At 33.5% G+C, this 72089-nt stretch overlaps 1 protein-coding gene across 1 annotated transcript; it reads left to right on the top strand.

The window, feature by feature from the left end:
- Positions 1-22156: 22156 nt before the first annotated feature.
- Positions 22157-55578, top strand: LOC129752265 (uncharacterized). Its single transcript, XM_055748052.1, has 4 exons — positions 22157-23461; positions 23531-24327; positions 24524-24692; positions 55363-55578. The coding sequence occupies exons 1-4, from the start codon at positions 22157-22159 to the stop codon at positions 55576-55578; spliced, it is 2487 nt and encodes an 828-aa protein (XP_055604027.1).
- Positions 55579-72089: the final 16511 nt, after the last annotated feature.

Genomic DNA, 72089 nt, shown 5'->3' on the forward strand with positions numbered 1-72089 from the left:
CTGCTCTTCGGCGAAGATTGGAAAATTCCTCGTTGTATTTTCAGTTTTCCGTTGTTCTTTTCAGCTATAAAGTTCACTTTTTTTATCATTTGACTCACAACTTCAAGTGAGCTCGTGTTTCCGAAAGTGCTTTCTCATACAGGCAATGAGGTCCTTGTTGTCTGAAGGTTTTTCCAACCGGTGTGGTCTGCCCCAGACAAAAATATAAACCAACTTTGAGGAACAGAGGAAAAGCAAAAAAAAAATCCACACACTCAGAAACCAACAATCTCGGCTGGCTCCCATTTGGGACAACATTCCGTAAAAATAAGCTCAAGTTTGGCACAAAACAAGCAAAATGGCGAGCAACCAGAGCGACGGCACTTGTTGTTCGGGTAAACCAATAGGTATCTACTTTCAGTTTTTTCCTCGGTAGCAGCCATTGTGGAAATCTCTAGAGACCTTCCCTCCCTTCAAAGCAAGCAAAAGCCATAAACCCACAATCATATGAAAACAGCCGCCGACGCCGCCGGCAGCCAGCCATTCGAAATGCCGCGGGACCAGCAAAAGTATGTGCGCTAATTCTTCACATTCTCACGCGGTTGCACAATACAAATTGTGGGGCGGAAGTGTTAATTATAACTGGCTGCCTGACTACCGCGGTGATTGGGTGGGTTTATGGGGAAGTTGTCTGGGAAACTTCAAAGTTTTGCAGCCATTTATGTTTTTTGTTCTTCTGGAGAACTTTTTGTTTATGAAAATATGTAACCCATTTCGAACAATTTTATCTTCCAGAGGTTTGGAATGATCATTTGGAACTGCAACTCTAAATTTTTGTTATTGACGATAAGTTGATAAGTGAACTGGTTGAACGAGAAACCATTATGAGTGAAGGTTGCCAGATTGCCCGGTTACATTCGAGTTTGCCCGGATATTTAATACAAAATTCCAGTCTGAACGGGCCAAGAATTATTATTTTTAATGATTTATTGCTTTACTAGCTAACCTGATAAACGTTGTCGAGCCTTTGAATTTTCACAATGATACTGTTCATTTAAGTAGATGGTAAATCATTATTTATGTTCATGGACCTGGATTGATACTGCAAGACGGGGTAAATCAGGACAGTTTACGGACTATTCTCGAAATATTTCTGTCAAATAATATAAAGTCGGCCCTAACAAAACTCAATCAAAGGAAAAAAAAGTAGTTCGGATTTGTTACTAGCAATTTTAAATAGCACATTCTTGTTTACTCCGGTTGGGGTGAATAAGGATAGTGGTTTATTTATCAAGAAATATGTACGTTCGTTTCAGCTTCCATCATATTAAACGTGGATCAGTGCGTTGTTTTTCGCTTCGCATTTTTTTTGTTTATTCCTTTTTCCTGTTATCACCTTTACTTTGATTTGAAGAATTTTTATTTTAGTGCCTACCTCTAGGGGCAAAAATTATCGTTTTTATTTTTTTGCTTCCCAGCTAAAGCTGAAATTTTCATTTTATTTTCATTTATTTGATTTTTAACTTAAAACTTTATGATAAACTTTTCAACTTGATTTTTAAAATATTTGTCAAAATGTGAATCTTAATTTTTTTGGAAAATGAACATAAAAACATTAAAAATATTAATCGAATTCTGATTCTAAGCTACTTTAAATAATAGGGTTATGATATCTATTTTTAACAAAAATGCATTGAAAATTTTCCGTTTATGTAATATAACCTTTTTGTTTCTTCTTTAAACTTTTTTAAATACAAACACGCGTTTCAATGTTTATAAATAATTCGATAATTTTTTGATTTCAATTATAATTTTCTCTTGCAGCTTTTGAATTTCCGAAAAACAACGAATTTTGTCAACTTTCCGAGTTAAAATTATTTTCAATGAAAAATGATTTTTTTTTTCCTATTTTATAGTAAAATAAGAAATGTATGTAGCTCAAAGTTGTAAAATTTTACTCTGACTTTTTTTTGCTAAATCTCATCAATGTTCAAAATCTGACTTTTGGAGTATTTTTATTTTCTAACATTGATTAACTCATATGATTTTCATTGTGATGTTGAATAAAATACCAGAAATGAAACATAAAAGTTTTATTTACAAATTCTTAGCATTTTTCATGATGTTGAGCAGTACATAAATTTTATAAAAATTTGTCTCTTAGTACTGATATTTGGTTTGAATTTCCACTTTTGTTTTGGATCTTGATTCATATTTTCTCAGACTTAAATTTTTATTTTCTAAGCTTCTTGTATTTGAATATGTTATTTAATCAGAACCATTTTCTGACTTCTGATACTGATTGTTGCATCAAATTTTGAGTTTTAGTTCTACAAAGTTAACCTTTTTTATATATAAAATTTCATTTATTTATTTTTTTTTTCATTATCTAAGCATGAAATAAAGAAGAGGAGTTTTTTAACGTTTCCTTATTTTCCAATTGTTTCTTTCAATGATGAAATTTTCATGCAATCACAAAGTAGATACCATTTTATTCTCAAACTTACTGTTAATACTTGTAATCGGCTTCGCGACACGAGGGAGTACTGGTGGCTGTTACCCCTTGGGGAGATTTTCTCTTAGAGGAAAAACGTCCGTCTTTTTTGGTGGTTGATGTAGAAGACAGCTAATTTATTTTCTTGATCATTTCTGTTTAGTTCACTGTTATACAAATTCAATTCTTTTATAATTCATTAATGTCAGAAAGGTGTGATGTTATAAAATACGAGGGGTTTTAAAGTAAATATAATTATTTAAATGAGCTTTTCAGTATCCCTATTCACAACACTTACTGAATACATTCTTAACATTTGATGAAATATCATTCAATTCATTTTAAGGTTCCCAGCTAACATGAAATCGAAATGGAAATGATAATTTAAATCGATTTTTAAGACATTTTTAATAACCATCGTCAACAAAGTAGGGGAGATAAGGGCATAAGAGCCACCTTAAGGAAAACGCTTATTTAACCAAAGAGAACAGCTATTATATGTGAATTACATCATTGTTTCGTGTTCAGACACTCAAATAGTCTATGGCCTAATTGGATAAAACTTGAAAAAGTAGATAAAAACGTTTAAAAATGCATTTCAAAAATTTTTGCCGAAAGCTGAAAACCAGTCTCTGTAGGGGCATAATGAGAACCCCCTCTGGGGCAGTATAAGTACAATAAATCGGGACACGATAAGCGTTTTCTGCCGCTGAATCTAGCAGCAAATTTGACTCGATGAAGTCAGTTGAATAATAGAGCTGCAGCTTGACTTGTTTCATCTATCGATTTGGCCTATTGGTAAGGTGTCGGAGAGGTAATCAGTAGACTCGTGTTCGATTCCTGGTCGAAGTTTTTTTTTTTCATTTATCATTCATGATCGATGTATTTTGCACTAAACGGTGAGGCGTAGATTCATCAAACAAAGCTACAACAAAATAATCTAGGTCTGTTTGTAGAATTCAAAGAATACATGCTCATACATTTATTTTGTATCGATTGTAGTCGTTTTACCATGTTTATGGCATTCGCGACTTTATCAACGTTGCAGTTGGCGGATCGTTATTGAAAAACTTATCCGGTACAACTGTGTTCGATGTTTACTCTTGGGCTCGAACTCGCGGACATCGGTTCAGGAGACAACAGACTTGCCAACTGAGCTATTTCACAAGCCCGCTCATACATTATGTTTCTGGTTTTTTGTATGACGGATGATGCTACTAGCCGTATAATGGAACAATAAAAAAAATCAATCATGAATGGTATGTGAAAAATATTCCTTTGAACAGGATACGAACTCGAGTCCACTGATTAACTCTCCGACACCTTACCAATAGGCCAAATCGACAGATGATTAGATTATACGGCAGAAAGCGCTCATCTTGCCCTGATCAATAGTGCTCTGTTCGCCTCAGGCCAACAAATTTAAGTAAAAACGCGTTTTAAAATTGATTAAAGTGAAAAATCAAAAATTTTATGATGGTGAAAATTAAAAAAAAAAAAACAATGTGTAAATAATTTTGCAGGGCGTACATTTCACATCAAGATGATTTAAAGGTCATAAAAGCTTATTTGGTGGTGCTAAAAAATTATAATATTTTCGTCACTTGAGAACCTAGCTGGAAATTATTTAATATTTCTGTAAAGATTAAAAGGATATTTCTTTTTTGGTGAAAAATAATACTAAAGGTAGTACGAAACAAATCCTCATAAAAATTTGTTTAAAAAAATACGTACTTTTGTAGAAAAACGGAATGCTTATTTTGCCCTGGGTGCTCGTTATGCCCTTATCTCCCCTACTCAATGATTTTCTATCATTCAGTTACGACAAGCTCTGCCCAAAAATAATTGAGTCGGATAGCAGTTTAGTCAATTCATTGGAAATTTGGTAGTTCGACATTTACAATTGGAGTGAACTAATTTACGAGAAATGGGCGGTCCATCGAATGAAACTCTATCCGATCTTTCCCTTTCTTCCTTTGACCGGTTTGTAAAAGGAAAATCTCACCCATAGAGCTACAGCGTGGATCATATAAATTGATGAATTAGCAACGTGGTAAGATACCGGACTGCGAACTCGAAGGACTGGAGTTCAAATCTTGGTTGGGGAATTTTATTTTCATTTAAATCAAATTACTTAAAACCGTATGTTTTGCATTTTGTGGGGAAATCGAATCGTTGGAATCTTGTCAGTCTCCGGTGAGCAGCCATACGGTTCGGTTCAGTTATTTTTTGTGCGATTCGTGTGTGGTTTTCTCCAGTGCCGGTACTGGTTTTTAATAGTTGTCCAAAGTAGTGCGATCGTATCGGTGTGACTTATTAAAGCATAGAATCAATTAGAAGTGCGAAAAAGTTATTAAATTTTGTCCGGCCGATAGGGCAAATGTTGATTGGAGTGGTTGAATCGAGGGGATGAACGGCGGGAATCGTCGGTGCTGCTCGTCGAATTTCATTCTTAACGTGTTCTGTGTGAAAGATGCAGAAGTTTTTACTGGTTGGACAATTTTTGGTGTTTTGTATGAATGAGTTGTAGTTCAAAAGTGTTAAAATGTTATTTATGATGAGTCATAGAACACGTTCGAACAGGTTCATTCTGATCGCAGCAAGCGGGGGACGACATCAACAGCAAAAGAGGAATTCGGTGAGAGCGTTCCATTTTCTGTATTATTCTCTCTATCTCTATCCTATTTCAAAAACACATAGCTTCCTTTGAGTTCTCTCTTTTCAATAGCGCTGCAGTGGTGAGTAGTAGAAGCTATGAATGAAAGTTAATTTTTATTCGCAGCTTTTTATTTGAACCAGAGATGTCTCTAGGAGCCGCTGGTAAGTTATGAGTAATATCGGTCTTTGTTGTTGACGGAACAACTTTTTTGCAAGATCATCATATCTTTTATCTGTAAATACCATTTCTTTTAAATATTAGATATATGCAGTAGTTTTTTTTTATCTATTACGAAATGCGCAATGCACAAATAATTTGATGTTTTTTATTAAAAATATTTAGCCAACGGTGAAATTTGGTTAAATTGAAAAAATGACCAGGCGATTTAGAAACTGAAGCTGGCTGATATATTGATTTGAGGTTGGGAGGAACTTGAAAATTTAATAGCCTTGGATGGATAAATTGTTTGGATAGTAAGAAGATTAAGAAATTTGATTGCTTTGATGTTAATTTTTAGATTAAAAAGGACTATTCAGAATGAATGAAAAACAATGGATTCCAGAAAAATTACTATCAGAAACTTGAAATGACCTTGAAATTTAGTAACATTCAATACAAGAATGAGAAATTTTTTTTAACAAATGGAATGATTCATTTAAATAAAACTCATAGTTTGAAATATTTAACTTTGCAATTGAAACCTACGAAATGAAATAAAACTGATGTTCTTTAAAATCAAAAATTAAATGAAACTGTAAACTTACATTTCTAGAATATTTGAATGTATAGTGAAAGTATGCATTAGAGTTTTTTTAATCATAAAATTGATTTTTTTTTTTAAATATAAAAAGGAAACACTAGTACCTAGCAAGGAAATAATAAAAATTTATAATTGTTGAAAAGTAGGAAATTTAAATTCTTGGATAGCTGGAAATATTGAGTGTAAGAAGCTTGAGAAACTGAACTTTTCGTAAGTATAAAATTTTTAAAGTTTGGAAACTTATAATTTTTTAGATATTCATTTTATTTTGAAAGCTGATCAAATTTTCATAAGTCTATTAAATAATTACGAATACTAAACTAGTTCCATAATCGATGCACTTGGAATGTAAAACTTGGAATTTATATCGTATTGTCTTTCAGCGGAGTGTATGTTCTGATCTTTTTGAATGATTTTCAAACGCATCGTCAACAAAGACACTTGGATAAGTTTTTGAAATGGCATCAATCTTTAAGTTATTTTCAATATCTGTTACCTAACATATATATTTACTCTAATTAAATGCTCTAATCATAATTTTACCTTTCAGATTCGAATCCTTTTTATCAATAAAGAATATATTTTTATTCATAATTTTATATAACTATATGTATTATTCTATTTATTTATTTTAAAATATCTTATATGTTTATTCTAATATTTTGAGTAATTTTCCTTACCGCCATATATTATTTCTATACAATTATATATTTTCAGAGGGAATGCATCTGGGGATAACCTAAAGAAATTTTTGCAAGCGGCACGGGTAGCCGGCCATTGTAGGTTTCTGAGGGTTGGATGCCTTCCTTCGACGAACCATCGGACCGTGGAAGCCCTAGAAGAAATTCGAAGGCCAAGCCACACAGACATAGGCAGGACCTTGCTACCGGTGGGGGAACCATACATACATACATACATACAAATCGAATCGTTGGAATCTTGTTATTGTAGATATATCGCCTCCACTTTTGTAGCTAGATGCTATTTTGGTAAGTTTAATATAATCTTTTCATCTGGTATATTTGTTTGAGTAATTCTGTAGTTCTGCGACACACCTTCATAAATGTTTGCTGGGTTGCCTTATACTATACCCAGCAAACATGAAATCGTATCAGAAATGACCACTTATGTCGTTTACAATGGTGTTGTGAATCACATTTCCAACTGCGTTGTGATAAGATCGTATTAAGTGTCGTCTGAAGTCAGTTTAAATCGGGTATGATAGAAAGCCTGCCATGTTTGTATATCTTGTAATGGTTTTGCTCCTGCGCGGGCTTCAAGTGAGATAATCAACGTCATGTTCTCTCTGAAATAAGCCATGCATCCAGATTGCTTAAAATCTGATAGGAATTGAGTAGTATTGACCAATGAGAGAACTTGAAAGTAATGTCGCTGGCAACGATTTGAAGGCTTTGTGAAAAAAAATCTGGTACTCTCGTGAATTCTTTCGATAGGTACGAATAAGGTGTCGGATAGCGACTAATTGGTGTAATTTTCCTCGCTTAAGAAAAAAATGTTACTTTTGTATTTATATTGCCTCCACTTTGGTAGGTGAATGCTGATTTTTCACCTTTCACACGATTTTTCTATAATGTATATGAGGCCTTTGGAGCTAAAGGGAAAAAAGTGCATTGCAAGGATTTTTTATTTTTCTTTCAAATGTAAAAGTATGTTAAAAATTTTCAAAAAATCCGAAAAAATCATCAAATATAGTTTGAAATGTGAAAATCGTTTGGCATCATTAACTCAAAATCGACCATTTTATCAAAAAAGTTTGCTGGGTAATAAGGTACAAACAAAATATGTATTGGATTATTGAAACGTTTTCTATTTAGTTGTTTAAAGTATATCGTTGAATATTATTTTCCTTAAATAATATGACATTCTCTATTACTCATGACCGTAAAAATAATCCGGGCCTGGCTAATTCGGGTTATTTTATCAAAATTCTGACAATACCCGGGTATGTGATTTCAAAATATCGTATTTTAATCTTCCAGAAATCGATCATGATTATTTAGTCAAATTTGAGTTTTTTGTTTGATTTTGCTTTAGGTAGATCAGCTTTGCAAATGGGTAAAGTTTCCCGAAGCAAAAATGACTTTATTCGGCAATATGCTTCTGATCGGCTAATTTGTTTTTTTTTTTTTCAGTTCCATAAGAAAGATTGCAAAGTCATCCAAGTATCCATTTTAGTGGTGCCCCGTGAAGAGTAGAATGACTACGAAAATGTGCGCCAAAATATTCAACATAAAGATGGATGAGCATCAATGAACCTTGCTTTTTATGCCTTTCTTTCCTGGGAATGACAAAATAGTATGTATATAAATTGTCAACCTTGAATTTTTTTTCATTCGAATAAAAACTAAACCTTCAGAATCAAATTCCACAAAAACATTTTCAAATTTATTTCTCCATCATGTTTTGCTCTGTGCAAAGACGAATACAAGAAATGCACGCAAATTGGATGATTCCTGCAAGATAAGATCTTGTACGTACATATTCATGCCTCCATTTAAATGCATTATTTTCGTTTTATGCTATCTAGTCAAGGCGAATAATAAAGATACTGCATGATGAATGCAGTGCATTTTATGCCGCAAACAAAAAAAAAAAGTTTTTCAGTCGTCAAACCTTATAAACTAGAAATGTACTAACCTTATAAACTAGGAATGTCCAGCGTGACGTCACAACATTTGCAAAACAATCTTTGGTTTATTGCATGTAAATTTGACAGTCCATAGGGCACATCGAAATAAAATCTGAGTTCAGAATTTTAATCGCTAAAACTTGGAATCAAATTATTTTCATTGAACGAATATTAATCAAAATATATGCAAAAGAAATCGTGACGTCAAAATGCACCACTTTTTTCGCTTTTCCGATTTTTTTTACTAAACCATATTTTTCTGCTTTTTTTCCGATCAAAATTTCTGAAATTTTCAGAAAAGTGCCAATTCTTTACGATCAACAATTCTCTGTTTTTGATTTTTTATAAAATTTGATTTAAATTTATTTTAGAGTGATTTTATTTCGTGACGTCACAACGCGGCAGATTCCTGAAACACGGTTTTGCAAAGCGTTGTTATAGCACGAAATTATGTCTTCAGCTTCATGAAATAAATCAAAATTAAATCTTAAAATTAATGTTAAGTTTACTCAAAACGCTTAAAAACTCAATAATTAATGTGATTTGGTGATGAAATTCATCCATTAATTCCCAAAAAAAGTGCATGGAACCCAAAAAGGCCCATATTAACAGATAAGGTTTGCAACACTGTGCACATCAATTTTATTCGAAATTTATTCGTGCGACCATGTGAATTTTATTAAGAACAAAACTAATAATATGAAAAATGTATTTGTTAAAGCGTTGAAATGTATTTCTGAATCTTTTTTATATGCCATGACAAAGGTAAGGAAAAATCAATGATAATTTTAAAAGCCTTCGATCTATTAAAAGTTTGATAAGAGACACTAAAAACTTAACACTTAACTTAAAACAAAACACGAAGTCCAATGCTAAATTTGGGGGATCGAGCCACGGAAGGCGCAATGAGCCTGAAATATGAACGGAATTATGAGAAAGATTGTTTGGAAGGAACTTTTTTTGTACGTTTTATTTAGGGATTGATTAACCATTTGTTTTCACCCTATTGGAAGGGACATGAAAGTCCAGTCTTGCACCAGTTTCTCAAGTCTCTATCGGCCTATTTGTTTTCACTATAGTTATTCCCAAAGCTTTAATCATGACAACTAATTTATTCCTATTTCGATAAGTATTTTGGCAAAAAAGTTGTTGTTTGAGTTTCAAAAATAAGCTTCTGAAGGGTCAATTACAAAAAAATCGTGAATGATCGTTAATCGACGCTTATACACTCGTTTTTGCAGCTTAATAACTGTTTTATGATAACTCTAATCGAAATGCGTTCTACAGATGAAATATTGGCATAATAAAAGCTTTATTCGGACGTTAATGACCCAAATTCTTAGTGAAAAACTGTTTTCTTGGTTCATGTCGAAAAAAATCCATATAATTCCAAACAAACTTCAGATTTGTTGCGCGACTTCTTTCCGTAGTATAATCTGGCAAAAATTTAAATTCAGAATTATAAAACTGGAAGAAGATGAGATTCAAAACCTTAGAAATATTCATGGTTAGATAATCCCTCAATGATATTCGCAATTCAACTTTGAGAGTTTTATAGCATGAAACGTGGGGTAAATTAGTTGGAAACGTTTTATTTTGAATATTAAAGTGGAAGTGGAAATTCATTCTAGGATTTCAATGTTTCTGATTTGTCCAATTTTAGCAACTACACACAGTAGTCTTTCGATTTTTCATTATCAATTTTCGGAACAGGGTATAACATGCATAAACCAACGTAAAAGTTAGAAAAGATTGAAAAGTTAACATTTATTTTTCATTATTTATTCATATTCATACTTATGTTTATTGAATGTGCATTCAAGATTGCCAGGTTTTATTTATTGAATTGCAAGTAATGCTCGAGAAAGCTCAAAATTTCAAAAAAATTTACATGTTTTTGTTTCACTTTCCTCATATTTTTTTGAAATTCAATAATATCCAGCATTTACCAGAATATTGCTTGGATAAAATTTTGAAATATTAAATGTAAAGACTTCTAGCTTGCTAAAAGTATTTATTTTAATTCGACAAATTATAAATGAAGTGAAGCTTCCGTTAAAATCGTAACATTTATTTTAATGTGAGGAAAATATTTGATATTCTAATCAAAATGGTGTTTGTTAGCTGAGAACCCCTTAAAAGAAACTTTATTCAATAAATACGAGAAAATCACGTATCACTAGCTGATTTTACCCGGTGCTGCTCAAGTTCGCACAAAATAAACATCAAAATAAGTTTTTTTACTTTTAAAAAATTGTGAAGCTTTTTATTCATCATTATAGAATTTTGGCCCGCGTTTGGCAATGTAAGCATTGTAAGATTTGTAAGTCTTTTTGAAGTTTTGATTGAGATTATTCCCAGTTTGACGTTTTCATAATATTGTAGTACTCATAGTTTTGAGGTTTCTATAAATAGAAATTGAAAATAATAAACCCATCAGTTTTTTAAGAATGCTTGTATTATATTTTTCTTATATTGCTTATATTTTTCGTCTGCAAATGATAAAATTTTTATCTTCCCCATCTTCTATCGAATAAAAATCTCTTTTGGAGCTTATTCCACTTGTCAGGATGGATTATCTCCCCGTAAAATGGTTTAACTATTCAAGTTTTTTGACGTAGAATTACGTCTTACGGCAACACTATAGGGGGGCAAATTGAAATTCGCGAACGGATCTCGCGTCACGAAGAACGCCTCTTTCAAAGACATCTTTCTTAAAAGACATACCAAGCCTGCTCAACGTTGATTGGCTATTCGAAAGTGAAAGAAAACTAGGACGCCCCGCCCCTTCCTGAGTTTTGTATTTTTTTTCAAGCGAAAGGAATAAAAGAAGGGGTCGACTGACGGTTTGTTTCACTTTTTCAGAGAAATTCAAACCTGTCACACGGGCAGGGCAGAACAGAGATGGCCAACCACAGCGGGAGCAAGTAGTGATAGCTCAGATCACCCGCCACACACACACACACACACACACACACACACACACACACACACACACACACACACACACACACACACACACGCACACACACACACACACACACACACACACACACACACACACACACACACACACACACACACACACACACACACACACACACACACACACACACACACACACACACACACACACACACACACACACACACACACACACACACACACACACACACACACACACACACACACACACACACACACACACACACACACACACACACACACACACACACACACACACACACACACACACACACACACACACACACACACACACACACACACACACACACACACACACACACACACACACACACACACACACACACACACACACACACACACACACACACACACACACACACACACACACACACACACACACACACACACACACACACACACACACACACACACACACACACACACACACACACACACACACACACACACACACACACACACACACACACACACACACACACACACACACACACACACACACACACACACACACACACACACACACACACACACACACACACACACACACACACACACACACACACACACACACACACACACACACACACACACACACACACACACACACACACACTCACACACACACACACACACACACACACACCTCCCATCGCCATCGCCATGCCACACACACCTCCCGTCACTACTCATGGAACACCACCCGCCCACCGCAGCTTATTTCCCATCATCACCCACCGTACACCTCCCCACCACACTTCCCAACACCGCCCATCGCTCACCACCCACCTATCGCACGCCACCACCCACCCATCCTTTTCTCACGCCCATCGCACACCACCACCCGGCCTTCCATGCTACTGGCCCATCGAACACCACCATCCATCCTTACCACCCACCCATCGCACACCACCACCATCCACCCACCTATCCCACATCACCACCACCCACCCATCCAGACCATCCACACCACCCACCCATCGCACTCGTCGTCCCTGAATGTTAACAGAAAAGTCAAGACTCTCTCTTTTTAAGATTTTGGCCCTGAAAAGGGCCGTTTATTGAAGTTTGATTATATGAAAACATAGCTGATCCAACGATTGCCTCGGAATCCTAGGTAAAAGCAACATTTTTAGCTAGTGATTGCTAGGTGATCTGAAGGGAAATAAAAACAAGATACTGATTCCAACGAGACGCATAAGGCTAAAAAGTTTGAAAGTTTTGCATTGAGTCAAGCGTTTAGATCAAAGCAGTCCATGTAAGCTTTTCTCGCAAGCGTTTGATACAAAGCTCGTGTGTTGGTCACATTACTTGCATAACTGCCGGGCGCAATCATTTCGACGGCCTTTTGCTATGCAGTTGAAAAAGCTGCATACTATCTTTATGGGTCGTTTAGACCATTAATAGGTATCAAACGATAATTTAGGGAAGAATGACTTTTCTTGAAGATAAATTCCTTTAAAACAAATTCGACATACTTTATTCTAGAATGCTAATTTAAGACGAAAAGCATATTGACGCACAAAGACATTGTAATTCTACGTGAACTTCTCGGTCGTTTCTTATATACAACCTCTGTAACTTTTTGTTAAATATTTCTAAAAAGACCAGAACCTTGTTGAAGACTCACTTTGCATGTTCTCAATTATATTTGTTCCTTTTTCCGCTGTTTAATTGGTTTTAAGATAAGTTTTTCTTAAAAGTTGAAAATTCCAATTATAATTTTTTTAAGTTATCGGAAACCAATCATCTCGGAACCGAAATCGCCCATTTTCATATGTTTTGAACAAGTTTTAATTTGAGTTCTATTTAAATTTTCTATTCTTTGACACATGCATGCGTGGGATTCGATTTGAGGTCTTCCCAGATAATTTAATTATTTAATCCCCCGTTCAAATTCCCCAACGGCTATCGAAGCACAAGCTTTGAAATTTTCAATCATCAGCGGGCTTTGATTTGCTGTACAGTTCCTACACGTGAACTTTCGATAGTCGTTCCTAATGGTGAAAACAACTCCACCAAAGGAAACGAAAATCGGTCTACAAAATGAGTACCATGACTTTTTGCTATTGGGAAAAAAACTAAAGTTGTATGGGAGGGTCCCTTTTTTATGTGGGAGGGACTCAAAACTATTACTTTGACCTTTCTCATGTCCAGTTAAAACACTATACCAAATTTTGCAGAGTTATTGTTGAAACATAAAGTTAGCATGTCTGAAGTTTTTGAAAGTTCTATCGATGGGATCAAAAGTTACGCGATGTACATCATTTCAGGCATAAACCTAAAAATGCAAATTCTATAGAATTTTGGACGAACGTTTCAAAGATAAATGATATTTTATGTTCATCAACCAGTTAATCTTATTCAATCAAAAACTCAAATCAATATCTTTTTTTTTTTTTTTAAGTTTTATAGACGCATTTAACCTATTGAGCTAGGTCTTTCGCGTCTCTGTTTTATTTATCACAATATACAAAAAATAATACATTATTCATATTCCTAATCTTTCCTAGCCTAGTACAATTTTATATCAGTTTGAACATGTCGATATCCTTAAGAAATTTAATAACTTTGTCTTCTTGTTGTTTCTCATTTTTCAATATTAATTCAATAGAATTACCAAGTTTTAGCAATCGCATTTTTGGAAGTAACATGGTGCATTCCAAAAAGATATGGTCAACAGTAAGAGAGATTTTACAATTAGAACAGATAGGAGGAGACGAATAAGGAGTAAGAAGATAGTCATGAGTAAGTCGACAGTGGCCGATTCTTAGCCTGGTCAAAACCTTTTGTTCGTAAGGGTTTTTCCGATCAAATCCTGGGAAAACGTTAGCTTTTATTTTGTGTAGTTTTAAGGCAGGGTTTGTAGATCTCCATTCATCTTGCCAAGCTTGCCATATTTTTGTGTTAATTAATAATTTGGCATCAGAACCTGTAATATCTTTTTTGTAAACTCTCTTGGATCTACCCTCATTAGCAAGTTGGTCGGCCCTCTCGTTTCCAATAATGCCAGCATGTCCCGGTATCCATACCAAGGTAATCTTTTTAGTCTTCATAAGCAGCTCACAGGATTGAATCCAAGAATTACGAGATTTTCCTGCTTCAATTGCTTTCAAGCAGCTTGCACTATCTGAAAAGATAGCGCACTTTTTGTTTTTAGGAGAATTTTTTATTGCGGTTAAGATTGCCATGGTCTCAGCACAGAATACAGAACAAGTATCCTGTAATCTTTCACTGGTCGAGCTTATTTCTGAAAATATTCCGAAACCTGTTGAACCATTTGCTTTTGAGCCGTCTGTAAAAATTTTTACGAAGTCTGAATATTTTTTATTAATTTCTTCATGATAAACCGATAAAACTTTATGAGAGCTATCGCCTGCACGAATTTGCCGGGCAATTGACCAATCTACACACGGTTTTATGTGGTCCCATCTATGTGGGCCCCATCTAATAAGAGGTGTAATTTTTGGAAAGTTACATGACGTTATCGTTTCAAAACATGTGGTTACCCTTTTAATCAAGACAAGATCCTTCAATGTGCGTCCCATTTCAATCATTCTTATTGCAGTTCTGGCTTCAGTTAATGCTACCAAATAACCGAAAGGAAGTTGACCAGCTTCACAAAGCATGGCTTTAGTAGGGCTTGTGCAAAAGGCGCCAGAGGCTAAACGCACAGCTTTGTTGTACACAGGTTCTAATACTGGAAGGACATGTTCTTTCTTTCTACCAGCTACACAAATACCGTACAACAATCGGGGAACAATAGTGCTTTTTACAATTCTTGTGAGCGTTTCTCTCGATCCTCTTACTTTAGATCCGATCATTTTTAAAACGTTTATCATAGCAGACGCCGATTCTTTTCTTTCCTTGGCATGCTTCATAAAATTCATTTTTGAATCAAATGTAACACCCAAGACTTTAAGCGTTTTCACAGTTGGAACTGTAAGATCACCCACAGTTATCTCAGGAACATGTCCTCGATGACGACGATTCTGACAAGTGTGCAAAAGTTGGCATTTTTCTATCGCAACACGGAAACCGACAGATGTTAAATCAATATCTTGAGATTCTGATTTCAACATATAAATCAATCATTTATTCCATATTTTCTTTTCCTTATTGCTTTTGCCAGTCATTTTTTGACGGATTTGTGGATGGAAACGATATTATTCTCATGAATCGGCCAAAATTCTAAAGAAATCGCATTTGTAGGTAGATGCCTAAAATATTGCACCTCGTGTAATTTTTGACCTCATCGATAGAACTATTCAAAAACGCTTAGAGTTATGATAAAGAAATCTCTTCGAGGAAACAACAAGTTTTATTGAGATCCTATATGTGTTTGTGTTCGTTTTTAAAACATGAAAGCGTAGTTTTAGTTTAAATTTTAATATAATGTAATGCATGAAATTATTACTGGACGACTCTTATATGTTCTTCTGAAAAGACGTATAAAATTATATTCATCTCATTTTATCCCAACATTAGATGAGAAGGAAAAATCAATCCCCCAATCAAGTTCAATCCAAACCAGGTAATCAAAACCACTTGCAACTGAAGTGGTTAGAGAAGCAGTTTGATTTGCCAGGATCATAACTTGTCGAACAGATGCTTCCTGAATTTTGAATCAAGTTCCTATCTACTGGGGATGGATAGGGAAGGAAATATCGCCCCGGTAGGAAGCTGGTGCAAGATAAATAAATATTGATGCAAGATATGTTGGTGTTTCTTCTTTTGCACCCACAAGGTGAGCATTAAAGCTACCCGAAGCACAATTTGAGAGGTTAGGTGAGAGTAAAAGGTAAAAGAAAAATAAATGTTTTGCAGCGAGGTGCATGTATGAAATGCTGTATGAAACTTTTTTTAAGCAGATTACCTTTTCCAAGGATTGAAAGTGTTCTTTTGAAAAAGTTTATAAAATTAGAGTGAAAATGAAGTGAAATCTTACAGAAAGTATTGAAAATAAGTTCTTTTAAATAATTTTAAACTTTCTTCAACAGTAGATTACTTCGAGCCTGACTTCAACTGTCAAGTACTTAGGAAATTCGAACAAATTATTTAACGAATCACCCTCGATACGATTGCCATCAGCTCATTGAACGAGCTGGGTTGGGCTCATTATCATCCATTTTGCTGTATGCTGGCAGGGCGCATTTACAATTATTCCCGCCATGCAAGCGAAATTGAATGTCCCCTAGTGGTCGCTTAACTAGTTTCCCGAACAAGTCGAGGTCCGTCGAAAGCCGTTTTCAGCGATTGAAGTTCTATTAATAATCGAAAAGGAAACTTCAATCGATTAAGTGTCTCATTTGTCGGATATGATCTTTTGTGTTGAAAAATTCCATTTATATTTTTCAAATTGTATTCAATTATTTAAAAATATCAAAATCAAGATTACTTTACCTTAAAAAGTTACTTTTATTGAAGGATAACAATCAAAGAAATTATTTATGAAACGTTAATTTTTCCCAAGAAATAGTTTCAATATGGTAAAGTGGAAAGTTCCAATTGACAACCATTATCATTTCCTCTCTTCCTAAGATACTCGGCAAAAGGGCAAACCTCGAACTATTAGCGGTTGTTCGTGAACAGCGGGAATGGATGGAGGAATGGATGCATTTATTCCATCCGGTCCCGGTTCCTGGGGAGAGTTTCATTTCTGTGGCCACAAGGAACCGCAAATGAATTGTTGCCCTTTGGTGTGTTATTAGCATGGAATGGCCATCAAACCGCGCAATTACGCCACCCCGTCAGGGACCGGATCGGGATAACCGATGCGCTCGAGAATTGCACTGAGTCGTTAGATGATTGTCGATGGGACGCAACATGTGATTTTGGAAAATGATTTTGAACATTGATGAGACATTATCTTAACGCTATATCTTTGAAAATAAATATCCCTCATTATCCCTCATCATATTTCAAAAAATAAAAAATCAAATTCAACAATAAAAAAAGCATTTCACGACACATTCCACGCTTTTGTGTCCTGATAGTTGAGATCTTCAAAAAAAAATTACAGCGAAATTTTTCTGTACATCTTCAAGAGAATGATTCGACGCGTTCAAAAATGTATGGTTTAAACATTTAAGGATTCATTTAACCTAAGAATTAAGTTTAAAGCATTCCACCAGATCGGAATATTGATCAAATTCAATTTCTTTAAATGCAGTTTTGTAGTTTACTGGATAGAATAAAATTTTGCCAAATTTACCATCTTACCAATGGGTTTACCAATTGACCGAAATCGCCATTGCCTTAAGGTACAAAAACATTACTTATTAATTTTGTATCATCATATTCAATTATTTTGTGATTTTAACCTCAATATCCAAAGGAGTAGTAAGTAATAATTGAAGAAATATTTCAAGCTGCGCCATAGCCTCAAAATGGGGTTCAAATCAGATTTGTTTCCATTTCTTATGAACTCGATACATTCAGATTTAAGTTTAAATATTATCGCGCCAGCCCTACCTTTTACTTCAGAAGTCCAGACTTCCGGCTTTCACCAAAGGAAAATGAGGTACAAGATCGCCGGAAGTCTGTGTTCAGCTGTCAGTTCACCAGCGACGTTTCTAAAAAATATATTTTAAATCATAATACAGACCCCGTTCGTTTTAAAAAACATTCGATTTTGGCACATGTGCAAGGTTTTTTACAGCGACATTAACTTTTTGTTTTCGCTATAACAGGGCCATAAAATTTGGACAAACACCATAAATTCGTTTTTAAGTTCTTAAATGTTAATAGAATACAACGGCAAAAACAAAAGTTTGAAAAAAAATGACAAAAAAGATGAAAATTTCATAAAATTTAATATCAAATCCAAACAAAAGACTAAAACTACAAAAAAAAATAACTTAAAAATGATGGAAAAAGACAAAAATAGTGATTTTTGTCATTTTTGTCATTTTTGTCGTTTTTTGTCATTTTTGTCATTTTTGTCATTTTTGTCATTTTTGTCATTTTTGTCATTTTTGTCATTTTTGTCATTTTTGTCATTTTTGTCATTTTTGTCATTTTTGTCATTTTTGTCATTTTTGTCATTTTTGTCATTTTTGTCATTTTTGTCATTTTTGTCATTTTTGTCATTTTTGTCATTTTTGTCATTTTTGTCATTTTTGTCATTTTTGTCATTTTTGTCATTTTTGTCATTTTTGTCATTTTTGTCATTTTTGTCATTTTTGTCATTTTTTTCATTTTTGTCATTTTTGTCATTTTTGTCATTTTGTCATTTTGTCATTTTTGTCATTTTTGTCGTTTTTTGTCATTTTTGTCATTTTTGTCATTTTTGTCATTTTTGTCATTTTTGTCATTTTTGTCATTTTTGTTATTTTTGTCATTTTTGTCATTTTTGTCATTTTTGTCATTTTTGTCATTTTTGTCATTTTTGTCGTTTTTTGTCATTTTTGTCATTTTTGTCATTTTTGTCATTTTTGTCATTTTTGTCATTTTTGTCATTTTTGTCATTTTTGTCATTTTTGTCATTTTTGTCATTTTTGTCATTTTTGTCATTTTTGTCATTTTTGTCATTTTTGTCATTTTTGTCATTTTTGTCATTTTTGTCATTTTTGTCATTTTTGTCATTTTTGTCATTTTTGTCATTTTTGTCTTTTTTGTCTTTTTTGTCATTTTTGTCGTTTTTGTCATTTTTGTCATTTTTGTCATTTTTGTCATTTTTGTCATTTTTGTCATTTTTGTCATTTTTGTCATTTTTGTCATTTTTGTCATTTTTGTCATTTTTGTCATTTTTGTCATTTTTGTCATTTTTGTCATTTTTGTCATTTTTGTCATTTTTGTCATTTTTGTCATTTTTGTCATTTTTGTCATTTTTGTTATTTTTGTCATTTTTGTCATTTTTGTCATTTTTGTCATTTTTGTCATTTTTGTCATTTTTGTCATTTTTGTCATTTTTGTCATTTTTGTCATTTTTGTCATTTTTGTCATTTTTGTCATTTTTGTCATTTTTGTCATTTTTGTCATTTTTGTCATTTTTGTCATTTTTGTCATTTTTGTCATTTTTGTCATTTTTGTCATTTTTGTCATTTTTGTCATTTTTGTCATTTTTGTCATTTTTGTCATTTTTGTCATTTTTGTCATTTTTGTCATTTTTGTCATTTTTGTCATTTTTGTCATTTTTGTCATTTTTGTCATTTTTGTCATTTTTGTCATTTTTGTCATTTTTGTCATTTTTGTCATTTTTGTCATTTTTGTCATTTTTGTCATTTTTGTAATTTTTGTCATTTTTGTCATTTTTGTCATTTTTGTCATTTTTGTAATTTTTGTCATTTTTGTCATTTTTGTCATTTTTGTCATTTTTGTTATTTTTGTCATTTTTGTCATTTTTGTCATTTTTGTCATTTTTGTCATTTTTGTCATTTTTGTTATTTTTGTCATTTTTGTCATTTTTGTCATTTTTGTCATTTTTGTCATTTTTGTCATTTTTGTCATTTTGTCATTTTGTCATTTTTGTCATTTTGTCATTTTTGTCATTTTTGTCGTTTTTTGTCATTTTTGTCATTTTTGTCATTTTTGTCATTTTTGTCATTTTTGTCATTTTTGTCTTTTTTGTCATTTTTGTCATTTTTGTCATTTTTGTCATTTTTGTCATTTTTGTCATTTTTGTCATTTTTGTCATTTTTGTCATTTTTGTCATTTTTGTAATTTTTGTCATTTTTGTCATTTTTGTCATTTTTGTCATTTTTGTCATTTTTGTCATTTTTGTCATTTTTGTCATTTTTGTCATTTTTGTCATTTTTGTCATTTTTGTCATTTTTGTCATTTTTGTCATTTTTGTCATTTTTGTCATTTTTGTCATTTTTGTCATTTTTGTCATTTTTGTCATTTTTGTCATTTTTGTCATTTTTGTCATTTTTGTCATTTTTGTCATTTTTGTCATTTTTGTCATTTTTGTCATTTTTGTCATTTTTGTCATTTTTGTCATTTTTGTCATTTTTGTCATTTTTGTCATTTTTGTCATTTTTGTCATTTTTGTCATTTTTGTCATTTTTGTCATTTTTGTCATTTTTGTCATTTTTGTCATTTTTGTCATTTTTGTCATTTTTGTCATTTTTGTCATTTTTGTCATTTTTGTCATTTTTGTCATTTTTGTCATTTTTGTCATTTTTGTCATTTTTGTCATTTTTGTCATTGTTAACGCAAAATTGGAACCATGCTAATATCTGAGTCTCATTGTAACGTCACGACAAAAGCAGCGGCAATGTGCTCTTATTTTGTCGCTCTCTCAATCCACACAGCTGATCGACGAGCGATCAGCTGACGAGTCAGTAGAAAGAAACCATCAAAGTGAACGGACATAGCTCCTCATATCGACAATAAAGTCTAAGTCAAAAACCTAAGTGAAGTTATCGTTGAATATCTAATAAAGTTACCTAACAGTTGAAGACATAATAAAAGTGTTTAAAACCAAGACGCGCTTCTCCGTGCTATTCGAATCCTGTGAATAAATCAGCTACAAACTGCAACATTTGGTCCGAATCGAGCCGGATCGAGAAGCGCGTTGGTTGATTGATCTTCAATTGTTCCTCGTGTGGAGTTTTACGGGAGATAAAAGAACACCCAACGGCTATTGTGTGCAACCAAGCTAAGACATCGAATATAGGGAAGCCAAGCGAAGTTAAGTCGTCATTTTGTGGCTATCGTGTCGGTTGTTGTGTATGGTGTTAGGGAATCGTTTGGATAGTTCAGACGAACCATTTCTCCTTCCCCAAGTGGATATAGTGGACCAGTACCTCACCCCCCCTCTCACCCCTGAAGCTCGATTTGCTGATTAATAGCAAAAAATTCACACCTTAAAAAAGTGGATTTTGAGTGTACCTGTGGTGCACAAGTGCGAGGTGGAGTTGGGTGCTACAGTCAGTTGCTATTTGTGGGTCTCCCTCCCTTTCGGGCTTCCTCTCCCCCCATCTTGAGCAAGCGGAGTACAAAGGTGAAGTTGTGCGATTTTCGCTCTGTTGGAGCATTTTTATGGTACAACGTTTGTGTGTGGTGCTGTTGGTGTTAATCCCAAGTGAACTGGGAACCTCCCCTGGGACCGAACCACCCCCTCCCCTCAATTGGGTACCAATAAAGTGGATGAAAATCGCGTAAAGTGTTGCATCCAGTCTCCTACAACGTACTGAAGTGAAGTGAGGAGTTTTGGTCGAAGAACCACTACCCCCCCCCCCCCCACGGGTTGAGTGACACTTCCCCTTCCCCTTCCCCAAGGGACAGTAAAATTGGGAACAGTGTGAAAAAATCGAAATTGAGCCAGTTTTGAAGCAGTTCTACGCAGTTTTTGGATCAGCTATTCTTAGTTCAAAAATCAAAAGGATAAGTACTGTGTGCTCAGGTAAGTCTGTGGTGCAGACCTGCTTTGAGAATCAGGCTGCTGGAACCAAATTTAAAAAAAAGGTAACTGTGCATGCTGGGTTAATCGTTCTGTGAGAGTTGGTTACATAAATAAGTTTATCATCAAACATTCTGTTGGTGGCTCGTTTGTCAACCGCGAAACATTACCGTTTACCGTACTGTTCTGTGGATTTGTGATACCGTGCAGTGCAGTGGTGTTAAGATTATCTTGTGGTTGTGCGTGCCCGGATAACTGCCATGTCTCGAGATGACTTACGACTCCTGGTAAAACAGGAGAGGAACTTGAGAAGTTTGATGGACAACATTCAAGATTTCGTGAACGAGTACCAAGCCGAGCGAGATTTTGTATCCTTAAAGTACCGTATGCAGAAGTTGGATGAGTTGTACGACAAGTTTATTCGAGTGCGAGAAAACATTGAGGTGATAACCGACGATGCAGATATGAGGGTTGGCTTAGATTGCGACGGAGAGCAAGCAGCCATTGATCGTGCAATGAGAATCAGCGAGCGTGAAGAGGTCAACATTCGCATCATCAAAGACTTTGAGAATCGTTTCTTCGAAATAAAACACAGTTTGGGAGTGCTAGAAGCAGCCCAAGGAGATTGCGGTGTCAGTGCTCAATCTCCAAAACCATCTGCAGCGGTAGATTCAAAGCCCAGAGTCAAACTCCCCGAATTAAAACTACCAACATTCAGTGGAAGATTGCCAGATTGGATCACATTTCGAGATACCTTCATCAGCATGATCCACAACAATTCTCACTTGTCAGAGATTGACAAGTTTGCATACCTGCGAACGTCGTTGATAGGTGATGCGTTAACAGAAATAGCATCTATAGATTTGACATCGGCCAACTATCATATCGCATGGCAAACTCTTCAAGGTTCATATGAGAACAAAAAGCTTCTAGTTAAGTCATACCTCGACGTATTATTTGCTGTCAATTCCATGAAAGAAGAATCTTATGAGGAACTCAACCGCGTAGTGAAGATATTCGAGACAACGCTAATGATGCTCCAGAAGGTTGATGTGCAAACAGAGGGGATGTCCACGATTCTCCAGCATATGGTGTGTCAGCTTTTGGATTCCGCTACTCTGCACCACTGGGAATGCCACCACAACTCGAAGGAGGTTCCAACGTATCGACAATTGATTGAATTCCTGAAGTCAAGATGCATGGTGCTTCGAAACATCTCGTTAGGAAATTCAAGCCCACAGGAGCAGAGAATTCACACTCGTTTTCAGACAGTAAGTCACACTGGTGCTCAGCAAAAGTTTTCCTGTCCGTTTTGTGAGGAGTCTATGCACTCAGTGTTTAAGTGTGCTAAGTTTGCGGAGATGAAAGTCTCTGATCGTGTCGAGTTGGTCAAGAAGAGATCTTTGTGCCTTAATTGTCTTTCGCCAGGTCATATCGCAAGATTTTGTATTAAGGGGTCCTGTCAGAGTTGCGGAAGAGGCCATCACACCCTCCTGCACGCAGGTCCTCCAATATCACAATTCTGTTCAGAGCAGTTACGCGTTCCACAGCAAGTCAATCCGGACGTGAGTTAACAGCCACCACAGAACCAATTAGAAGTAACCTACCATGATTTCCCTCATTCCACTCTCCAGAACCAGACACAAATTTCACACAACCCAAGCCAAAGCATGGATAACCTTCTATCCTCAAATGCCACAGACTATCCTTCCACTAGCCACAGTTCTATAACCCCCACAAATCCTAAGACCTTTTCCAATACAGTCCTGCTTACTACAGCAGTAGTAATGATTGAGGATGGAGATGGGAATACCATTCCAGCTAGAGCTTTGTTGGATTCAGGATCGCAATTGTGCTTCATGACTGAAAAGATTGCTCAATCTTTGAAGTTTCATCGTCGTCAACAATATCTTCCAGTCGAAGGCATTGGGCAATCAAATACCTGTTCCATCCAGTCTGTTTTGGCATCGATACGTTCACGCTATTCCAACTTTCGTTCTAAATTGAAATTTAACGTTCTCCCAAAAGTCACATCTGATCTTCCTGGAAAAAAGATCGACATCGGAAGTTGGAATATTCCTGCTGGACTCAACATTGCAGATCCTAATTTTCAAAATCCTGGCAGTATCGATCTTATTCTTGGAGCAGAGGTGTTCTATGATTTACTGTTGGAAGGACGACACAAGTTAAATGATGTTGGGCCAACACTGCAAAACACACATCTGGGCTGGATAGTTTCTGGAAAGGTTCCTAAAGAATTTCATGTTCAACGAACTAAACTCGAGTATGATGTCACGCACAAGAAGAAGTTGCTCAAACCAGGGTCTGGCTGTGGTCATCACATTCGCACTGATTATGCTATTAAATCTAAGCCAGTTTCGGGAAACTGTTTGCTTCTAATTCGGGACAATCTCGCACCATCAAAAAGAGGGTATTAGAATTCCTCTCCGTCGAGGCGCATAGGCCGCGCCTGCGGGGGTATTTTGGCCCCCGCAGTCCAGTTAATGTCTACCGCGCCCACGGCGGTCGCTGACCGTCCGTATTGAAGAGTCCACCCATGAAGAGTCGAAGTCTACCAGATCCATAAGCAAACCACATCATCCCTAAGGGCACGCTACCTCGCTCAGGAAGTCGTGCCAACCACCGGATCTGGATACACCCGTTGTTCATCGCCATTTTCCCATTACATTCCACATCGCAGTCGTCGTTCAAGATCACCATCACCGAGCATCGCAGCAGCATCGGCGCATATTGCGCTCGCGGTGGCTCGAGGCCACCGCTTCAGGGAAGTCGTTAGTAAGTAATTTTTAATTGAGTAAAAAAGCCCTTCTCATCTGATTCCAGAGTTGATGGGGCTTTGACGCCGGTACCATGATCAGCAGTGTCTTCGATCGCATCCACAATTATGTTCGAGCGCACAGGCTACAACCCACAACCACAGCCACGTTGAAGAGGAAAATATACAGTCCACTCTGAAGAAGAAGACAATGTCGAGCGAGGCTCTGAAAAAGTTCAGCGGAAAATCAAAAAACTTTCTTATTTTGTAACGAGCGTCGTATCATATTATTAACGAAACAGCTGTAAAAGTAGTGAAGTTTGAACTCCGTTGATAATGCTAGGCATATCAAGGGGGCCGGTAATGTTAACGCAAAATTGGAACCATGCTAATATCTGAGTCTCATTGTAACGTCACGACAAAAGCAGCGGCAATGTGCTCTTATTTTGTCGCTCTCTCAATCCACACAGCTGATCGACGAGCGATCAGCTGACGAGTCAGTAGAAAGAAACCATCAAAGTGAACGGACATAGCTCCTCATATCGACAATAAAGTCTAAGTCAAAAACCCAAGTGAAGTTATCGTTGAATATCTAATAAAGTTACCTAACAGTTGAAGACATAATAAAAGTGTTTAAAACCAAGACGCGCTTCTCCGTGCTATCCGAATCCTGTGAATAAATCAGCTACAAACTGCAACAGTCATTTTTGTCATTTTTGTCATTTTTGTCATTTTTGTCATTTTTGTCATTTTTGTCATTTTTGTCATTTTTGTCATTTTTGTCATTTTTGTCATTTTTGTCATTTTTGTCATTTTTGTCATTTTTGTCATTTTTGTCATTTTTGTCATTTTTGTCAATTTTGTCATTTTTGTCATTTTTGTCATTTTTGTCATTTTTGTCATTTTTGTCATTTTTGTCATTTTTGTCATTTTTGTCATTTTTGTCATTTTTGTCATTTTTGTCATTTTTGTCATTTTTGTCATTTTTGTCATTTTTGTCATTTTTGTCATTTTTGTCATTTTTGTCATTTTTGTCATTTTTGTCATTTTTGTCATTTTTGTCATTTTTGTCATTTTTGTCATTTTTGTCATTTTTGTCATTTTTGTCATTTTTGTCATTTTTGTCATTTTTGTCATTTTTGTCATTTTTGTCATTTTTGTCATTTTTGTCATTTTTGTCATTTTTGTCATTTTTGTCATTTTTGTCATTTTTGTCATTTTTGTCATTTTTGTCATTTTTGTCATTTTTGTCATTTTTGTCATTTTTGTCATTTTTGTCATTTTTATCATTTTTGTCATTTTTGTCATTTTTGTCATTTTTGTCATTTTTGTCATTTTTGTCATTTTTGTCATTTTTGTCATTTTTGTCATTTTTGTCATTTTTGTCATTTTTGTCATTTTGTCATTTTGTCATTTTTGTCATTTTTGTCGTTTTTTGTCATTTTTGTCATTTTTGTCATTTTTGTCATTTTTGTCATTTTTGTCATTTTTGTCATTTTTGTCATTTTTGTCATTTTTGTCATTTTTGTCATTTTTGTCATTTTTGTCATTTTTGTCATTTTTGTCATTTTTGTCATTTTTGTCATTTTTGTCATTTTTGTCATTTTTGTCATTTTTGTCATTTTTGTCTTTTTTGTCATTTTTGTCATTTTTGTCATTTTTGTCATTTTTGTCTTTTTTGTCATTTTTGTCATTTTTGTCATTTTTGTCATTTTTGTCATTTTTGTCATTTTTGTCATTTTTGTCATTTTTGTCATTTTTGTCATTTTTGTCATTTTTGTCATTTTTGTCATTTTTGTCATTTTTGTCATTTTTGTCATTTTTGTCATTTTTGTCATTTTTGTCATTTTTGTCATTTTTGTCATTTTTGTCATTTTTGTCATTTTTGTCATTTTTGTCATTTTTGTCATTTTTGTCATTTTTGTCATTTTTGTCATTTTTGTCATTTTTGTCATTTTTGTCATTTTTGTCATTTTTGTCATTTTTGTCATTTTTGTCATTTTTGTCATTTTTGTCATTTTTGTCATTTTTGTCATTTTTGTCATTTTTGTCATTTTTGTCATTTTTGTCATTTTTGTCATTTTTGTCATTTTTGTCATTTTTGTCATTTTTGTCATTTTTGTCATTTTTGTCATTTTTGTCATTTTTGTCATTTTTGTCATTTTTGTCATTTTTGTCATTTTTGTCATTTTTGTCATTTTTGTCATTTTTGTCATTTTTGTCATTTTTGTCATTTTTGTCATTTTTGTCATTTTTGTCATTTTTGTCAATTTTGTCATTTTTGTCATTTTTGTCATTTTTGTCATTTTTGTCATTTTTGTCATTTTTGTCATTTTTGTCATTTTTGCCATTTTTGTCATTTTTGTCATTTTTGTCATTTTTGTCATTTTTGTCATTTTTGTCATTTTTGTCATTTTTGTCATTTTTGTCATTTTTGTCATTTTTGTCATTTTTGTCATTTTTGTCATTTTTGTCATTTTTGTCATTTTTGTCATTTTTGTCATTTTTGTCATTTTTGTCATTTTTGTCATTTTTGTCATTTTTGTCATTTTTGTCATTTTTGTCATTTTTGTCATTTTTGTCATTTTTGTCATTTTTGTCATTTTTGTCATTTTTGTCATTTTTGTCATTTTTGTCATTTTTGTCATTTTTGTCATTTTTGCCATTTTTGTCATTTTTGTCATTTTTGTCATTTTTGTCATTTTTGTCATTTTTGTCATTTTTGTCATTTTTGTCATTTTTGTCATTTTTGTCATTTTTGTCATTTTTGTCATTTTTGTCATTTTTGTCATTTTTGTCATTTTTGTCATTTTTGTCATTTTTGTCATTTTTGTCATTTTTGTCATTTTTGTCATTTTTGTCATTTTTGTCATTTTTGTCATTTTTGTCATTTTTGTCATTTTTGTCATTTTTTTCATTTTTGTCATTTTTGTCATTTTTGTCATTTTTGTCATTTTTGTCATTTTTGTCATTTTTGTCATTTTTGTCATTTTTGTCATTTTTGTCATTTTTGTCATTTTTGTCATTTTTGTCATTTTTGTCATTTTTGTCATTTTTGTCATTTTTGTCATTTTTGTCATTTTTGTCATTTTTGTCATTTTTGTCATTTTTGTCATTTTTGTCATTTTTGTTATTTTTGTCATTTTTGTCATTTTTGTCATTTTTGTCATTTTTGTCATTTTTGTCATTTTTGTCATTTTTGTCATTTTTGTCATTTTTGTCATTTTTGTCATTTTTGTCATTTTTGTCATTTTTGTCATTTTTGTCATTTTTGTCATTTTTGTCATTTTTGTCATTTTTGTCATTTTTGTCATTTTTGTCATTTTTGTCATTTTTGTCATTTTTGTCATTTTTGTCATTTTTGTCATTTTTGTCATTTTTGTCATTTTTGTCATTTTTGTCATTTTTGTCATTTTTGTCATTTTTGTCATTTTTGTCATTTTTGTCATTTTTGTCATTTTTGTCATTTTTGTCATTTTTGTCATTTTTGTCATTTTTGTCATTTTTGTCATTTTTGTCATTTTTGTCATTTTTGTCATTTTTGTCATTTTTGTCATTTTTGTCATTTTTGTCATTTTTGTCATTTTTGTCATTTTTGTCATTTTTGTCATTTTTGTCATTTTTGTCATTTTTGTCATTTTTGTCATTTTTGTCATTTTTGTCATTTTTGTCATTTTTGTCATTTTTGTCATTTTTGTCATTTTTGTCATTTTTGTAATTTTTGTCATTTTTGTCATTTTTGTCATTTTTGTCATTTTTGTCATTTTTGTCATTTTTGTCATTTTTGTCATTTTTGTCATTTTTGTCATTTTTGTCATTTTTGTCATTTTTGTCATTTTTGTCATTTTTGTCATTTTTGTCATTTTTGTCATTTTTGTCATTTTTGTCATTTTTGTCATTTTTGTCATTTTTGTCATTTTTGTCATTTTTGTCATTTTTGTCATTTTTGTCATTTTTGTCATTTTTGTCATTTTTGTCATTTTTGTCATTTTTGTTATTTTTGTCATTTTTGTTAATTTTGTCATTTTTTTCATTTTTAATTTTTTTTTCATTTTTGTTATTTTTGTCTTTTTTTGTCATTTTTGTAATTTTTGCCATTATTGTCATTTTTGTCATTGGAAATTTTTAATTTCTTAGCTTACCAGATAGATTTCAGCACTTCTCCGGACTGGGTAAATATGGGCCATTTTATCTAAAAGCTTTGTAAAACCCAAGCATTCGATTTCAAAGTTTACGTTCTAAACATTTAGTTTAAATCGAAATACATTTTAATTTATTCACATACTTTTACGTTCATTAGAAAACATTGAAATGTTCATAAAATATATGGGAAAATGGCCTCACAAAACAATTTGTATACTCAAAATAAGCTTTTATTCTAGGGTTTTCAGAATTTTTTCCAGCACGTATCCGGGCCGGATAAATCCGAGGAATATCCGGTCCATTTTTGTCAAATCCTATGAATAACTCAACAAAAGTCAAGAAAAAAAACTTGAAAAAAATTAAGTTTTTTTTTTTGAACGCATCATTATAAAAAATTAAGATACAGTTTGTCTTTATTTGTTTCATTTGACAAATAAAGTGAATAAATCTGGGCAAAACCGGACTTTTTTTTAAAGGAAATCCGGGCAACCAGGTCGGACTAACCGAGCAGATTTTTATGACAAAATTATAGCTAATTTTGCAATCCCGCCGCGAAAGTAAAATTTGATAACAATTTGCCTGAATAAAGGTGGTACAATGCCAAAGTTTGGTTCTATCTTTTATATAAGGATGCCTCGATCCCAAGTGTAGGTTTAACTGTCACTTTAATGATGCCTGGTTTAGCCAAAGTTTTAATAGGATTTTATGTGGCATAATGATGTCACTTTTTGGTGTTCAAAAGAACCAAATTTTGGCATTTTTGTGACCTCAAAAATCCGTTGAAAAGGTTGGCTAATCAGGGTATAAAAAAACGGTTAGTGAAACCAAAATGGTTGGATTGATTTTAATTATTCATTTCTTATCGATTTGATAATATAACAAGTGAACAAATTTGCTGTCTGTGTACCGAAAAATTTAAATTTGAATACCTGAATAAAGCTGATTTTTCAAAACAGAAATTTGAATACCTAATCATGCTATCATTTTGACCGCATTTTACTGCTCTATCGTTTGAATGAAACGTTAATGATGCCTTGTTTTATTATCTTGGAAAAAACAAAACAAAATAATGCTTTCATTTGGTTCCCAATGCCTTATGGAGGTATAAGTTTAGCATAAAATTTCAAAATATTTAATGAAGCATTATTTTGAAATCGGGAAACATGCGACACTAAATTATGCTATCAGTTTGGCATTGATAGCTCTTGCTGGTTACCGTTTTCTATCGATTCTGGCATCAAAGTCTGCTCAGGAAGCTTATTTTATGCACTTATACCCTTTTAGCTCCAACCACCTTAAATATAGTTTGAAGAATGAAAAATCGTTTTGTATTATCAACTCAATATCGATAATTTTCATTACTTTATCCCTTTGCCTGTTAGACCTTATTTCAAACTTTCTGATAGTCATTGTGTCAATATAAAAATTGAAGTCATAATATTTTATATTCACAGATTTAATATCATTGAAATAAAAATTACGGAATTAAATTTGAAAAAAAAAATTGATAAACTCCCTTGTTCAATATATTCAACTGAAACATGCATCAACAGTCGTATTTTCCGTATTTTTTTCCCGTTTCGACAGATTCAAGGTAATATCAAAGAGATCCCATTGAATTGCGCTAAGATTACCAGCTCGTTATCGAGCTCAAGTCAAAGAAAATTCAAATCTTGTGACCCCATCTTTTTAAACCATCTAACACGTTCATTGATCGCGATTTTTCCGTCGCATTTTTTCCACTCTAGCTAACCGAACGACGACTGACTGGACTGGCTGACGGTCATTGGCATTGGTCTATTCAGAAGCGTGAGCATCATCAGTTGATGGAATCTGCGAGAACGTGCACCAATCGAGATGGGGAACAAAAAATTCGCCACTCTGATTGAGATAAATTGAGAAGGCGTCGTCGTCTTCCTTCTTTTGGTGAAAAAAAGTTTGTTACTTCCGCATGAAGTGTGAAATCTGTGGGTGGATGTGAAAAAAGTATCCGGAACATTCTCAAAGTAATCGTGGAACGATTTTTTTACATTCAAACCTGTAATAGATTGTTAGTCAGAATTGTAAAAACTTTCAGAAATAAAAAAAAAAAGAAAATTGTTTTTTAAGTTTTCAAATCCACTAGCGAAACTGATTTTGAATTTTTTTTCTTTAAGCATTTTACTTCGGAATCGATCGATGATTGCTGATTGGAATAAATGATGATCGTTGCTATCAGATTCTTCGATAAGAATGTGCCACCATCTTTTGCTGTGGTTTGCTGAAGTCGCAATTGAACCACGTCGTCTTTCGTCTATTGCAAGGCAAATGATGATTAATTTGATGGTTCTCAGGATTCCATCTCGTTTGCCAGGTTGATGATATTCGAGTGATGATAAAACGAGAGCATTAAGGATGCTCGATAATGTAGATAGAAAAAAATATCCTCAATGGAGTTGTACAACCAATCAACGTTGGAAGCTATCGTTTCCGAAAAGGAATCGCTTTCAAAAAAGTAGATCTGCAAAAACGGAAAAATTCCTTAGAATTTATCGAAATTCTAAGAAAAAAAAACTGTGACTGCGTCAGTTATACAAATTCGATTTGGAATATCAAAATTTTAGAATATTGTCTCTCATTTTCCAGCAAAACAAGAAAAAAAACAGTTGGTGTGAATTGTGAGCTACCCGGTATTAAATTCCTGGAAGTGCATTCATCCACTGGATGAATCATCCAGTTACATTTGAAAACTGTTATGCAGCTCGAGTAAATGTCAATAACATGCAGAGTTTCATTTTGTAATCCATCGTCATACTAAAAAAACTTGGGAGTATTTGGGCTGAAAATTGAAACTTATGTGTTTTTTTTTTGCATATTTTCCCTTGCATTCGAATTTTGCAGACAGGAATTTAACCGGAAGTGGTAACTAAAATAAACGCGGTTTCATTTTTATTGCTTGTCAGAATGATAGCAGATTAAATTTAATTTGAATGCATTTCCAACGATTTCCGAATGTAAACACGTCATTAAAAAAAAATTGGATTTCATTTGAAAGCACAAATATTACGGATTTTTCCACAAAATAGATTTTTTCTGAAAGGAAGATCAAAGTTGAAATTTGAAAGTATATTTCAACTTTAAAAAATAGAAATGTTTCTCAAGTTGATTTTTTACTTTTTAAAATGGTTATGAATCTAAAAACTTCTAAAAATATTTTATTAAACAGACAAGTACAAAAATGTGTAAAAATAATTATCTCAATATGCGTTAACATCATCAACTTTCCCGAATCTCCCGAGTTATTTTGATTTCTGTGATAAAATTTATAGCAATTATTGTTTATTTTTTCCCAATATTACAACATACGACAATTTTACGAAATTTTCAAGAAAAATTGAGCCCAAATTAAATCTTAAATACAGTGAAAACCCGATTTTGTCACACACCGATTTTGTCTGCCCCCGATTTTGTCTACCCCCGATTTTGTCTCATTTTTTCACCCGATTTTGTCATCATTTTTTATTCAACGCAAAAATACTAAATATCACCTTTTTTCATTTCCGTAGAACATCTTGAGGTTGAAATCATTCAGAAGGGACAAAACTGATGGATGATTACATCGATATTGAAAGTGAAGATGATTAATCAGGGACGTATCAAGATTTTTACAAAAAAAAAGTCCAGTTTTAAACAGGTTTTTTGTTAATCAAAGTTTTTGAATACAATTTTAACTAAATATAATGGTAAAAACATCATATTCAAGTAATCTTAAAGCTGTGTTTTATTTGATTGAGCTTTCTTCAAAGCAATCTCTCTGATACGTTGCAAGAATGTGACATCATCTATAGAGAGATCTGAAGCATCAGCCAAATCAACTATGTTGTCCAACTTACGTACAGCTTCAAAATCAATTATGTTTAATGAAATTTCACACGAATCATTTGGGGTAGATGCCGCTGATTCTGAGTCTGGTTCTACATCCGAAATTTTTAATGGCTCCAATGATTCAAGGGCTCGATTAATGCTGACTGATCATCCAGCGTCATGTTCAGAATTTCTTCATCCGTAAAAGCTTTACTTGCATATCTTTCCTCAGGGTCCTGTGGCAAAATAGTTTCATCGCGGTTGTTTACATCAATCAAATGGATCAAGGGAACCCCATTTTCGTGAACGAGTTTGTTATTTTAAATAATTCCAATTTTCTTCCATGACTTCTGCATTACTGTACGCTTTATTTCACTCCAAGCATCGTGCATCCAGAAACATAAATCCCTCAACGTTATGCTCTTCAAGCTTTGACCGATATCGATTTCGCGAGCCATGACATGTAGCAAAAGTTTTTGACGATATTTTAGTTTACAGTTCTGAATGACATTCTGGTCCATGGGTTGAATCACTGTAGTCACATTTGGAGGCATTAAAAAACATTATCAAACCATCATCGCTTTTTAGCTCATCATTCCTCATCATGATGTGCTGAGCAATTATCCAGTAACAACACAGCTTTAGGAGGAATAGACATTTCGGCTGAAAATTTGCGTACTGCTGGTACGAAGTCCTAGAGGAATCAGATTTGGAAAATCATTCGAGTCATCCAGGCATTTTAGAGGCAAAATATGTGACAGGCTCATTATTTTTTTTATTTTGATTTGAACGGAAGCTTTGAATCTTATCTTTAGTAAATAATAACCAAAAGAAATAATCAGATCATTAGGATTTGAACCATTTAATTTTTCAGATAATACCGGTCGAAACAAGGTGTTAAAAGATGCGTAAAACCAATATTGTATGATGTTTTGATGTAAAAAAGACCTATAACTAGTAATATGTCAAAAAAGGGAATATCTACTACAAAACCTCTACACTGTCTTATTGGGATAATATACGTTTTTTGTAGTAATTATTAGATAATGACGGATAAAAATAATGTTTTCAAAATCTCCAGATTTTATCACTCTCCCCGATTTATCACTCTAAAATTCATCATGGGGGTGATAAAATGGGTTTTCACTGTATTTCTTAAACCATAAGTTCAATCGTTTGCAGCCTTCAACAAAGTTTTTTAATTAATTAAAATCCTTAATATCATATACTTAAAGACTTTCTTAAGTGGTGTCAAAAATAGATGTTTTGTTATTTAAATAAATTTGTAAAAATACTTTAATTTAATTTTTTAAAGCTATGCACCTCTGAATCTTTAATATTGAGGAAACATCTGAATCCTTGATTGAATAGGGGATAATAAATAATAGTTCATCAGTTATCAATGATGGACTTTACTCAAAATCGATCAATTTCGAAACGCCTTATCAACGCCATATTATCAAAACAAGAGCTGATAATCTGAGATCGGGGGTTTTCAAAATTCAAAATTAGATTGAAAAAAATAACAATAACTAAAATGCACAAAAATATAAAAAATGTTTTCTAAAACCATTTTCCTACTCTTGCTCATCACACAAACTCAAAAAAAAAAATTAGAATCAATGATTCAAATCAATGCTACTTCCGAGAAGCAATTAATGAATCATTCTAAATTATGTGCCTTATTCTAAACTGAAAATTTGCTAGAAAATGAATTTGAAGCAGTCTAATTTGCAAATTTGAAATCAATATTTATTTCCGAAACACCAGAAAACGAGTGCGATTTCAAACATTGGATAAAACCAGAATATAAAGCTTCGACCATAAAAATGAATCCATTTAAAAAGAAAGGATAAAATTCAACATCAGATTTAAAAAAAAATCTAATCTTAATAAACATAGCAAATCCCGTCAGAAAAAAAAACATTGATTAAAAATTGTTAGGTAAAATTGAAATAACGCAAAGCAAAAAAATTCACATTTTCCGAGGTACATAGAAGTAAAGAGCTTATTTTGACTGATTTTGGAGCGCTGAGTTTTTTTTCTATGATATAAAAACATGGCCGTAGGAACGTGGGGGGTTTTGGGGGTTAAACCCCCCATGAAGATCCAAAAAAGCAAGCGAGGTATTCTTCTGTATATAAAAAATATGTAATTTGAAATCAAATTATGATTATAGAGTAAGGTTTATCAAGAGTAACAATCGAGACCATCAACTCATGCCAAAACCCCAAAAATCCATTTCAAGTTCAAATTTTTTCAACATTTATTCAAAATTTTCTAATTGATTCATAAAAATTTGATTATGAATTTTAACTTCCAAGTTAAATTCAACCTATTTCAGAAGGTTCTGTTTCCATAATTCCCATTACTAAATTTGTATTTCTTTTTTCGTATTTCGGATTCTGTATCCAGTTTAGTTTTCTTGATTTTCAGTTCGAATAATCAAAAGAAATTTTAAATGAAAACCTGTATTGAAATCCTGGATTAAATTTTGTTTTGCATTTCATATCAAATTCGAATCATGTTTTCAATATTTTGATAATAGTTTTTCGAATATGAAAAAGAGAAAAATTTCTTTTATATTTAAGTTCGAAGTTCTTAAACTTTAATCTTACACAAAATTCAAACATTTAATGCTTGGAAAAAGTAATCCAAAATTTAAATCTTAGATTCAGATTCATCATTTGACATTCATATTAAAAGTATGTAAAAGTTAAAAATTTAAATAGTGAATTTAGATAAAACCTGAACTAAAGAATAAAAATAATAGATTCATGAATGAGGGCTTGACCTTGACTCAAAAAATTCTGAACTCTAATTAAGATTCAGGAAACTATTCTATTGTTCATTTCAGAAATCGTATAGAAATTCGGATACATATTCAAAGCTTTATTTTTGAATTCAGGTTCAAAATTCTGATTCAGAATGCAGATTCAAAATTCAAAAAAAGATTTAGCTAGTCAATAAATTAAACAATCAACATAAGTTGTTGAGGAAGTCGAGAGATCATGAAATTTAGATTGCATGTCAATTCAATTTCCAGATTTCAAATTTCCGATCAAAACTAGTTTGTACAAACAATTCAGCTTAAAGTCACAAATAAAAAGTAGAATTTGAGTTTATTTCCTAAGTTTTGTTTTATACAAAAAAATCCAAATTATATAAAAAAATGATCCACAGGATTTTCATTATGAAATTTATTCTTTATGAAACATTTTTGCTGTTAAAAAAACATGTACTACCAGATCTTCACCTTAAGAATCTGCAGAAAGTTCTATAATTTTTTGGGAGTATTTTTAACACTATCAACACATTAAGGATTGCGAGAAAATCAAAGCCGTCAGTCGCCAAAATTTCAGAAACCAATAGTATAAATTTTGCTTCTTTAATCTATTTTAGTAATTTAAAGTTAATTTGATTTATTTTCAGAAAAGATTAAAATCTTTGAATCTGTAAAAACGTTTGGAAGATTGAGATTGTTTGATGGGAGTATAGAAAAAGTTTTTTTTTTTGAAATTAAAGGCTCTCCTAAGAAAACCTTATTTTATGCTCAAATCAACTAAGTTTTTCTACCAGACTGTTATACAAACTCAAAGATATTTATCATCGATGGAAGCGAACTTAGCTGAATTTTTAGGTTTAGGACCAATTTTCTAAAATTACGATTTAATTCGTAAACTTTTTATATAAAAGTACTTAAACATTGGATTATCCTTCTTACAACTAAATCGTTTTTGCGTGCTTTTTGTGAAAGCTTACTGTCTACCTTTTTCTTTGTTTTTCCCCTTTTTCCCTGAAAATTTGACAAATTAGAAATACACTCAAACCCGTAAATTTTTTGCTATTAATATTTTTAAAATTGGGATTTTTTTATTTTTTGAAAGCATTGTATCTCAGAAATAACTAAACAAGATATGAATCCTTGATTCAATGAAGGATGATAAATTGATACAAAGTCAGCTTTTAGTTTTCAAGTCGGTTTATCCAATTGATTTTACTCAACACTATCAATTTTAAAATTTCTAATCATCTTAATTTACATTTCTTTTCTACATTTAAAAAATAAGGGTTGATTAAAAAATTCCACTGTTAAACGTAATATGAATTCGAAAAAATATTTGTTCAGGATTTGAAATACGAAGTCTCGATTAGAAAAATAAGCTCCATTTTGAACGGAATTTTTCAAAACACATAATTGTTAAACCAATTTATTATGTTGAAAAAAATAAAGAAAATATCAAAACAATCAAGCGCAGATTTATAGTTGAATATTTTACGCTCTGAAGATATTTTTAAAGGTTAGTTGAAAAAATAGGTCCTCTTATTTACAAAAGGTAAGAACTATGTTTTTCTTATTTGAAATATAGATTTGAGACTGGAAAAAGATTATGTTTTCTGATCACAAATATTCAGAATTGAAAAATAGAGACAAAGGTATCAAAAATATTTAAAAAAATATTAAGATAAAAAATAGGTTTTTTGACATTTTAGAATGTTTTTTTTTAATTAAAACGTCGAACCTTAAAAAAAGTATCTATGGATTTTAATTAAAAACTCAAAGGAACAGCATTTAAATGCCTATTTTTTAATGATTGATTTGATGATATGGAGTTTATAAGTTAAAGTAAAAATCAGTTAAAGCCTGTTAAACGGTTTGACTTTTGCTTGAAAATACTATCTTTAATTCAATTTGGTAAAAACTTACTCTCATTTTAAAATTTGTTGTCAAAAAAGTCAGAAATTACATAAATGATTTTGACTTATTTTTAAAAGTTATGTTAAAAGCAAAAGCTCTTTGCAAACAAAAATTCATTGCATATTTAGATCAAGAGCATCCAAAGCAATCAAAAGATGATTTTAAAATAAAAAATGTTAATTGTGTAATTTATCAAAACCCCTAGGGATGTGAAGAAACAAACAAACAATAAACAAAAAAATAAAATCGAGGTTTAACTAGTTTCTTGAAGAATATTTGATATTATCATAAAAGTTGTAATGACATTAGCGAATTTTTATAATCAAAGTGATTAGTAATAGAATAATGGGTACAAGGATTTTTTTTCTAATTCTAGTAGCAAACACCTGTCATATGGCTTCTAATTTGTCGATGTTTAAATAAGCATTCAATGAATGAATATTGAAGTAACAATGGATAGTTTCAAATTGTGTGTCAAGATTGGACAGAAGGGTTATTGAGTTATATATCGAAATTTTAAAATTTAAAATAAGATCGGCCAAAAGTAATAACGGATTAAATTCCGCCGGGAGGCGAGCCAATTTTCTGACACGTTTGTCAACACTTCATTTACTTCATCAAACATGCACTTCGCTTGACTGTATTTGCATTTGTATTGTATTTGCATTTGTATTTGAAGTATTTATTGAGTTCTTTAGACTCTAAATCTTTGAAATCGAGTCATTAAAGTAAAAAAAAAATATATCTAAAAATAATTTTTTTTTGAAGATTCATACATTTTATAAAACTTATCAGTTTATTCAGTATGCACTGAAATATTTACAAAAAAAGAAACCAATAAGTATTTTTGTTTAAAAAATCATGCCAAAAATTTATTTATTGAGTCATTTGGCAATTCACATTATCAATGTCATAAAATGTTCATAAATAAGCTTAAGAAATCCTGCAGCAGTGGCAATTCACATTATCAATGTCATAAAATGTTCATAAATAAGCTTAAGAAATCCTGCAGTAGTGTTCTAATTAATTTAAGAAAACCCTTGGAAAATGATGAAAAATCAATAATTAGGAAACAAAACTACAAATTAGATTTTTTGACAAAATATGCTTCAAAATTCTTAAAACGATTGAATCTTCAAATTTCAACATTCCAGTACAATGATCCTTTTCAAAATTTAAAATTTAAATTGCTTAAAAGAATTCTCAAAAATCTGCACAGAAAAGAAAAACTTAAATTAATAATTTCGATAACGATTCAACGTCGAACGCTAAGAAGACAGTGATTTCCAAATAAAAAAAAATTCTGACCACTAGTTATCGCTAAAGACCACCAAATGGAAGTACCATCGTTGTTTGCAAGTCGTGATTTGCCTTCACAACTTTGCGCATTTGTTAAAAAAAATAATGCAGATGATCCTCTTTTAAGAAGAACGAATAATTGAAAAAAATTTCAAATCAATGAAAAGAAATTGAATGAATCTAAAATCTTATACATAAAAATGTAGGCGTTTTCTTTGTAACACCATCACGTATAAACGGATGGTCGAAATGAAGTGGAATTTGGTATCCAAGGGTTTTTTCAGGCCAGAGATGGTTTGTATAATAGTTTTAGAAACGTTCAAAACTTGAACAACTTGAATACGATTTTCATGAAAACTGATTCATGAGCAGGAAAAAGTTAGAGAACTGTTAACCTTTTCCAACGATTTATTAAGTAACGGGTAAAACGAAGTTTACGTGGTCAGCAAGTAACTTTATAAATTTACTAAGATAAAGTAATTTCGATCTCCGACTCAAATTTAAAACGGTTTCTCATTTTAGTGTCTTTAAAAAAAAAAGTAATGAAAGGTTGATGTTTATTTTAAATATTTCAGTTGTAATGATAACTATCCGTAAACCTCTGCAAAATATCAATCAATGATCAACTTGGCAAAGTAGGGCTCAACATCGATTAGCCAGTATGAGTAAATAAAGTTATTAAGAAAAAGAATCAGTGTTACTTTAAGTGCGGCCCACCGAAAAAATTTGAAACTCAAATAGACCCGTTTTTTTAATAGATTGTTCACCTCTGGTTTAACACATTAAGGACCACGAAGTAATTTCTACATCTAAAAAACTACCAACTAAATTCAACAAATTTAGGTTCTTCGCGTTGCATTGAGTTACTGAACCATTTTGCAGGATAAAGTTTTACTACCAAACTTATAACAGGTGAACAATAGGGTGTCCCAAAATATCATCACTTCTGGAAATCTGGGGGTTTATCCTCCAAATGGTAGATAAGGATGTGCCGAACAAACTTTTGTATGGGGTCGACTAAAAGAATCATGTTTAGAGGTTCCGCAAGTGCGATCTTTGAAAAAAGTCCACTTTCAAAAAATTCGATTTTAAATAAATTCTGGATCCAAAAATTTTCATAAAATTTATATATTTTATATTTTTTAAATTTTATTTGAGTAAAATACTACACGTCAAAAATAAAAACTGAATCAAATTTGAATCAAAATGTAAAACAAGCAAGCTAATTCCAAGAAAAAAAATTTTTTGGTCAAAAAATTTTGAATTCAACTGACCAAAATGTGTACCAAGCGTAGAATATTTTTGATACCAATGTCATCAAAAGATGCGGATTTATTTACACTTAAACTTTGCTGAACAAAACATTTTGTTTGTATCATTGTGTGAAGAGCTATTCGCGGTTTAATCCTTAATAAAAATCACAATTAGGAATATTTTTTATTTAATTTATTAAATTTGTCTTAATAAATACCTACTTCAAAATCATAATACTTGCAAAAAAGACTTTGATGGTTTAAGGGAGTCATCAGAAGGCCATATGCCAAATTTAAGCAAAATCAGACAACAGGAAGGGGTTGCACTGAATCTCAAGTGTGAAAGAAATTCTGAGACATAGTGTTCTAAAGAAGCATGAAAAATTGGTTTTTCATCATACATTTGTTTTCTTTACCGATCGATTGCTTCATTATGTAGATTTTATTAAAATTTCAATTAAGACTAACATTTTACCTGAAGACTGCAACTCGATTGGACTTAAAACAAAAAAGTTATGGCTGTTCAAAGGTTGTATTTTTGTGGCAAATTATCGTTTAACACACAATGAGTACATTTTACTCATTGCGTTTTACAGGACAATTTGCGACCAAAATACAATCATTGAACAGTCATAACTTTTTTGTTTTAAGTCCAATCGAGTTGCAGTCTTCAGGTGAAATGTTAGTCATAATGTAGATTTTAATAAAATCTACTTAATCAGGCAATCGATCGGTAGAGAAAAAAATGAATGATGAAAAACCAACTTTTTATGCTTCTTTAGAACTCTATGTCTGAGAATCCCTTTCACACTTGAGATTCAGTGCACCCCTCCCTGTTGTCCGATTCCGCTCAAGTTTGGCATAAGGCCTTCTGATGACTCCTTAAAACCATCAAAGTTTTTTTTGCAAGAATTTTTTTTATTTTTTATTTTTGACGTGTAGTATTTAACTCAAACAAAATTAAAAAAATATAAAATATATACATTTTATGAAAATTTTTAGATCCAGATTTTATTTAAAATCAAATCTTTTGAAAGTGGACTTTTTTCAAAGATCGCACTTGCGGAACCTCTAAACATGATTTTTTTTAGTCGGCCCCATACAAAAGTTTGTTCTTTTGTGTTCATTTGTAGGGTGAGTCCCTAGATTCCCAGAAGTTATGCAATTTTGGGACACCCTAGTGAACAAACAATAAACGAAGCACAATATCCTATTGACAAGATATTGACTAAAGACCGGGAAGCATACAAAAACGACGAGAGCTCACTGGAAATTAAAATTTAAGTAACATAAAAAATTTTGAAAGAAATCTGCTTCAATATTTTTTTAGGAGGAAGATTCATTTTCCGAAAATGAAAATTCAGAATCCTTGGAAATTGAGAAAAAGCTAATTTAAATAACAAACCAGGCTTTTGTATTCAGAAGATAATATTTGGTATGATTCTATATCAACTATTAAATTAATTTTAAATATGAAATGATAAGAAAAAGTGTGATTCATAGAAACATCAGTTCTTTTTTGAATCTCAGTGAAATAATTAGGTACATTTGTTATGAAAAAGTCTGACTTAAACTTATAGAAGAAAATTTATACTGAGAATCAAAGAAATAACTTGAAAAATCTTTCCAGTACAGTATAGAACACGATAAAATTGCATATGTTGTACGAGGTGACTACTTTAAAAAATCCTTGTACGCTTCAAAATGTCTTCAAATGGACTTATTGTGAACCCATGGAGCATCTTCAGAGGCATATCACGAATCATATAATAATTCTTGGGAATAATTGGAACTCTAAAAAATTGTCAAGGAGACCTGTGGGTAAATTTATTCTGCATTTTGAAGAAAACTTATTTTATTGGTAAAAAAACATGTACTGAATGGTTAATTTTGAGATGTTTTCAATTTTTTTTATTAAAGTATACCTCTTCTTTAACTACAACACCATCGAAACTCATTCAAGGGGTGTGAAGTAATCTATGAAGCACAATAAAGATGAAGTGTGGCACACAAAAAGTCCATTCCGGGGTTTGCACATGTTTGCATTGTTTGAGCCTTATTTGACAGCAAATGGTTGCTCGTTTTAATGCTCATTCAACTTTTAATGCATCGTGCTCTCAATCGTTCACAAATCAGACTTAATTGGAGATGGATGCAAAAATTTGTTTGCCAGAGTTTTTTGTTCCCACTTCCTGTAATCCGATGGATATATTTGAATATCGCTAATTGAAATCTGTTCAGGGTAGGTGTGTGGTTTCATTCGATAAAAAATAATAATCCACGATTGTTGATGTAAATTAATGAGCATCGACAAATCATACCTTCTGTAGCATAGTGAAACATGACAAATTGTGTTTCTCTATTTGGTTCATTGCATGAAGTGATCCCTGATGAAGACTTTTTTTTAACAAGAGCTTTTCTATTCTAAATATATTTTTGCCACAATTTCGCACATTCTGTTAGCCACAAGGAAACGAACCCCTTAAAATGTGCAGAAAAAACAAGACTTTCCCATCGATCCGATTTTTCTCGTCCCGTTCGAAAAGAGTTCGAAAGTCCAAAAACCACATCTCAAACAAATCAATTTGGATCAAGCTAGTTTTTGGCGGAGCCAGCAAAAACTTTATACATTTCACCCGTTTAAGCCACAAAAACCACACTAGCCAGCAAGATCCATATTTGAGAAAACCAAGTGGCGAGTAAAATAAAAGTTTTTCCGAACTGGTTGTGTTTTTTTTTGGTGCTCTACTCTTCAGTGTGTATTTGTATAAGTGGCTAAATTTTGCTTGTGTATGTTGGTTTGTGCGTGTGTATTCGATGTTCCACTTGGCCGGATCAGTCTCAACTGCCTTGTCAAGATAACTTTTTGTGAGCTTTTTCCTGAGAGCAGAAAAAAAAGAAGACCAAATCCATTCTCCATCAATGAAAGCTTTCGGAAACTTCGGATTTGGTGAACCAGAAGGGGAAAAAAGAATGTACTGCTTTCTACTATGTGCTGTCATATTTTCGAACTGGCTAAAATTATTGCCACTTGACACTCGATGCCGGCACTCGTTTGTTCAGTTTTGGAAATCAGCAGCTTTCAGAAGTTTGTGTGCATAGAGCTGGAAGAAATACAAATGACTAACCCATTCAAGCGATTTAATTTATGCCACCTTTGAAATGAGGCCTGCAAAAACAAAGTTGGAAAAAGTTGAATTGGATTTTCGATTTTGAGTACTTCGTCAGATTGTTAAAACGGGAACATGATAAATAATAACTTTGATTATATCATAAGGTTGTCATAATTTTTCCTCACTTATCCGGGCCGTGCAAATATTGGCTATTTCAACTAAAACCCTGACAAAATCCGATCAAATGATTTCAAAACTTTTAACCCAAAATCCGGGTAGTATTCGGGAAAAATTTGGTCAAAAACCCAGGAACAGTAGAATAAATATCAAGAAAAAAAACATATATGGTTTATATATTTTTATCAAAACCCTTCAGCAGATTTTCAATTGTATTTTTGGCTTTCATGAAATTGGTCATGTTTATTTTGACAAAACTTGTAAGAAAGTTTTCGTGGTCTCAAAAATAATTAAAAATATTTTTAATTTGTTTAAGTATTATGTTCTTTTTTGCAAATAGACAGGGGTGGCAACGAGAAAGTGATGTAATGATGTATTGCATAAAATTCATGCTATCCACCACCCTGTTAAAAATTCAGAGCGAAATAAGGAAAATAAATACAAAATTAATGCAATAAGGCCGGACCGGACGTTTCCAAAATTTTGTAGAAAATATCCGTGCAATCTGACAAGCTTATTATATCTATATGCTTATTTTTATTCAATACTAGCTGATTAACCCGGCCTTGATCGAGCTCTCGAAAGTATGAGAAACTATAAATTCCAAGGAATACCGAATTCCGGAAAACGCTTTATGGAATTCCGCTTTATTCCAGGAATTCCCGAAGTCAATAAATAAATCTACGATACAAAAAATTAAAACAACCAAATCTCAGCAAGGAAAAATATTATTCTTCCATCTATTTCTAAGCACCTACATTGATAAATTCAGTATAAAATTTCTTGGTTACCAATAATATTGCCAAAAATGGACTTTCTATATAAATTTTCTGCTTTTAGAATAGTGGTTAAGAAAGTAACAATTTTTGAATATATTTTTAAGGTTTTATAATTGCTTATTGAGTTTTAGGGGAATTTAACCATTTGAAATATTTCACAATACTACTTCTTTGAAATTAAACCACAAATGTCATATAGATAAGGAAATGTTATCAGAATTTTTTCAGCACGTACCCGGGCAATTTTATCTAAAGACCTGGCAAAATTCGAGCATTTGATTCCAAAATATTGAAAAAAAATCTGGGCAATATCCGGGCAATTTGGTCAATATTCAGAAAACACTCAACACAAATAAAAAAAAATACATGAAAAAAAATATTTTTTCATCAGCGGTTTTTATATTGTATTTAATGCTTTCAAAAAACTTTTCATGGTTATTTTTATAAAACTTGCTCAAAAAGATGAATTTAAGACGCATAAATATTTTTTTTTCTTGTTTTGACAAATGCAGTGAATAAATCCGGGCCAAATCCGGGTTTTTCTAATGAAATCTGGGCAACCGGGCCGGGCCGGACTTTTGAAAAATTTTGATTTCCGGATAAAATCTGGCAATATGGCAACCTTAAGTTAAGGTTTAATTAGCCATATATTGTTAAAAATCATTTTTTTTTCGCTGGATCCTGGGGATCGTTATATTTTTCAATTCCCAGGAACATTCAAATGGCGGGGAAATGGATAAGGTAACGGACTTATTTTGGACCGGGTACATATTTTGGACCACCTCACAGCTTTTTGCCAATATTTCTCTGATAAAACATGTTATGCATAAAAATTTTGAACAAAAATAGGTAAAGCTACTTCTTATGATTCTAATCACATCTAAAATTTTATTTAAGTAAGCTGTTAACGGAGAGAAAATTGAAAATAAAGTTTTGATTTTTCAAAGTTGGACCGAATCAGGGCCATTTCAGGAGGACGTGCCATTATTGGAGTAAACTTTCAAGAGCGTTGCTGCATAGATGTGATGAATTTTACAAATACAAACATGTTAACAGCTATGATAAAACACGTGAAAACTATTTTGCATGCTCGAAAAAGAAAAATAACTGGTTTAAAAAGCAATTTGACCCATGTCGAAAATAGGTCCTACTTTATTCCTTAGGGACTTTTTTTGGACCACTCAACATAACCTGGGTATTGAATTTGCTTTTAAATGTTCATGAACGTAAAAAGACGTTATACGACTCATAATGAATAAAATTTGGAATTTATGCATGATTTTATCTAATCAACTCTCCAAAGCCCAAACTCGCCATTAGACGAGATTCACTTTAATCGGCATAAAAACAAGCCAATCATAGTTTCAACTTACTTTCTGAGCACTATGCTTTGAATCACGTTAATCTAACAATCTACATCACCCAGCAAACATTTTTGTAGGTATATTTCTCAACAACTTTGTTAAACGTCTCATATACATTATGGAATAATCGTATGAAACTCGAAAAAACAGCATTTACCCACCAAAGTGGAGGCAATATACATACATATTTTCAATTTCAGGCTAAAACGATGAGAGTATACGATTTGGACGATATTCGACACCATATTCATACATACTAAAAAAAAGGAAGAGAGCACACATTTTTTTCTCTCAACGTATACGAACCGTTGCCAGCGACAAAATTTGCTGCCTCTGTCATTGGGCAAATCCTGCAAATACACCATCTGATTTATAGCAATCTGGTTGCACTGCTGGTCGCGGAGAGAACAACAAAGCTGTTCTCTCACTTGAACCACGCGAGGGGAAGCAATGGAACGAAATCGTCTTCAAAATCTGCAAACATGGCGGACTTTTTTTCATATCCGATTTAGACCATTTAGTCCGACTTCGAGTAACTATTTTAACGACCTTTTACTTGCGTTAGTTGGAATAACGATTCGCAGTGACGTTTTTAATGACTTGAGTTAGCATTTTTAATGCGATTTCATGTTTGCTGGGCAATGGCAACTGTTTGATAAGCAGTTGTTAAAAGCTACAGCTTAAAGAAGCCTCAAAACATGAAAACTTGGATTTGCACCAATTATTTATTAAGTCATTGTTTTTTAAGTTACATAAAAAATTATTGAAAGTTTGGTCGAAAAGGAATGGTTTTCGAGGAAAAAAAACTTGGGCAGGTTAGAAGAAACGAAATATAAAACCCGTCTAAAGGAGGAAAATTTTATTAAATAATATGTTCAATTTTAGCTTTATATGTTTCAAAACTTGGGAAAAGGTGATTGAAATGTGTAAATTTTTACAAGCGATAAAGTTCTAAAAATCTAGTTTTTCAGCCCCTGTAGTTATGTAATTTTGAAAAAACTGTTGGAAAATTACTCCTACGATAAATTTTATCCTAGGACAAAGTTAGTATCAAATTTAAAGCTGAATTTTTGTTAAAAAAAAAAGTGGCTTTTAGATGGCTTAAAAGATAGTATAAATCTTGCATATTTTTTCCTTTTTGAATCTTTTGGATGTCAAAATGCATCAATTGATGTCGCGAAGTTCATGATGTCAGACTTTCTCAACTTATCATTGGTTCGCCTGAAGGAAATGTGCGTTCTGAAAATTGAGCCTAGAGATAAGCCAACTGGCCAGTATTGAACACTGCAGAACAAATTTCGTCGAGATTTCCGTGTGCTGTCAGAATTATTTTCATAACATTTGGAACACACTAAAAAACATGAATTTTACTGTTTTTACTCTATTCTTATCGAACAAACAAAACTTGACTAGTCTATAACAATATGAATAGACAAAATTATCTGAATAATTCGCATAATTGCGCATCAATCGCTGTTGAAATATAGCAAAATTTGGAAAAAAAAAACTTATTTAGTTTAAAAGTGGTCCAAAACAGAAACCTGGTGGTCCAAAATACTGACCAGAGTAATGATTGAAGACACGTGTTTTTAGTCTTAAATCTTGTTACATTGCAACAAAAGACGATATTTTTCGATAGAAAAAGCCTTGATCTTCGTAATGAACGGATAAAGCAGTCGAAAATTGAAACATATGCTTTTTATTCCAGGAAATAGCATAGCCACTTCCCAAAGCGGTCCAAAATAGGTCCGTTACCCTAATAGATTCCATTTAAAAAGTTTCTCATTTTTTAAAAGAGTATTTTAAAAACATGGAATTTCCCACAAAGACCTAACCAATAACAAAAATACCTTACTGTGTTTTGTGTGTTGATTAGAAAAATCCAGAGCATTTTTTGGGGTGATCTATGTGCACACTCAAGATAAAATTATACGATCGCAGATTGAAATTCAACGCCTTTCTCTGTTCACTAGTTTTAATTGAGAAACAATTTCTAAATTTTGAATATACTGAAAAGAAAAGAAAATTTTGCTAATTCATTGCAATTCCATGCATGCATTCCCGCATTTGAAATCACGTCGAAACTTCATTCGCGCATTTGAATTTGGAACAATCTTGTTTAAAATATTGATATGTAGTTGAAATTCAGCAGTTACCCCGCCCATGGCAATGCAATAGCCTCCAAGTCTTCTAAGCCAAAGGTCATGAGATTGATTCCTGGTCACGGCATACATAGTACATTTTCTGTGGGTTGATGGTTTAAGCATTTGTAAGATGCTGGAAATCATTTCTCTGATAAATGTTTTAAGTGGATTCTCTTCGAGGAGACAGTAAGTTTTATTGAATACTATAGGTGTTTGTGTTCGTTTTTTAATTAAATATTGTTTAATTTTTAGATCATGTATTTTCAAATGAAATTTCTGATATGTTATCTTAAAAAGAAACACAAATAATGAAACTGAAATTGCATGAGCGAAGGGGCTAAAAAGTTTGATTCTCAGTAATTTTTCGTAGTTTTAACACACTTGAACAATTCTTTTTAAAACCTCTTCATAGCTATAAACATATGTTAAGAAGTATAGAAAAAATCACTAATAACCGTAGTATTTCAACTTATACGAAAATCAAAATTTTATCTAATTTGTCGATACTGTTAAGTGGGGCATCATCTATATATATAAAAATGAATTTCTGTCTGCCTGTCTGTCTGTCTGTCTTTCTGTCTGTTCCCTATAGACTCGAAAACTACAGAACCGATTCACGTGAAACTTGGTAGGTGGGGGTATTGGAGGCCGAGGAAGGTTCCTATTATGGTTTGAGACCCCTCCCCCTAACAGGAAGGGGGGGGAGGGGCCTCCCAAACAATAGTCAATTTTTTGCATAACTCGAGAACCAATCAAGCAAATGGTATCAAATTTGGCATGGGGTGGTATTTGGGGACGGGGAATATTTCTATGAATATAAGGTACCCCTCCCTCCTCTCAGTGGGGTGATAGGAAGGGGGGAGGGGGGCTACCTTACAATTTTTCATAGAACTCGAAAACTTATCAAGATATTGATACGAAAAATATTTCAATGATTATTTGAGACCCCTCCCTCTTTCCAGTAGAAAGGGGGAGGGGCCCTCTTTCATATTTTTATACATAACTCAAAAACCAATAAAGCAAATGGAACCAAATTTGGCATGGGAGGGTATTTGGATACGACAAATATTACTATGATTATCTTGGACCCCTCCCTCTTTCCAATAGGGAGATATAAAGGGGGGAGGGGGCCTCTTTAATAGTTTTTACATAATTCAATAACTAATTAAGCAAATGGAATCAAATTTGGCATGGGCGGGTATTTGGGAACGTGACATATTCTTATGATTGTTTGAGACCACTTCCTTTTTTCCAGCGGGGAGAAAAGAAAGAGGGAGGGAAGTTTCATACAGTTATAACTGCATATCTCAAGAACTACAACAGCAAATGAAAACAAATTTGGCATGGAACGATACGAGAAGTGCTTCTATGAATATTTGTTATCCCTCACTCCTTCAAAGAGGTGGATGAAAAGGGGGAGTAGAGGTCTCCCTTACAATTTTCAGTATAACTGGAGAGTTGATCGATCAAATTGAACCATATTTGGTATGTGAGAGTATTTGTATACGAGAAATGTTTCAATTATAAATTGAGGCCCCATTTTTTTTTTGCTGGAAAGATATAAAGGGGGAAAGGGGGGCTGCCATACAATTTTTTTGCAGAGCTCGAGAATTAATCGAGCAAATGAAACCAAATTTGGCATATTTTAGTACGAAAAATACTTTTTCTATGTGAAACAATTCCTTTCTTGCAGTAGGATGATAGAATTGGGAATCTATTAGGGGAAGAGGAGGTTTACATTTAACTTTTTTTTTTACAAAATCCGATAAATGGACAAAACTTAACATGGAAAATCATTTTGGTATGATTCTACGATTATCTGAAACACTTTCAGTGAGTAGGTGCAAAAGAGGAGGGAGGTGAGTCCAATACAATGTTGTTAGCATGAGTTCTCAACGAATAAGTTCTAACGAAGCCAACAAATGGACACACATATGACATGGAAAAGTAATTGGTTACGAGATATGTTTCTACGATTGTTATAGACCCTTACGCTTTACAGTGTAGAGAGGAGAAGAAAGGAGGAGGCTCCATATACATTTTGTTGTAAAGCTTAAAACCTTATCAACCAATGGAACTATATTTGATATAAGAGGATTTTTGGGAACGAAAAAATGGGTATGATTATATTCAAGATCACGACCTCCATTCAGCAGGAGGTGAAGGAAAGGACAGGGGAGGGGACTCTCTTATCAGTTTTTTAGCATAAGTCCAGAACATATCAAGCAAAAACAACCATATTTTTTAAGTTAGATTGTTTGCGTACGATTAATTGGAGACCCTTCAGACAGATTAAAATTATCAGATCTTTAAAACAAATGAATAGAGCAAGATTCACAATAGTAGTTTAAGTTATCTTTGTGTTGCAATTCAAAACTCCAGCTGCAGCTCTCATTTTATAGCGGTTGCTTATGAATTATGTTATAATTTGATTTAAAATAATGCCAATAAAACCAATGAAATTTTTGAATTGAATAATTTTTGAAAATATAATTTAATTTTGAAAGGTGTAGCAAAGCACACCGGGTCAGCTAGTGATAAATAAAAAGTAAAAAAAATTGGGAACCAGCGTGGCCAGATAAACGGATTTCTACGTTGATTAACGGATTTAAAGCACTTCTACAAATCGATGCTCGAGAACTACGGATTTTCAGCATTTCCTGCGAATGTTTTACGAATTATGCAAAAACTATAAAGATTCTGTAGACATACGAAAGTTCTACCTGACGGCCAAAACAAAAAAAAAAATACCATTAAGTTTAATTTTTCTACAATCAGTACATTATTCGTTTTTCGTCAAACTAACGGATTTGAGGGGCTTGCAATCTGGCAACGCTGTTTGAAACACTCGTTTATAAGAGAGTGTTTCTGTTCATGTCCTCGAAATCTTTTGGTTTTTTGAAAGTGATCGTGTAAATGAGAGAAAAATACTGTGTAGAGTTTTTGAAGAAGATATTTTAATGAGAGGCAGATCGCGTTATGTCTCGTGCAAAAAAAGTAAGTTATGAAAAAAAAATGGTGGAACAGATAGTTTTTTTGAATGGAGTTTGAAAAATCAGAAAATAAGAAAAAAGGAGAAAAGCTTTGAAACAGGTCGATTGGTTTCGACACAGTAGACAACAGTAGACAAAGCGATTTTATCATTATTCTTCTCTTGGGTCTAATTTTTACAAAAACTAGCTAACCCGGTGAACTTCGTTCAACCTCCAACTTCACTAATCACTAATCACTAATCGTACTTCCATAGCCAGAACTTATGTCTCAGTCCCAAAGAATAATAAAAGTGTCTTATTATTCTTCTTGTCTTTGTTCATGTCTTTAATTATTTAAACATAAAAACATTAAAATGATCAAAAACACAAAGCGGTTGGGCCTACCATGGAGCAGAGAACGCAGAGACATCCGGAACACAGGAACAGGAAGAAACGTGGACCACCAGTACCATGCGTTTCAAATGGGCAATATCGTTGGAAGCATGCTAAGAAAAATGCTCCTTGATGAAGTAACCATGCGTATTGTGAAGAAACTCATCCGATCACTAGAACCATTCTGGAAGGACTGGAAATGATTTATTTTGTACACAGAAATCCTAAGCCTTAGATTAAAAGAATTTTGAAGAAAATATGTTATAAATGAAAGCATCTTACGTTTTATTTTTAATTGCTAAACAGCTGAGGATTTCAGTGTACAATCATTTCTGGTCATCGACCAAGGATAAAGCGCCTTTACTCGCTCTTGAAAATAAAAAAAGAGAAACGGAAAATATCAGCAGATCATGAAACCATTCGAGGTCTGTTTAGAGCTCGAAAAGTTTCTTTTTTCATAAAAAATACTCCCCCTCACATTTATTCTACATGATATATGCACAAAAAAATAGAAAAAAAATCCTGGAAATGTACTCCGTATGCCTTACAAATATCGGAAATTTAAACATTATAATGCAATCTTCTTGTGCATACAGTAGTCATAGAACGGGCTCACCCCAAACGCTTCATATTCTTTATGTACCAAAACTATATAAAATCATACAACACAGAAGAATAAAATTCTAATAAGGTTGGATCTCACCAAATAGGTCGACAGCAAACATTCTTCGCTGATTTGGAACCATACATCCAAAAGCCACGATTTCTCAATTTTTACTATTATCCGGTGATCACATAATATTAGGAAAAACTACATCACATTGTGGAAATCATGTTATGTCACTATCATATGAACCTAAAACACTTTCTTTGAAACCCAGCTTACATTCCACCTTGATTTCCTGAGTTTTCTGCGCTTTAGCTTTTATCCGACGTCGTTTGAGTTTGTCTTAATTCAAATTTTCTTTTTCACTTCATTTCAAGGACAGAATGGTATGCTTTTAACACTTCGGTCTGCTCATAATTCACACCGGAACCCATTCCGATGAGCTTTGCACATTTGAGCAAGCGTTGAGAACTAATATTCTGCACTTCATGTTGTTATGACAATGAATTTTGTCTGTTTATAATTAGCGAAAACATTCACTTTACCGCCATGATAATTGCTGTGCTGTGATAACTAATTGCATAGATTACTTCGTTCAACCTCCAACTTCGTCACAAATGTTTTAACTGCATCTACACATCCTTAACTTCTTCGTGCTCGTGTATCATTTTTTCTTAAAGTTGTTCAAATTAGATAAGATAAGATTAGACTGACGAAACTAGAATAAATGCTTGAAATAACTGGCAACCCCACTCTTGTTTCTTTAACTGTCAAATTTTTAAGAACTTCGTCAAATCGGATCCAAATCTCAACGGTTTTGGATAAATTATTTTACTGGTTCTTAAAAAAAGTTTTCACTCGTACAATGGATCACGGATGTGATTGTTTTGCTGAGAATTTGGGTCAAAACAGGCGTCTTTTTTTATTAATAATGGCTAAGAGGCCACTGCAAGGTTTGTATGGAAATTTTTAATTTTTAAATTTTAACACCTCATAACTTTTTTCCCATGGTTGTTTTTACTATCGAAAAAAAGCATTAAAACTTTCGGAAGCAATTTATTCAGTCTTGAATTAGTGCAACGAGATTGAATTTTGTATCGAAATTTGTGGAGGAAAACACAATTTTTCATACTAGCATTAAATACCAGAGAAATGTTGACAGTTAAAAATTTTTTTTTGGTTAGTAAATAATCTTATCGAAATTTGTGGAGGAAAACACAATTTTTCATACTAGCATTAAATACCAGAGAAATGTTGACAGTTAAAAATTTTTTTTTGGTTAGTAAATAATCTGTTGTTCTTGCAGTATATTTCATATTGACAAATTTCAAACTTAACTTGTGCCCCTTAAAATATATTTGACGTTAAAATAAAAACGATAACAAAGGTAAATGATGCAAACTCGGTAAATGCAAATGTTTAGAAATCTTATAATTTTTCAGAATAAAGAAAAATGAAGGAAAACATCCCCGTGACTGATTCTTTCCGGCACATTTCGAATGATATTGCTAATCCCGTGCTAACGTGTGCCGTTAGTGAATATTCGATGTGGGAAGTTCTGCATAAATAGAACAAACATCCGCACCCCGTATCGTTGTTTTACTTTTTCGCTCTACATCATAGCAAGACGACGGACGGCTTTCCCCCATATCGCCGACGTCCTCATCGTAAGAAAGATTCATAAGCAAGCATGAAAAAAAAACTTGAAACAGCCGGAATATCGAACAAGGACATTGACAACGACGACGACGGCGACGTGTCGATATGAAGATATCACATGGCCTTTTCAGTCATAAAATGTGACGAGATTGCTCCCACTAGAAGTGAAAAACAATACCATAAAGTAAAACGAGCGTTTCGAAACACTGTTGAAAGAGAGCACGCGCACGTACCGTCATATGAGTGAATGGGTGGAGGTTTTTCTCGCATTCATCCTTGCGTGTTTTTTTTTCTCCTTTCTAAGACTTGGAAGTGGAGCAGCCGAGGAAAATAAAATGATGAGATAAGGCACAACAGGCTTGGGCTGAGAGTGGGTGTATTTCAAAAATAAGCCTAAATGACGGTAAAAAATGTGAAGGGCTTTCGATTTTGTGGCCTATGCGTGTCAAGTGATAGAGTATTTGATGCTAATGTGCCGAAAAAGGAATTTTTGCATTATTGTTTCTTGGATTTCGAATAGATTGTTGATATTAATACGGAAGGTACATGACGATTGAGCGTTAAGAGCTTTGAAAGTCGAAAGTAAATAATCCAAAATCGTAAGTATGAAGAAAAAAATAAAGAGTCGAGACGCGAGAGTCGAGAGTAGAGAGTTGTGAGTCGAGAGTCGAAAGTCGAGAGTCGAGAGTCGAGAGTCGAGAGTCGAGAATCGAGGGTTGCGAGTCAAAAGGCGAGAGTCGCGAGTTGAAAGTCGAGAGTCAAGAGTCGAGTGTCAAAGTCGAGTGTCAAAGTCAAGAGTCGAGAATCATAGTCAATGTCAGGAGTCGAGAGTCGAGAGTCAAGAGTCGAGGATCGAGAGTCGAGAATCAAGAGTCGGAAGTCAAGAGTCGAGAGTCGAGAGTCGAGTGTCGAGTGTCGAGAGTCGAGAGTCGAGAGTCGAGAGTCGAGAGTCGAGAGTCGAGAGTCGAGAGTCGAGAGTCGAGAGTCGAGAGTCGAGAGTCGAGAGTCGAGAGTCGAGAATTGAGAGTCGAGAGTCGAGAGTCGAGAGTCGAGAGTCGAGAGTTGAGAGTCGAGAGTCGAGAGTCGAGAGTCGAGAGTCGAGAGTCAAGAGCCGAGAGCCGAGAGTCGAGAGTCGAGAGTCAAGAGTCGAGGATCGAGAGTCGAGAATCAAGAGTCGGAAGTCAAGAGTCGAGAGTCGAGAGTCGAGTGTCGAGTGTCGAGAGTTGAGAGTCGAGAGTCGAGAGTCGAGAGTCGAGAGTCGAGAGTCGAGAGTCGAGAGTCGAGAGTCGAGAGTCGAGAGTCGAGAGTCGAAAGTCGAGAGTCGAGAGCCGAGAGTCGAGAGTCGAGAGTCGAGAGCCGAGAGTCGAGAGTCAAGAGTCGAGAGTCGAGAGTCGAAAGTCGAGAATCAAGAATCTAAAGTCGAGAGTCAAGAGTAGAGAGCCGAGAGTCGAGAGTCAAGAGTCAAGAGTCAAGAGTCAAGAGTCGAGAGCCGAGAGTCAAGAGTCGAGAGTCGAGTCGAGAGTTAAAAGTCAAAAGTCGAAAATCGAGAGTCGAAAGTCGAGAGTCCAGAGTGGAGAGTTGAGAGACGAGATTCGAGAGTCTAGAGTCAGGAGTCGAGAGTCAAGAGTCAAGAGTCAAAAGCCGAGAGTCAAGAGTCGAGAGTCGAGAGTCGATAGGCGAGAGTCAAGAGTCGATAGTCGAGAGTCAAGAGTCAAGAGTCGAGACTAGAGAGTCAAGATTCGATAGCCAAGAGTCGAGAATAAAAAGTCAAGAATCGAGGGTCAAAGTGGAGATTCAAAAGCCAAGAGTCGAGAGTAAAGAGTCAAGAATCGAGGGTCAAAATCATGAATCAAAAGTCGAGAGTCAAGAGTCGAAAGTCTAAAATCGAGGATTTGGCTTCCTTGATTGAAAATTTAGACAATGCTTTAGGTTCAATTTCCAGAAATGGTTAGCAGCTATTGAAACGATATTTTTCACACCTGATTCAATCAACAAATCGAAAACATAAAACTTCGGAACTTGTCAGGAGAAGGTTTTATGATCCATAAATGTTACGCTAAAGTACGGATACTTGACGTCATATTTTAAATCAAACTCCGGAGAAAAACATTCTCGAAAACTAAAACATAAACAACCGTTTGTCAAACAGAACTGCATCTTCTCATTCGAGGCGTTCTACAGAGCGGCGACATTCTTCGGAAGGGGCCCATGATATGGCACATTTTCTGCTCCCATCTATCGTCAGGCATCATCCATCGTCAGTGGCAGACCGAATCAACAACGACAAACTTTATTTTACGACCACGTCCCGGAAACACTAATCAGTTTCCGCGTTGACGATCCATGTCCTATCGTTTGCGGAACCAAGTTACAAATCAACCGCGAGCGAGCGAGGAAGCCATTTTTACAGCGCGTCAACCCTCTTTCCGAATGGGCTAGTCAGCCAAAGTCAGTCAGCTAGTCAGCCGGCTTGATGATGGGATGCACGAGTAATAACTTTCATGTTCGAGATGAAAGAGAGAAGCGCCAAAAAAACCTTCGAAGGGCAATGAGGTCCTGGAAAGCGTCCTTCCCCGAATGTTTTATGTGGCTGGTTGATTTTGGCAGACACTGGTTATAGGCAAAGTTTGGGCAATTTAACGTGGTGTGATTTTTGGCCAACTAAAGCGATAAATTTTGTGTTGTGAGGTTTGAGGAATACTTTTTCTGGGATGAACGCATTTTGAAAAATATAAACAGAAAAAGTTGAAACAGAAAGTTTGCAAAAATTTCTTATAAAAGAAACGTGGAAAAAAAGGTAAACTAAACTAAACAAATTCAACAACCCATACAAAATGATATAACTGACTAAAATGGCCAAAATAAAAAAAAAACTCAAAAAAGACAAACATGAAAAAAACGACAAAAATGACAAAAATGACAAAAATGACAAAAATGACAAAAATGACAAAAATGACAAAAATGACAAAAATGACAAAAATGACAAAAATGACAAAAATGACAAAAATGACAAAAATGACAAAAATGACAAAAATGACAAAAATGACAAAAATGACAAAAATGACAAAAATGACAAAAATGACAAAAATGACAAAAATGACAAAAATGACAAAAATGACAAAAATGACAAAAATGACAAAAATGACAAAAATGACAAAAATGACAAAAATGACAAAAATGACAAAAATGACAAAAATGACAAAAATGACAAAAATGACAAAAATGACAAAAATGACAAAAATGACAAAAATGACAAAAATGACAAAAATGACAAAAATGACAAAAATGACAAAAATGACAAAAATGACAAAAATGACAAAAAGGACAAAAATGACAAGAATGACAAAAAAGACAAAAATCACAAAAATCACAAAAATGACAAAAATCACAAAAATGACAAAAATGACAAAAATGACAAAAATGACAAAAATGACAAAAATGACAAAAAAAACAAAAATTACAAAAATTACAAAAATGACAAAAATGACAAAAATGACAAAAATGACAAAAATGACAAAAATGACAAAAATGACAAAAATGACAAAAATGACAAAAATGACAAAAATGACAAAAATGACAAAATGACAAAAATGACAAAAATGACAAAAATGACAAAATGACAAAAATGACAAAAATGACAAAAATGACAAAAATGACAAAAATGACAAAAATGACAAAAATGACAAAAATGACAAAAATGACAAAAATGACAAAAATGACAAAAATGACTAAAATGACAAAAATGACAAAAATGACAAAAATGACAAAAATGACAAAAATGACAAAAATGACAAAAATGACAAAAATGACAAAAATGACAAAAATGACAAAAATGACAAAAATGACAAAAATGACAAAAATGACAAAAATGACAAAAATGACAAAAATGACAAAAATGACAAAAAAAAACAAAAATTACAAAAATGACAAAAATGACAAAAATGACAAAAATGACAAGAATGACAAAAATGACAAAAATGACAAAAATGACAAAAATGACAAAAATGACAAAAATGACAAAAATGACAAAAATGACAAAAATGACAAAAATGACAAAAATGACAAAAATGACAAAAATGACAAAAATGACAAAAATGACAAAAATGACAAAAATGACAAAAATGACAAAAATGACAAAAATGACAAAAATGACATAAATGACAAAAGTGACAAAAATGACAAATCAGTTTGGTTTTGCCCTTCAATCAGAGAAGACGTGTTCCTGTTTGAGCGCTTTACTAAGTTTTTTTGGTTCACTAGTAGCGAGTATACTATCTTTCTTTGTGCAAGTAGTAGACAGATTCAAGTGAGTGGTTAGTGAGAAGGAGCCAAGATGGCCGATGACCCCGATGAGGGGCCGTCGGTGACCTTTGGATCACGTTTTGGTCCACTGAGAACAGCAGATCCAGATCTTGGATGGGAAAAAATACCGGCCAGGAAGAGGAAGGTCAAGCGAACAGCACATCGGGAACAAGATTGTGAAGATTGGTTTACCAAGCAGCCAAAACTGGATAACAACGGACCACGTTTTCTTGTCTTGCATCGTAACCACCCCAAAGACACTATGAAGGATGTTTCGCCGTTTTTTATTAAAAAAGCCATCGACAACATAACTTCAAACGTGACTATCAGCAGGATGAGGGACGGGGATTTACTCCTGAAAACCCAGAACAAACAACAAGCGGATAAACTGGTTAAACAAACCATGCTAGCTGGTTCCATTCCCATCATTATCAAGGAACATGCTACATTAAACCAGACCAAAGGCACTATCAATTGTTTCGACCTTAAAGCTTTGAAAGACGAAGTAATCATCGAAGAACTGAAGGACTCTGGAGTTATTGCTGTAGATCGAGTTAAGCGAAGGAACGCAGATAAAAAACTAGTTGATACTTCGATTTTCATCTTGACCTTTGCTTTAAGTACTCTGCCCAGATCAATTGATGTCGGCTTCCACCGTTGTAAGGTTCAACTCTACATTCCAGCACCCATGCGTTGTACGACTTGTCTGAGATTCAACCATAAAAAAGCTAAGTGCCGAGACCAGCAAATGTGTGCCACGTGCTCTCGCCCAGCACATGGAAATGAATGTGTCCAGGATGCTCTGTGTATTAACTGTAATGGTCAGCATAACGCCCTTTCCCGCGATTGTCCTGTGTACCAAGATGAATATGAAATTCAAAGGCTGTGTGCAACTGAAAAAATTTCGTTCAGAGAAGCCCGACAGAAACGCCGATCACAAGTTCCCAATCCAATCACCCGTAAATTAACATCATCATTTGCGGCTGTCGTGAGAGCCCAAATTAATCAACAACAACCGGAAACCGATGAACACCAGGCAAAGCAGATAGAGATGATGAACAACACACCAACTCCAACTCCAACATCAACACCAACATCAACACCAACATCAACACCAATACCAGTAGAAGAACCCACATCCCCCACAACAAGCAATGAAGATCGAATGAGTGAAGCAGCACCGGATAACGCCACCAAAGCAGATGATCACGATCGTACATTAGGCGATAACCAGGTACTCAAACTAACCGACGAAAGCGAAAATAAAGATTTTACTAACACCAATGAAATACAAAAAATGAATAGTGAGATAGTAATTGAGAACACTAACCAAGAACACAACTATCGAACTCAGGAATTCTCTCAGTTTTCACAAGCAATAAGGGACTCACTGTTTGTCGAACATAACCAAGAATAAGACCATGAATGACCATAAATCTCTCACCTATAGCTGATCTACTTCACTTATGCTAAGTAGGTTTGGTATGGGAGATAGTTTCAGTGGTTCATTTTTTTTTAATTTTTGAAAATGGCTTCTATTTTACAATGGAATCCAAACGGATTTTATAATAAGCTCGAAGAAATCAAAATTCTTATCAGTGAAGTTAACCCATATGCTATTTGTATACAAGAAACGCACTTTAAACAATCCAAAAAACCAACTCTTAAAAACTACAATATATATCATACTTTAGATAATATACACCTTCGTGCATCCGGAGGAGTAGCTATCTGCATCAACAAAGATTTCCATTCTTTTGAATTAGATCTAAATACACAGCTTCAGGCTGTTGCTGTTAAACTATTTTATCCCATCGAATTCACACTTTGTAACCTTTATTTACCTCCAAACTCTGCATTAATCAAAACAGAAATCAACAATCTAATCAAACAACTACCAATACCATTTCTCCTAGTCACCGACTGCAATGCTCATAGCACAACGTGGGGTTGCTATTCGACTAACTGCCGAGGTAGAATTATAGAACAAATTCTCGACGAAAACAACCTAAACATTTTAAATGACGGATCTTCTACACACTTTAGTTCTGCCAACAATAGCTTTTCCGCGATTGATTTAAGCATCGTTACACCCTGTTTATCTAACCATTTCGAGTGCGTGGTTCATCATGATCTATGTTCAAGTGATCATTACCCCATTCTTATTAAGCCTATAAAACAATCAATGAATTTAAACCGCAGACCAAGATGGCGAATGAAAGACGCAGATTGGTCCGCATTCCAAAGAGAATTTTCAAATAAAGATTTTAATAATGGATCAGATTGTGTTAAAAATATGGAATCTTTGGTTCAACATATTCATGAAACTGCAACTTATTGCATTCCAAAAACATCAAATAGAATAACAAATTATAAGCCACCCTGGTGGAATGATGAAGTTTCGAGATGTATCCGAGATAGGAGAAAAGCATTGAAGAAATTCAAAAATAAAATGAACGATGAAAATGAAAAGGAATTCAAAATAGCCAGAGCAAAAGCAAGAAGAACAATTAGATCACTTCAAAAAAAGTCTTGGGAAAAATTTGTTCCTAGCATAAATTTTTCCACATCAACTCGAGAAATGTGGAACACAATTCAAAATATATCAGGTAAAATGAAAAATCAAACAATCACTAGTTTAAAAGTAGGCGGTAGGCTTATTACAGATTCTTCTATGATTGCTGACACATTAGGAAAATCATTTTCTGTAGTTTCTAGCGATGAAAATTATGATGCTCAGTTTCTGCGCCTCAAACTCCTTAAAGAACTTAGCAATCCCATTGATATATCGGATAATGAGGAATCATACAACAAACCCTTTTCTTTTCTTGAATTGCAAGTAGCCTTAAGCAGTTGCAAAGGACATTCAACAGACCCAGATGAAATTAGCTATGATATGTTGAAAAATCTACCGATTACTGGGCTACACTATATGTTGAAAACTTTTAATGATCTTTGGAAACAGGGTTCTTTACCATCTGACTGGAAAACAGCATTAGTAATCCCTATTAAAAAACCAAATAAAAGTGCTATGGACCCTTCTAGCTACAGACCGATATCGCTAACGTCGTGTGTTTGCAAAGTGTTCGAAAAAATGGTGAATCGTCGCCTTAGATGGGTATTAGAAGAAAAAGAAGTGTTAGACACTAGACAATCAGGGTTTAGACAATTCAGAAGTACAGCAGATAATATTAGCACATTAGAATCAGCAGTTCAAGAAGCCTTTTCAGCAAAAGAACATCTAATATGTGTATTCTTTGACGTTCAAAAAGCATACGATATGACATGGCGACATAACATACTTTCTAATTTATTAAAACATGGTGTAAATGGAAACATGCTGAGATTTATTGGAAATTTCTTGCGTAACAGATCATTCAGAGTTGTTTCGGGTGACGTTGTTTCCCCATTATTTGAGCTACAAAACGGCATTCCACAGGGATCGGTTCTTAGTGTAACATTATTTTTAGTTGCTATAAATTCGATTAAAAATTTTTTCCTTGGCTCCGTGGAATGGCTACTGTTTGCCGATGACTTGATAGCATACTGCAAAGGAAAAACATTACCTGTTATAAAACAAAATCTACAGAAAACCTTGAGTAACTTAAACAAATGGAGTGATGAAACTGGATTTAAATTCTCAACACAAAAAACAAAAGCTATACATTTTTGTAGGAAGAGATCTTGTAATTCTGATCCAGAATTATTTTTGTACAATAATCCTATTGAATTTGTGAAGCACTATAAATTTTTGGGTATGCAGTTTGATAGTAAACTTACTTGGAAAAAACACGTCGAAGTTCTAAAAACACGATGCAATGAAGGACTTAGGATACTGAGGACGCTCTCTAATACTAATTGGGGCTGTGATAGAAAAACTCTACTAAATATTCATAGATGCTTTGTCCTTTCGAGAATAGACTATGGCAGTTTTGCGTATAGTTCAGGGAATAAAACTCTTTTGAAAAAACTTGATCCAATACATCACACGGGTATAAGATTATCTACAGGTGCTTTTAGAACAAGCCCTGTGCTTAGCATTCTAGCAGATTGTGGTCTTCTATCACTTAACCGAAGAAGAGACTCTATGATAATATCCTATGGAATTAAAATTCTCTCACTTCCTAATCATCCTTTGCATACTCAGCTAAGAAATCTTAATCTCAATGGAAATCAGTGGAAATTTAAATCATACAAACCATTCCAAATACGTTATCTTGAAGCTTGTTCTAGAAATGATTGCTTAGTACCAAATATAATAAAACGAAAAATACACAACACTCCTCCTTGGGAAGGTAATCCTATTATTGACTTAACGCTTACCAAATACGGGAAAAACAATACATCGCAAAGAATTTTTAATACTGAATTCCAAAAAATAAGAGAAAAATACAAAAACTATATTTTTATTTACACTGATGGATCGAAAATTGGTGATAAAGTTGGCTGTGGAATTTATTCTGACTATCATTCAGAAAAATACAGTATCAAAGAAGGTTCATCTATTTTCACGGCAGAGTTATTTGCCATTCGTAGTGCAGTTAAATATGTAGAAAAACAAAATTTAAAAAGTTTCTTTATCATTGCTACGGATTCATTGAGTGGTTTAAAAGCAATTAAAGATATATTTTCATCTAATCCTATCGTTCAAATAATTCAAGATAAATTACGTGATATCAAACATGAAAACAAAATTGTGCGGTTTCTATGGATCCCAAGCCATACGGGAATAATTGGGAACGAAACTGCAGATAGATTAGCGAGAAATGGTATTGATGACACTATGCAAATGCACAAATTAAATAGTTACGATGCTATTAATTTAAGTAAGAATAAGATAATACAACAATGGCAAAATGAATGGTTTAACATCAATGACAACAAGTTGAGAACAATAAAAAATCATGTTAAAGAATGGAAATCCCGTGAACAGATATCTAGAAAGGACTCAGTTATTTTAACCCGATTACGGATAGGACATTCTTCATTTTCACACAGCTTTATATTTGATAAGGGATCTCGTCCAATGTGCGAAACTTGTAATTTACCTTTGAATGTAAATCATATTTTAGAAGATTGTACTAAATATTCCGTTATAAGAAGCCAATTAAAAATTAATTGTAACATATTAAAAGACAACAGTGAGATCCCTTTGAAAAATCTTTTTCAATTCTTACGAGAAATAGGATTATATTCAAAAATCTAGTTATAAAAAATTATTCAAATATGTATTGTAATTATTATTATAAATTTTTTTTTTTTTGAGAGAATAGAATAGATAATTAGATAGAAAATTAGGAAAATATTGTAAAATAGGTCTGGTGCTGATAGCCAATTTTGTGCTTAGTACCTATTCAAATAAATTAAAAAAAAAAAAAAATGACAAAAATGACAAAAATGACAAAAAGGACAAAAATGACAAGAATGACAAAAATGACAAAAATCACAAAAATCACAAAAATGACAAAAATGACAAAAATGACAAAAATGACAAAAATGACAAAAATGACAAAAATGACAAAAATGACAAAAATGACAAAAATGACAAAAAAAACAAAAATTACAAAAATGAAAAAAATGACAAAAATGACAAAAATGACAAAAATGACAAAAATGACAAAAATGACAAAAATGACAAAAATGACAAAAATGACAAAAATGACAAAAATGACAAAAATGACAAAAATGACAAAAATGACAAAAATGACAAAAATGACAAAAATGACAAAAATGACAAAAATGACAAAAATGACAAAAATGACAAAAATGACAAAAATGACAAAAATGACAAAAATGACAAAAATGACAAAAATGACAAAAATGACAAAAATGACAAAAATGACAAAAATGACAAAAATGACAAAAATGACAAAAATGACAAAAATGACAAAAATGACAAAAATGACAAAAATGACAAAAATGACAAAAATGACAAAAATGACAAAAATGACAAAAATGACAAAAATGACAAAAATGACAAAAATGACAAAAATGACAAAAATGACAAAAATGACAAAAATGACAAAAATGACAAAAATGACAAAAATGACAAAAATGACAAAAATGACAAAAATGACAAAAATGACAAAAATGACAAAAATGACAAAAATGACAAAAATGACAAAAATGACAAAAATGACAAAAATGACAAAAATGACAAAAATGACAAAAATGACAAAAATGACAAAAATGACAAAAATGACAAAAATGACAAAAATGACAAAAATGACAAAAATGACAAAAATGACAAAAATGACAAAAATGACAAAAATGACAAAAATGACAAAAATGACAAAAATGACAAAAATGACAAAAATGACAAAAATGACAAAAATGACAAAAATGACAAAAATGACAAAAATGACAAAAATGACAAAAATGACAAAAATGACAAAAATGACAAAAATGACAAAAATGACAAAAATGACAAAAATGACAAAAATGACAAAAATGACAAAAATGACAAAAATGACAAAAATGACAAAAATGACAAAAATGACAAAAATGACAAAAATGACAAAAATGACAAAAATGACAAAAATGACAAAAATGACAAAAATGACAAAAATGACAAAAATGACAAAAATGACAAAAATGACAAAAATGACAAAAATGACAAAAATGACAAAAATGACAAAAATGACAAAAATGACAAAAATGACAAAAATGACAAAAATGACAAAAATGACAAAAATGACAAAAATGACAAAAATGACAAAAATGACAAAAATGACAAAAATGACAAAAATGACAAAAATGACAAAAATGACAAAAATGACAAAAATGACAAAAATGACAAAAATGACAAAAATGACAAAAATGACAAAAATGACAAAAATGACAAAAATGACAAAAATGACAAAAATGACAAAAATGACAAAAATGACAAAAATGACAAAAATGACAAAAATGACAAAAATGACAAAAATGACAAAAATGACAAAAATGACAAAAATGACAAAAATGACAAAAATGACAAAAATGACAAAAATGACAAAAATGACAAAAATGACAAAAATGACAAAAATGACAAAAATGACAAAAATGACAAAAATGACAAAAATGACAAAAATGACAAAAATGACAAAAATGACAAAAATGACAAAAATGACAAAAATGACAAAAATGACAATAATGACAAAAATGACAAAAATGACAAAAATGACAAAAATGACAAAAATGACAAAAATGACAAAAATGACAAAAATGACAAAAATGACAAAAATGACAAAAATGACAAAAATGACAAAAATGACAAAAATGACAAAAATGACAAAAATGACAAAAATGACAAAAATGACAAAAATGACAAAAATGACAAAAATGACAAAAATGACAAAAATGACAAAAATGACAAAAATGACAAAAATGACAAAAATGACAAAAATGACAAAAAGGACAAAAATTACAAAATGACAAAAATGACAAACATTACAAAAACGACAAATACGACAAATATGACAAAAATGACTAAAATGACAAAAAATTAAATAAATTAAATTTTCGCATTACTTTAGAACTTATTCAGCAAATGGAACCAAACTTGACTTGGGAGCTTTTTTGGGCACGAATATTGAATATTTGATACTAATGCCTCCTTCGGAAGGAGTCCTTCCAGTGGGATGAGTGGTAAGAAAGAGGGAGGCTCCTTTACAATTTTTTGCAAAGCTCGAGGACTAATCAAGCAAATGGAAAAAAATTGTCATGGAAGGCATTTGGATACGACAAATGGCCATATTCTTATTTTTGACTCATTTATCTTTCAATTAAATGTAAAGTTAAGGAAGAAGAGAGCTCTCATACAATTGTTTTGCATAAACCAAGAACTTATCTGACAATTGTAACATAATATGATATGGGAATAATCATGCAATCGAGCAAATGGAACAGAATTTGGCATTGTAGTGTATTTGAATACACGGATTGTTTCTGGGCTATCAGAATGACGTGAAATTAAATCATTAGAATTTTTTGGACCAAGGATGGTTTGAACATGGCTTTCTTAGATTAAACGTAAAACATTTTTTCTGTGTAAAATCTACAGACAAAACTACAAACTAGTTAATAATTCATGAGAACCAGAAAAAATAAAAAAGCTTCGGCCATGAAACAAGAAATTATCATTTCCCAAATTTTAAATGGAATCTGAATAAGATTCCAAATTAAATCGATCTCGGAACGCAATCGAGTTTTACTGTCATATGTTATTCAATCGGATGTGTAAATGATAAATGAACTCTCCGAACTGAATAATGTTCATTGCCGGTCCAAAATGTGTGAAAATGGGCCCGAGAGAACAAAATGCATCGGACGTGTCGGTGGAAAACGAGCTGAAAATGAGCCACATCTTTGGCACTAATTTGGTGCCGCTCAATTGAGGGACCCTCTGCTGGGCTGTTTCGATTTTCCGGACAGAAAAGCCTTGGCCCACCAGTTTTTCCCTTTTGAGCAGAAGGTTTCTCGCTCCACTTCGCCTATTAATCACTGTGTATTCTGAGTTCTGTGGATTCGGAACCGATCTGGACCGGGCGATAATAATGTGGGATAATGAAGGATAAATTATGCGCGCATCGGGTGACCCGTAATTGTTGAAGCACTGTTCCCTGGCCGGCGAGGCGAGAATGTTTTTGGTTCAACTGTCATCGGGTTTCCGATTACTGGCCCCGGGGCCAATGCCGGAAACAGCTGTTAACCACACGCACTCCGAAAACAGAGTTTTCGAAGTCGACGGTCGAGGTTATGTCGCCGATTTTCCTCCCCGATCCCCGTTTGAATGGAACTTTCCGCCGTTATTTATTATTATGCGAGTATGTTGGGGATATTTCGGTCGACTGGAGCGATGCCAAATATGTTTGAATGCGTAAGGGAAAATTCCATCCCAAAAACGCTATTGGAAACTTTTAATTGCTTCATTCAAATTGTACCAAGTTGTCTCATGGTGAGACGGTTTGGCATTGCAAGGGGATACTAATGATTATTTGAAAATCTATCTATCTATAACTATAAATAAAAATAAATTTCTGTCTGTCTGTCTGTCTGTTCCCTATAGACTCGAAATCCGATTTGCTTTAAAATTGACAGGTAGGGGAATAGGAGTCCGGAGAAGGTTCCTATTATGGTTTGAGACCTCTCCGCCTCACAGACAAAAATGACAAAAAAAAGACAAAAATAGCTAAAATTTTAAGCATAACTGGAAAACTACTCAAGCATATAGAATTAAATTAAGCAGAGGGAGTTGTTTGAATACCAGAAATGTTTCAATGATATTTTGAAAACGCTCCGCTCTTCCAGTGGGAAAATTTGAAGAGGGGAGGGTGCACCCATTCAATTTTTCACATTCCTCGAGAACTTATCAAGAAAATGGAACTAAATTTTGCATGAGAGCTTTTTTGAGTATAAGGAATGTTTCTATTAATATGTAATACCAACCAATGTTTGCATAACTCGAGAACCGATCATGCAAATGGAACCAAACTTGGTATGAGAGTATATTTGGTCACGAAAATTGTTCCTGAAATGATTTGGTGTCCTTCCCTCCATCCAATGGTGGAATAGAAAGTGAGGAAGGGGGCTCCCATACAATTTTTCACACAATTCGAGAAATGATCAAGGGAACGGAACCAAATTTGGCATGCCAGGGTATATGGGAAGGAAGCATATTTTGAAGATGGTTTGAGACTCCTCCCTTTTCCCAGTGTGTAAATAGAAAAGGGTGAGGGGCCTCCCAAACTTTTTTTTTGCAAAATACGAGAGCTAATCAAGCAAATGGAACCAAATTTGGCATAGGTGGTTATTTGGGTACGAGAACCGTTTATTTGATTATTTGGGACTCCAGTCTCTTGAATTGGGGAGATACAAAAGAGGGAGAGGGTCTGCCATACAATTTAGTGCTTTTTTCGATAACTAATCATGTAAATGAATCCAAATTTCACATAGGAAGGCGTAAGGCTACGATACAAGTTTCTATGATGTTTGAGACCCATCTTTTCTTCCACTGGGGGATAAAATATTTAAGAATCACTTGAGAACTTATTAAAATTTAATAGCAGAGGGTATTATAGTAGATTTTTTTTCTATGATTATTGAAGGCCTCCTTTCACTGATTCGATAGAAACGGGGAAGGGGAGCTTCCGTACAATTTTTTTTCTCACTCGAGTGCTAATGATGGTAACAAATTGGGAAGAATGTTTAAATACAAGAAATATTCCTAAGATGATTTGGTTCCCCTCACTGGACAGGAAAGTGAAGAAAAGTTTGTTTTGATAAATTTAAGAGCTCATCTAATAAATTTAACCAAATTTTACAGGGGAGAGTATAAGGGTACAAGAAATGATTCTATGGTTATTAAATACCCTTTTTCACTTTCCTGTGAAGTAAAATGAGAGAGGGAAAAAGGAGTTCCGCACAGTTTTGAATAACTTGAGAACTTATTTATCCAACGTATTCGAGTACGGAAAATGTTTTCTGTTTTTTTAATAGGAGAAATTCCATGCAGTACAGAGCCAGGAAAGGAGGAGGATTGTAGCATATGTTTTTAAAAATCTTCAAGCTAAAGAAACCATATTTTATATGAAAGGATTATTTTTAAGGTTCAAAACCTCTCCTTCTTCCAAAGGAGAAACGGGAAGAAGGAAATTATGTATTACTCGAAAACTTAAAAAAAAAGTATACAAGTAAGGCCATTTTAAAAAATATATTTTCCAAATTTACAATTTTTTACGACATCTTTTCAGGCAGAGCTTATACATGTAATGTTTGAAAGAATATTGAGTCACGTAAAATGTAACAGTTCTGTAGAGCATACCTAATAAAAAAATAGATTGAAACGAATATCTCTAAAATAAAACAAAGATAAAATGGCTGTTTTCAAACAACTGTATCTTCCTAGTTCGGGTGAGTTTAGTTATTGTTTTGGTTGCATTATAATCAGGCAGAATTATCGTTCATGGAAATTCATAGTTTTCAACGTTAAACCGTTTACCTTGTAGCTCTATGGTTGATTGAAGCTTGCGATTTTTAATGGCTTTTGAGGGCTAATTTTGGATTAAAAAAAATATATTTTTGAACCCTTCTTATGGTTAGCTTCTACGATGATGACAGACATCTTCAACAAAATTACTACACTTTTACTATCTCAAGGCCAGATTAAGTCATAGGGGGGGGGGGGGGGGTGCAAGTTTTTGCTGGGGGGGGGGGGGCATAATGATTTTTTTTTTTCAAATGCTATCCTAGAAAATAAAAAACATGTTAATCGTGTAAAAAAACTGAGTCATCAAACAGCCATGTTGTCTACGTAAAAGATAATTTCTGGTATCTTCAAATAAAAATTGTTAATTAGTCATGTGCAACAGGCGCGGTCCTATGGGGGGGATGATCGGGGTGATCACCCCCCCCAAGCGGCAAAAATCCGTTACAAAATACACGCAAAAGCTCGAATCTCTATGAAAAGTTGGAATTTTTCTTAGTAGATGAGCTTTCCAATTCTAAAAATTTTCCACTCCATGGGGGTGTTTATTGAACAAAAAAGTTAATTATCACTTAAAAGGCTCAATATTGAAAAAAGTCGGTCCACCCTTTATTGCACATGAGTTTCAGCAGTTTACAATTTGGGCTAAGAAGCCCTAACGTATATCGTTCAATTCTCTGGACAAAGTCTTCGGTTGAAAACCACGATAATTAAACCACAATTTTTTAAATGAATAAAAGATAACTTAACAAAAATACGAACTGTTATCAGTTTGTTGAACAATGTTTCAAATTTTTTTCATAAATATCTTAAATGTAAATACACATTTTCAAATTTTTTATTGGTTTTCAAATGAATCTATCGTTAAACGAACGTTATTAAAAAGATTTCCATGATAACAAAAAAAAAATTGTTTTTTCAAAAATTTCTCCCGTTAAACTGATTGCAAATATATTCATTAAAATCACGCTATGGGTTGCCAGCTTAATTTATATCAACTTCAGCATTCGACAGCCACCAATTGATTTCATCCACTGATTGTGTTGTGAAACGACCCATTTTTGCAACTTCAATTGAGGGGTCCGATGATGGTCAACGGTCTTGCTTTTACTCTTCTCGTATTGCAGGCCTCGTAGGCGGCTGTTAGGATGCATTTTACGCGTTTGCTTGGTCAGTGTGATGCTGCCCGGGTGAAATAAATTATGGGGTATGAATTTTATCACAACTCATTCGCTTCGCGCTTTCACGATACCACTTGGTTTGTTCGTTAACACTTCAAGCATCCTGCGTTGGTTGGCTGAAGTGAAGTCATGTTTCCCGTTTTTCAATCGATGTGTTTGCCAAAAATGATTCAAATTGTGTATTTACGTTGCACAGCAATTTCCATTGATCGAATTTGTGCATTTCGTGTTTGACAAATGGCTTGAGCGTGCACGTATATTGTTGGCATGACCGGTTTGTTGGCATAAATAGCTGAAAAATGTATTACAATAACTGATTCCTGTTAGCTGGCTTACATAAATAATGAACGAATTTCGAGAGCGGGCAACCGATTAGCTTTGTACAAACTACCACTAAAGCCAGCCAAGTTTCAACGGACATTGCTGTGCGTGGGCGTTACTGGTTCTGAAGATTCCTGCTGCCCTAAACAGTCAGTGCAGCAGAAGCAACCATCCAATGGCACTTTACAATTTGTCTGCGTGGATGATGCATGTTATCTGATGTGACCTGACGTGACTCACGATGGAACGAACGTCCTCGGCCATGATGCCTGAACATCCGCTAATGGTGCAGTGTGTTCCAATAATTGAGACATGTTTACAAAGCTCTAAATTTTACAAAATAAAAAAATCGTGTCGGTTCTTCGATTATTTATGTTTTTCGTATGGAATATTGGTACAATGAACTTCAGCTTCAGAAAAACACTAGATTTTGGTAGCTCGGTTTGGTGAGATTAATTTTCAAACATTTAGGGGAAATAAGGGCATAACGAGCACCCAGGGCATAATGACTCAGGTCCAACCTATTAAACCAGGGTTTAAGGCTTACCTTTGGGATAATCGAGTGGAGCCACCGACCCATCTCATCCTCGTCCCATTTGCGTTGCCAGTTGGCAAGAGAGTTCTCTCGTACCAAGAAGTAGAATTCTTTGAAGACTATTTCACGTGGATACGTGTCGCCTTCCGTCGCTCCCACCTTTTTCTCACCCCGAGGTAAATTTTACCTTTTTTTCATTCACCTAGCAAAAAGGTAAATTTTACCTTTTTTCAATTCACCTAGCAAAAAGGTAAATTTTACCTTTTTCGCATTCACCTAGCAAAATAGTAAATAATATCGTTTTCCCATTTGAAAGGTAAATGCTAGTTGGTTTGTTTGGTTTCTTCAATAAAAATGAAAACAAAAGTCATTCAAACATATATATTTATTTGAAATAAATTGGAATTTTTCATTATGTTTATTTTTGAAATGAATCACCGTGTTTCAAAAAATTATTGAGGTAGGTCCTGTTTTCGCCAGGCTTCATGCCCTTCTCCGTTCGACTAATTCGGTCAGGTCCGGCTTTTCCGGAACATCTGGAGGATGACGTGGAATACACTTCGAAGCTGGGCCGATCTGAAACAAAAGCAAAATATTATGACGAGAACCAGCACAACTAAATGATATTCAAGACAGCACTTACCATTCTGTTGCGATTTTCCCATATTTGCACGAAACAAAACTTCCCTTCTGAACAACAAAACAGCTTAACCTCAATAATCGGATTCGGCAAAAAGTTACTTTTTTTCGAGATGAATTGTACCGTTTTGTTTAGCTCAATCCAGGTCAACTTCACCTCGCTACGAGGTAAGTTTTACCTTTTTTTGATTCACCTTTTTTCTCGGTGAATTGTACCTTTTTTCGTGTCTCGATTCAAGTAAATTTTACCTCGCTGTGAGGTGAGTTTCACCTCGAAGAGGTAGAAGTTACCTTTTTGGCTTTCACGAGCGTTCACCTTGCTATCTCGGTAAATTTTACTTTTTTATTATTTTCCGTGTACCGTACTGGGTAGAACTCCGGACAGCGACGAGAAACATTTGAAATACAAACCGCAAGTCATCTGATATTATTTTAATGACGGTGCACAGAACCATAAAAATATCGTTGAACTTATGTTAGGTTTCACGCACCACGAGTTAAAACTCCCATACTAGGTCGAAATTCGGACAGCAAACCGATTATCAAAAACGTAAGTCACCTGTAATAAAAACGATTGCGCATGAACATAACACAACAGAAAATTGAATTAAAAATTAAACTTATGTTAGGTCTCACGGAACACGATAAACTATGACCGTACTGATACTGAGATACAATAAAACACTGAACGTAAGTCATCTTATGATAACAATATCATCTTAGTTTAAGGCAATCAAAGTTTTCGTGTTACTAACGTAGTTTACTTTATTGGTTTTGAAGAAGAGAAGCTGGTGAAAAGGGTGGTGATTAGGGTGAGAGGGAAAATAAACCAATCGGTTTTGGTGGCGAAGTTCAATAAGTGAAGATCGCAGGAAAAAAAAATTCACATTCAAGTTTGATTGTGTTGTGTTCACCCGAAAGGTTGTTGTGGTATTTGTGAAGGCGAACAAGGAGAAATCGGAAAGAGAGAGAGTAATCAATCGGGCACGTCTCTTTGAAAGCTCGTTACAGTAACGAGGTTCAATCAG

The sequence above is a fragment of the Uranotaenia lowii genome, chromosome 3 (assembly GCF_029784155.1).
Source record: "Uranotaenia lowii strain MFRU-FL chromosome 3, ASM2978415v1, whole genome shotgun sequence".
Classification (NCBI taxonomy): Eukaryota; Metazoa; Arthropoda; class Insecta; order Diptera; family Culicidae; genus Uranotaenia; species Uranotaenia lowii.

Coding starts and splice junctions, on each gene's coding strand:
- LOC129752265 (XM_055748052.1), top strand. CDS start 22,157: ATGTCTCGAGATGACTTACGACTCCTGGTAAAACAGGAGAGGAACTTG. Junction 24,328..24,523: donor CTCGCACCATCAAAAAGAGG/GTATTAGAATTC, acceptor TACCTCGCTCAG/GAAGTCGTGCCAACCACCGG. Junction 24,693..55,362: donor CCGCTTCAGGGAAGTCGTTA/GTAAGTAATTTT, acceptor ATCTATCGTCAG/GCATCATCCATCGTCAGTGG.